This window comes from Pseudophryne corroboree, assembly GCF_028390025.1.
Source record: "Pseudophryne corroboree isolate aPseCor3 chromosome 7 unlocalized genomic scaffold, aPseCor3.hap2 SUPER_7_unloc_2, whole genome shotgun sequence".
Taxonomy (NCBI): domain Eukaryota; kingdom Metazoa; phylum Chordata; class Amphibia; order Anura; family Myobatrachidae; genus Pseudophryne; species Pseudophryne corroboree.
Window position 1 is genome coordinate 457,479 of NW_026967611.1, and position 69,935 is coordinate 527,413.

At 47.3% G+C, this 69,935-nt stretch overlaps 20 non-coding genes and 2 pseudogenes across 20 annotated transcripts; 1 reads left to right on the top strand and 21 right to left on the bottom strand.

Annotated features, from left to right (window-relative positions):
• Positions 1 to 21,252: 21,252 nt before the first annotated feature.
• LOC134986028 (U1 spliceosomal RNA) lies at positions 21,253 to 21,416 on the bottom strand. Its single transcript, XR_010192060.1, has one exon. It is a non-coding gene; the product is annotated as a U1 spliceosomal RNA (small nuclear RNA).
• Positions 21,417 to 22,090: 674 nt separating this feature from the next.
• Positions 22,091 to 22,253, bottom strand: LOC134986099 (U1 spliceosomal RNA). Its single transcript, XR_010192124.1, has one exon. It is a non-coding gene; the product is annotated as a U1 spliceosomal RNA (small nuclear RNA).
• A 152-nt stretch (positions 22,254 to 22,405) lies between these two features.
• On the bottom strand, positions 22,406 to 22,569 carry LOC134986230 (U1 spliceosomal RNA). Its single transcript, XR_010192229.1, has one exon. It is a non-coding gene; the product is annotated as a U1 spliceosomal RNA (small nuclear RNA).
• A 957-nt stretch (positions 22,570 to 23,526) lies between these two features.
• On the bottom strand, positions 23,527 to 23,690 carry LOC134986004 (U1 spliceosomal RNA). The gene has a single exon (XR_010192039.1). It is a non-coding gene; the product is annotated as a U1 spliceosomal RNA (small nuclear RNA).
• Positions 23,691 to 24,361: 671 nt separating this feature from the next.
• LOC134986156 (U1 spliceosomal RNA) lies at positions 24,362 to 24,524 on the bottom strand. Its single transcript, XR_010192172.1, has one exon. It is a non-coding gene; the product is annotated as a U1 spliceosomal RNA (small nuclear RNA).
• A 152-nt stretch (positions 24,525 to 24,676) lies between these two features.
• On the bottom strand, positions 24,677 to 24,840 carry LOC134986213 (U1 spliceosomal RNA). Its single transcript, XR_010192214.1, has one exon. It is a non-coding gene; the product is annotated as a U1 spliceosomal RNA (small nuclear RNA).
• Positions 24,841 to 25,514: 674 nt separating this feature from the next.
• LOC134986097 (U1 spliceosomal RNA) lies at positions 25,515 to 25,677 on the bottom strand. The gene has a single exon (XR_010192122.1). It is a non-coding gene; the product is annotated as a U1 spliceosomal RNA (small nuclear RNA).
• Positions 25,678 to 25,834: 157 nt separating this feature from the next.
• On the bottom strand, positions 25,835 to 25,988 carry LOC134986087 (U1 spliceosomal RNA; annotated as a pseudogene).
• A 671-nt stretch (positions 25,989 to 26,659) lies between these two features.
• LOC134986128 (U1 spliceosomal RNA) lies at positions 26,660 to 26,822 on the bottom strand. The gene has a single exon (XR_010192149.1). It is a non-coding gene; the product is annotated as a U1 spliceosomal RNA (small nuclear RNA).
• Positions 26,823 to 26,974: 152 nt separating this feature from the next.
• Positions 26,975 to 27,138, bottom strand: LOC134986006 (U1 spliceosomal RNA). The gene has a single exon (XR_010192040.1). It is a non-coding gene; the product is annotated as a U1 spliceosomal RNA (small nuclear RNA).
• A 949-nt stretch (positions 27,139 to 28,087) lies between these two features.
• LOC134985977 (5S ribosomal RNA) lies at positions 28,088 to 28,206 on the top strand (annotated as a pseudogene).
• Positions 28,207 to 28,694: 488 nt separating this feature from the next.
• LOC134986225 (U1 spliceosomal RNA) lies at positions 28,695 to 28,858 on the bottom strand. The gene has a single exon (XR_010192225.1). It is a non-coding gene; the product is annotated as a U1 spliceosomal RNA (small nuclear RNA).
• A 674-nt stretch (positions 28,859 to 29,532) lies between these two features.
• LOC134986098 (U1 spliceosomal RNA) lies at positions 29,533 to 29,695 on the bottom strand. The gene has a single exon (XR_010192123.1). It is a non-coding gene; the product is annotated as a U1 spliceosomal RNA (small nuclear RNA).
• A 152-nt stretch (positions 29,696 to 29,847) lies between these two features.
• On the bottom strand, positions 29,848 to 30,011 carry LOC134986031 (U1 spliceosomal RNA). The gene has a single exon (XR_010192063.1). It is a non-coding gene; the product is annotated as a U1 spliceosomal RNA (small nuclear RNA).
• Positions 30,012 to 30,682: 671 nt separating this feature from the next.
• On the bottom strand, positions 30,683 to 30,845 carry LOC134986122 (U1 spliceosomal RNA). Its single transcript, XR_010192145.1, has one exon. It is a non-coding gene; the product is annotated as a U1 spliceosomal RNA (small nuclear RNA).
• A 152-nt stretch (positions 30,846 to 30,997) lies between these two features.
• Positions 30,998 to 31,161, bottom strand: LOC134986015 (U1 spliceosomal RNA). The gene has a single exon (XR_010192049.1). It is a non-coding gene; the product is annotated as a U1 spliceosomal RNA (small nuclear RNA).
• Positions 31,162 to 31,835: 674 nt separating this feature from the next.
• LOC134986141 (U1 spliceosomal RNA) lies at positions 31,836 to 31,998 on the bottom strand. The gene has a single exon (XR_010192159.1). It is a non-coding gene; the product is annotated as a U1 spliceosomal RNA (small nuclear RNA).
• A 152-nt stretch (positions 31,999 to 32,150) lies between these two features.
• On the bottom strand, positions 32,151 to 32,314 carry LOC134986224 (U1 spliceosomal RNA). The gene has a single exon (XR_010192224.1). It is a non-coding gene; the product is annotated as a U1 spliceosomal RNA (small nuclear RNA).
• A 671-nt stretch (positions 32,315 to 32,985) lies between these two features.
• LOC134986117 (U1 spliceosomal RNA) lies at positions 32,986 to 33,148 on the bottom strand. The gene has a single exon (XR_010192140.1). It is a non-coding gene; the product is annotated as a U1 spliceosomal RNA (small nuclear RNA).
• Positions 33,149 to 33,300: 152 nt separating this feature from the next.
• On the bottom strand, positions 33,301 to 33,464 carry LOC134985989 (U1 spliceosomal RNA). The gene has a single exon (XR_010192025.1). It is a non-coding gene; the product is annotated as a U1 spliceosomal RNA (small nuclear RNA).
• Positions 33,465 to 34,135: 671 nt separating this feature from the next.
• LOC134986086 (U1 spliceosomal RNA) lies at positions 34,136 to 34,298 on the bottom strand. The gene has a single exon (XR_010192113.1). It is a non-coding gene; the product is annotated as a U1 spliceosomal RNA (small nuclear RNA).
• A 152-nt stretch (positions 34,299 to 34,450) lies between these two features.
• LOC134985988 (U1 spliceosomal RNA) lies at positions 34,451 to 34,614 on the bottom strand. Its single transcript, XR_010192024.1, has one exon. It is a non-coding gene; the product is annotated as a U1 spliceosomal RNA (small nuclear RNA).
• Between the last annotated feature and the right edge of the window lie 35,321 nt (positions 34,615 to 69,935).

The following is a 69,935-nucleotide window of genomic DNA, read 5'->3' on the forward strand; positions in this document are numbered from 1 at the left end:
AAACAAGATAACTAGTTTAGGTAAAAAAAAATTATAATTAACAATGTAAATATTAAACTATTACATTAGAACAGATGATTAAGGTACATAAATAGAAGACAAATTATCTACATCAAATTGTTTGAAAATGCATATTACCTGGAAAGTAATAAGGAGAAAAAATCTTCTTTGGCTTGCAGATGATGATTGGGAGGTCAGAACAGTAAACTAATTTAAAAAAATTGTTTAAATATATTAGCACTGCAGAAAAGTTAGCAAATGTTTAGAATAGTTGATATGCACTTTGAAATTGTATACAATTTAGAGAGCAATATTAAGGGGGGTACTCATGGAGAGATCCATGGCTAAAATCTAATCAATCTGACTAGATTGATTAGATTTTCTGCACATATCACTCGTGTGTAGCCCCCTCTGCGATAGCGATGCGCGGTCACGAACATCGCTATCGCCGCTGCTAGATTGAGCCTGCATGCAGACCATTACAGTTACATCAATTTAGAGTTAGTGTCTACTATACTATATTGACATTTGTGTGCTAATAAATTCTTTATAATTTAAAAAAATAATCAAATTTAAGGGAAGGGGGTATTGCTTGTTTGAGAAATGAGGTGTAACAATGTAAGATTGTTATTAACCAATCATAATATTTAGTATGTAACATGCACAAGAAACCATTAAAAATTTAATTAATACCTATCAGTGTTTTGCATTTTTACAGTTTATACATAAATTAGAATTTATCTTATTGTGTTAAAAACAGTTATTTCATAAGGATAAGGCCAGGATAACACAGCATGTGTCTAAATGAGTTATGGAACCACAGCATCCAGCATGCCTTTAAACTTTTTTTTTATTATAGTGATGCCAACACTGTGGCAGTGCATGCTGGGTAGTTTAGTTACACAGAAGTTGGTGAGACAAAGGTATCCTAACCATTACCTAGTCCATGGTTTCCTTCGGCATTTTAAATACACCTCCCAGCACGCATGGACAACATGTTTAAATATAATAAAAGCAAACCTGTGAGAGTGCATGCTGGGATGTTTATTTCAAAAGCAAATGGAGAACCACAGCATGTCCACCATGAATTAGGCAAATAAAAGAATCTAACCGTTGCACTAAAAATAGGATTGCCAAAATGGTGCAACCAAATATATATATATATTTGTTTTCATATAGAAAATATTGTAAATCTGTTTGATAAACAATATAATTGTTTTAATTGAAGAATATTAATAAAATTTATGTTAAAATTAATGAAGGGAAACTTTATCAAAAACATTACATGGGTACAACTGTGCTAAACTGAAATGGGAAACCATTATATTTTAAATTTTTAAAATATAGCTAGAGATTTTTGATTGATGTATATTTTAGAATGGAAAACATAATGTAGAAAATACTTGAATAATAGTTAATTTCTATAATTATAAAAATTCTACTTACCAGTAATGATAGCATCCCAAAATTCAATATGTGAAAAGTGGTTTTTTTTTTATGGTATTTAAAATGATTGAAAGTCAACTAATGAAAAATAAACCATAGGAAATCTGAAACTTAACTTTAAAATGAAAAAATAACAATGTTTATAATTAGTTTTAAAGTTACTCCAACTTGAGATGGAAGGCAATGGCATTTAGAAATTCCATCAAATCTATGAAACCAAGTTGGGCAAAACATTTCTGTAGTGCATCTTCTCGAGCAGTATTTTCACGTTTGGTTGGTGTTCGGGCAACATTAAAGGTTACTTTTTCAATGAGCTTTGTGGTCATTTGTTGCTCCTTGTGAAGATAGGAGATAAGTTTGTAGACTCCAAACTTTTTCTCTCCCAGGAGAATATTCCATCTCCTGTGCCATCCTTCCAACTTATTTTGGGTCCTTGGAATCCCACCAACCATATTGTCATGCACTGACCACATGCATGGTGGAAACAGTGGGGGAGATCTGTTTTGACTTCTGGTTCGTTCTCTAAGCCGGCCCAATATATATGTCTCCTCAAAATAAGTTACTAATGTAGCAGCATTAGGAGGCATTTCTGATTTTAATTGTTCAAATGCAGCAGGGATTTCGTCTGCTGGGAGGAAGGAAAGTGCCTGAAGGTTCCTAAGTTTCATAGCAAATGCATGATCACGTCCATATTGTACAGATAAGCCACATGATTGAATTTTTCGCCAAATATTTTGACCTAAATGAAACAAGCAACACTTATGTGTGCTACTCGGAAAAACTTGTTTAGCTGCTTGTATTGCAGCATTCTCAAAATCAGTCAAAATGTAAAGAGGAGAAAATAGAATATCATATTCCTGTGCATAATCCTGTAGGTCTTCTAAAAAACGGATATAACAAACCTCACTTTTGCTACTAAGCAATCCATAGACCAGTGGGACGAAGCGTTGCGTACTGTCATCTGTGCCAACCATAGCATGAATTGAGTATATTTGTCTAAATAGGGTTGGACACGTTTTGAAAGTGCCATCCATTACCCAATACGGTGCCTCATGAAGCTTCCGCAAGTTAGCTTCTGTACTGAATAATAGTGTCCTTTCGTTGTGGAAAGTACTGTCCTTTCCAAGAAATTTTATCCCATCAATGTATTCCAAATTATGTGGGATATCAATATCATCGAGTGTGGTTGGCTCAGGTGGGCAATCCGCTCTCCTTACCCTTTTCACAAGTTTACGGAGGGATTCACTGTTAGGAAGACAGGCACCACTGGTAGACGGCATTTGGGCAGTAACCGCTTGAATTATTACAGATGGTGGATCATTGGTATCCCTTGCACGTTGCTTTATTGATGCCTTGGCAATGGCAACATCTGTTTTTTCAGCCTTCGGAGTATGAGTATGTTCTCCATGAGTATTAAGTTGGTGCTGTCCTGCAACAATGGTCGTCTTTGCAAAACATGAACAAGGGCCGGTCTTCCTCTCTGTGCAGTGCCAATAGACGACATCACCACGCTGCTTGTTTTTTGCCAAAAGATATCCGTCTATGTTTAAGAGCATTCCTCTTGTAGAAGGAACCAAACGACATGAAGGTTCATCAGCCATAGTTGAAATACGAATGAGTACTTGATCAGAAGGCTGGATGAATGTCGATTATGTAGACCTGAGCAAAGAGTAACTCTTTATAGCATTTTGAAGAGGGAGGAGAGTTAAAATATATTCAAATGTAACCAATGACCAAAACTTTAAATTTAAATAAGTGGGAGGGTTAAAATTAACAAATATTTTTTTATGGTAAAACGTTGGGATATTGATTGGATTTAAATAAAAAACTTTTATTAGGATACATACCTATACTAGTATAAAATAAAAAAAAATTATACTTAGAGAGGTTTGTCAATAATATATGGAGAGTGCCGTCATACGATTGTTCATGGTCTGGAATGAGACTTGTAGCGACACGCAATAGAAATAACTTTGTGGGTGCCAGAGTCTCATTAGAGGCACATCAAGGGGTACAGGGGGAGGTATGAGAAGAATGGGAGTGTACGTCCAGAAATAGAGGGGTGCGCAGGGAGGGGGGGCTAGTGTACCATGCAGGGAATGATTGACGGTAGTGGGTAAAGGCTTGTGGGAGATTGGCGGTCAGCCTTGGACTTGTAGTTCCACGCATAAGAGGAAAGTCGGGCGGCTGAATCTATTAGCGGGGGTAGCGTCTAATGCAAGACGCCTGATGGGGTGCGCAGGGATGGGGGGGGCTAGTGTACCATGCAGGGAATGATTGACGGCAGTGGGTAAAGGCTTGTGGGAGATTGGCGGGCAGCCTTGGACTTGTAGTTCAATGCTTTAGAGGAGGGTCTTTGATTTGGAAATTAGCGGAGGAAGCTTTTCATTTTGGATGGATTGGGGGGGGTGTAAATTTGGGAAGGGTGATGACTTCAATGAGGGTGCATAGAATAGTCTGGGGGGGGGGTTTATTATTTGGAGTTTGAAAACAACACGCACCCAACATGTTCTTGGGTGCGTGATCATTCAAAGGTTTTGACAGGAGAGACATGGGGTCTGGAGGAGACAATAAGATAAGTGGTGAACTTTATGTGACTCGGATTAGTATGGTGTTTGTATGTAAGAGACTTGGAGTCTACAGATAGGGGTGTACGGGAGACAAAAACATGATTTAATTTGTTTAGTATGGGTGCGCAGGGAGGGGGGTGGGGGCTAGTGTACCATGCAGGGAATGATTGACGGCAGTGGGTAAAGGCTTGTGGGAGATTGGCGGGCAGCCTTGTACTTGTAGTTCCACGCATAAGAGGAAAGTCGGGCGGCTGAATCTATTAGTGGGGGTAGCGTCTAATGCAAGACGCCTGATGGGGTGCGCAGGGATTGGGGGGGCTAGTGTACCATGCAGGGAATGATTGACGGCAGTGGGTAAAGGCTTGTGGGAGATTGGCGGTCAGCCTTGGACTTGTAGTTCCACGCATAAGAGGAAAGTCGGGCGGCTGAATCTATTAGCGGGGGTAGCGTCTAATGCAAGACGCCTGATGGGGTGCGCAGGGATGGGGGGGGCTAGTGTACCATGCAGGGAATAATTGACGGCAGTGGGTAAAGGCTTGATGGAGATTGGCGGTCAGCCTTGGACTTGTAGTTCCAGGCATAAGAGGAGAGTCGGGCGGCTGAAGCTATCAACGGGGGTAGCATCTAATGCAAGACGCCTGATGGGGTGCAGGGGGGTGGGGTGTGAAGAGAACACATAGGAGTGTACGTCCAGAAATAGAGGGGTGCGCAGGGATGGGGGGGGGCTAGTGTACCATGCAGGGAATGATTGACGGCAGTGGGTAAAGGCTTGTGGGAGATTGGCGGTCAGCCTTGGACTTGTAGTTCCACGCATAAGAGGAAAGTCGGGCGGCTGAATCTATTAGCGGGGGTAGCGTCTAATGCAAGACGCCTGATGGGGTGCGCAGGGATGGGGGGGGGCTAGTGTACCATGCAGGGAATAATTGACGGCAGTGGGTAAAGGCTTGATGGAGATTGGCGGTCAGCCTTGGACTTGTAGTTCCAGGCATAAGAGGAGAGTCGGGCGGCTGAAGCTATCAACGGGGGTAGCGTCTAATGCAAGACGCCTGATGGGGTGCAGGGGGGTGGGGTGTGAAGAGAACACATAGGAGTGTACGTCCAGAAATAGAGGGGTGCGCAGGGATGGGGGGGGCTAGTGTACCATGCAGGGAATGATTGACGGCAGTGGGTAAAGGCTTGTGGGAGATTGGCGGGCAGCCTTGGACTTGTAGTTCAATGCTTTAGAGGAGGGTCTTTGATTTGGAAATTAGCGGAGGAAGCTTTTCATTTTGGATGGATTGGGGGGGGTGTAAATTTGGGAAGGGTGATGACTTCAATGAGGGTGCATAGAATAGTCTGGGGGGGGGGGGGGTTTATTATTTGGAGTTTGAAAACAACACGCACCCAACATGTTCTTGGGTGCGTGATCATTCAAAGGTTTTGACAGGAGAGACATGGGGTCTGGAGGAGACAATAAGATAAGTGGTGAACTTTATGTGACTCGGATTAGTATGGTGTTTGTATGTAAGAGACTTGGAGTCTACAGATAGGGGTGTACGGGAGACATAAACATGATTTCATTTGTTTAGTATGGGTGCGCAGGGAGGGGGGGGGGGATAGTGTACCATGCAGGGAATGATTGACGACAGTGGGTAAAGGCTTGATGGAGATTGGCGGTCAGCCTTGGACTTGTAGTTCCAGGCATAAGAGGAGAGTCGGGCGGCTGAAGCTATCAACGGGGGTAGCGTCTAATGCAAGACGCCTGATGGGGTGCAGGGGGGTGGGGTGTGAAGAGAACACATAGGAGTGTACGTCCAGAAATAGAGGGATGCGCAGGGATGGGGGGGGGGCTAGTGTACCATGCAGGGAATGATTGACGGCAGTGGGTAAAGGCTTGTGGGAGATTGGCGGTCAGCCTTGGACTTGTAGTTCCACGCATAAGAGGAAAGTCGGGCGGCTGAATCTATTAGCGGGAGTAGCGTCTAATGCAAGACGCCTGATGGGGTGCGCGGGGATGGGGGGGGGCTAGTGTACCATGCAGGGAATGATTGACGGCAGTGGGTAAAGGCTTGTGGGAGATTGGCTGGCAGCCTTGTACTTGTAGTTCCACGCATAAGAGGAAAGTCGGCCGGCTGAATCTATTAGCGGGGGTAGCGTCTAATGCAAGACGCCTGATGGGGTGCGCAGGGATGTGGGGGGCTAGTGTACCATGCAGGGAATAATTGACGGCAGTGGGTAAAGGCTTGATGGAGATTGGCGGTCAGCCTTGGACTTGTAGTTCCAGGCATAAGAGGAGAGTCGGGCGGCTGAAGCTATCAACGGGGGTAGCGTCTAATGCAAGACGCCTGATGGGGTGCAGGGGGGTGGGGTGTGAAGAGAACACATAGGAGTGTACGTCCAGAAATAGAGGGGTGCGCAGGGATGGGGGGGGGCTAGTGTACCATGCAGGGAATGATTGACGGCAGTGGGTAAAGGCTTGTGGGAGATTGGCGGTCAGCCTTGGACTTGTAGTTCCACGCATAAGAGGAAAGTCGGGCGGCTGAATCTATTAGCGGGGGTAGCGTCTAATGCAAGACGCCTGATGGGGTGCGCGGGGATTGGGGGGGGCTAGTGTACCATGCAGGGAATAATTGACGGCAGTGGGTAAAGGCTTGATGGAGATTGGCGGTCAGCCTTGGACTTGTAGTTCCAGGCATAAGAGGAGAGTCGGGCGGCTGAAGCTATCAACGGGGGTAGCGTCTAATGCAAGACGCCTGATGGGGTGCAGGGGGGTGGGGTGTGAAGAGAACACATAGGAGTGTACGTCCAGAAATAGAGGGGTGCGCAGGGATGGGGGGGGCTAGTGTACCATGCAGGGAATGATTGACGGCAGTGGGTAAAGGCTTGTGGGAGATTGGCGGTCAGCCTTGGACTTGTAGTTCCACGCATAAGAGGAAAGTCGGGCGGCTGAATCTATTAGCGGGAGTAGCGTCTAATGCAAGACGCCTGATGGGGTGCGCGGGGATGGGGGGGGCTAGTGTACCATGCAGGGAATGATTGACGGCAGTGGGTAAAGGCTTGTGGGAGATTGGCTGGCAGCCTTGTACTTGTAGTTCCACGCATAAGAGGAAAGTCGGCCGGCTGAATCTATTAGCGGGGGTAGCGTCTAATGCAAGACGCCTGATGGGGTGCGCAGGGATGTGGGGGGCTAGTGTACCATGCAGGGAATAATTGACGGCAGTGGGTAAAGGCTTGATGGAGATTGGCGGTCAGCCTTGGACTTGTAGTTCCAGGCATAAGAGGAGAGTCGGGCGGCTGAAGCTATCAACGGGGGTAGCGTCTAATGCAAGACGCCTGATGGGGTGCAGGGGGGTGGGGTGTGAAGAGAACACATAGGAGTGTACGTCCAGAAATAGAGGGGTGCGCAGGGATGGGGGGGGCTAGTGTACCATGCAGGGAATGATTGACGGCAGTGGGTAAAGGCTTGTGGGAGATTGGCGGGCAGCCTTGTACTTGTAGTTCCACGCATAAGAGGAAAGTCGGGCGGCTGAATCTATTAGCGGGGGTAACGTCTGATTCAGGAGGAATTTGGAAGGGTTGCAGGGGGGGTCATCACAGTATTGTAGAAATATTGGTAGGTCTATTATTGTTATGTCGATGTATATTTTGTCGATCTGTTTGTTGTCTGTTTTAATGTTGTCGACCTTTATGTTTGTCTATCTTACGGTGTGTCTGATCCATGTGATGTCTATTAATGTTGTGTCGATCTGTTTGTTGTCTGTTTTAATGTTGTCGACCTTTATGTTTGTCTATCTTACGGTGTGTGTGATCCATGTGATGTCTATTAATGTTGTGTCGATCTGTTTGTTGTCTGTTTTAATGTTGTCGACCTTTATGTTTGTCTATCTTACGGTGTGTCTGATCCATGTGATGTCTATTAATGTTGTGTCGATCTGTTTGTTGTCTGTTTTAATGTTGTCGACCTTTATGTTTGTCTATCTTACGGTGTGTCTGATCCATGTGATGTCTATTGTTGTTGTGTCGATGTATTTTTTGTCGATATATTTGTTGTCTATGTTTCTTGTTGTCTAGGTTTGTGTTTGTCGATGACTGTTTTATCGAACTATTGGTTTGTATATATGTTTAGTGTCGATCAGTTTGAATGTCTATATGTTTGTTGTCGATGATTGTAATGTCTGTGATATTTCCGTTCTATGTTTTCTTTTGTCTGTGAACATGTTGTCGATGTTGTCATGTGTCTATGTTGTGTTTGTCGGTGTTGTTTTGTTGTCGGACATGCTGTTGTCGACCTGTTGTTGTTGTCGATGTAATGTTTGTCGACCTTTTAGTGTTGTCGATCAAGTTAAGTTCGATTTTAGGTTGTCGATCTCTTGGTTGTCGGTCTTTGCTGGTTCGATAAGCCGTCCGGATACCCCCGTTGGTAACCCTTTAGGGTTTTGCTGTTGCCCTTAGCAACAGCATTTCGGGTTCTCTACGTATTAAAACACAACATCTTGCTTTTCCCATCTGAGCATTACTAATACTAGGGAGACACCCAGTTCCTTAGCCTCTGGGCTTCTCTGTTCACTTTGTGTGTATTTTGTTACCCTATCACCTTCTGTGTACGTAATGTCATATTCCCCAGTCTGTCTGTGAGTTCATTTGTTTTGCATACCTATCCGTTCAGACACCAGTACATTCCTGCAGGCACTGGTGTGCATAACAGTTCAAACACCAGTACATTCCTGCAGGCACTGGAGTGCATAACAGTTCTGACACCAGTACATTCCTGCAGGCACTGGTGTGCATAACATATTCAGCAGCCTAATACTCCTGTTGAAATTTTGTGGGAATATGGAGCATACCCCTCAAAATACGTTGCAACAGGTGGTCGATCAGGTGCAGGTCCTGACTCGACAATTTAATGATTTGTCCATTAAAATGTACACCTCCCAGGCCGCTGGCGGAGCTCCCGCAGCAGCAGCACCTTCAGGGGTTAAGGAGCAGAAAGTAAATCTCCCGGATCGTTTTTCTGGAGATCGCTCGCAGTTCTTTTGTTTCAAGGAGAGCTGCAAGCTATACTTCCGGCTTAGGCCTCAGTCTTTTGGGTCGGAGATTCAGCGGGTGGGCATAGTGATTTCCTTGCTACAAGGAGACCCACAGGTCTGGGCATATGGGTTGCAGCCTGACTGTCCGTCGCTTAAAAGTGTTGATGCTTTTTTTACGGCACTGGGCATGTTGTATGATGACCCTGACAAGACGGCCCCAGCCGAGGCTCAGATTTCGATCCTTAAGCAAGGGCGAAGGCCAGTTGAGGTTTACTGTACGGAGTTTCGGAGGTTGGCCCATGATACCCAGTGGAATGACCCAGCCCTGAGACACCAGTACCGAAGAGGTCTTTCTAACCAGATAAAGGACCAACTGGTACAATATCCCTTGCCTGATAGCTTGGATCAGCTCATGCAGTTATCCATCCGGGTGGATAGACGGCTGAGAGAGCGTAGGCTTGAAAGGGAGACTGAGGTTTCCTTCTTTCCCAAGGGAACCTCAGACTCTGAGGAATTTTCCGAGGAGCCTATGCAGATTGGGGCTACCCGCCTCTCTTCGCGTGAGAAGACGTGGAGGAGACAGCAGGGGTTGTGTTTGTACTGTGGGAATAAAGGTCATGTGGTAGTATCATGCCCAGAAAAGCCGGAAAACTTCAGGGCCTGAGGGTGATGGGAAATATCCTGTCAGGCCAGAAGTCAGAATTTCCCAAGAAGACTTTTATCATTCCGGTGACCTTGAAGATCCTCGGTCAAACTGTCAAGACTGAGGCCTTTGTGGACAGTGGGGCCGACGGGGTTTTTATGGACCGCCAATTCGCCCTGAAACACTCTGTTCCCTTAGTACCCTTGGCATCGGAAATTGAGATTTGTAGGTTAAACGGGGAACCATTATCCCAAGGTAAAATTACCTCTTGCACTAGCCAGATTTCTTTGTTTATTGGAGCCACACACTCTGAAAAATTGTCCTTTTATGTAACTGTCTGTACTTTTGCCCCATTGGTGTTGGGGTTACCCTGGTTAAGGGCCCACAATCCTCAATTTGACTGGGTCTCTGGGGAGATTCTTAGTTGGGGTACTGATTGTTTCAGGAGTTGCTTGAGCCTTCCAGTCAGGCTCTCGCAGCTAAGTTTGCCAGGATTGCCAGGGTGTTATGCAGATTTTGCGGACGTGTTCTCCAAAAAAGTTGCAGAGGTACTACCTCCCCATCGCCCCTATGACTGTGCCATTGATTTGTTGCCAAATGCTAAGCTTCCCAAGAGCAGGTTGTACTCCCTGTCACGTCCTGAGACTCAGGCTATGGCAGAGTACATTCAGGAGAACTTGGCTAAGGGATTTATCAGACCTTCACAGTCTCCAGTTGGGTCGGGGTTCTTCTTCGTGGGTAAAAAGGACGGTTCGTTGCGACCCTGCATCGACTTCAGGGAATTGAACCGTATCACGATTAAAAACTCATACCCACTGCCCCTCATTTCGGTCTTGTTTGACCAGCTTCGTACTGCCACCATTTTTTCTAAGATTGACCTACGCGGTGCATACAATCTAATCCGAATAAGAGAGGGGGATGAATGGAAGACTGCCTTTAATACCCACTCAGGGCATTATGAATATTTGGTGATGTCTTTTGGGCTCTGTAATGCCCCGGCAGTCTTCCTGGATTTCATGAATGATGTGCTCAGGGAATATTTGGATAGATTCTTAGTTGTATACTTAGATGACATCCTAATCTTCTCCCATTCCAAGGAGGAACATCGGAAGCATGTACGCTTAGTCCTCCAGAAACTCAGAGACCACCGGCTTGGGGCGAAGCTGGAGAAGTGCGAATTTGAAGTTCAGCAAATCGCATTTCTAGGATATATTATCTCTAGAGATGAGCGCCTGAAATTTTTCGGGTTTTGTGTTTTGGTTTTGGGTTCGGTTCCGCGGCCGTGTTTTGGGTTCGAACGCGTTTTGGCAAAACCTCACCGAATTATTTTTGTCGGATTCGGGTGTGTTTTGGATTCGGGTGTTTTTTTCCAAAAACACTAAAAAACAGCTTAAATCATAGAATTTGGGGGTCATTTTGATCCCAAAGTATTATTAACCTCAAAAACCATAATTTACACTCATTTTCAGTCTATTCTGAATACCTCACACCTCACAATATTATTTTTAGTCCTAAAATTTGCACCGAGGTCGCTGTGTGAGTAAGATAAGCGACCCTAGTGGCCGACACAAACACCGGGCCCATCTAGGAGTGGCACTGCAGTGTCACGCAGGATGTCCCTTCCAAAAAACCCTCCCCAAACAGCACATGACGCAAAGAAAAAAAGAGGCGCAATGAGGTAGCTGTGTGAGTAAGATTAGCGACCCTAGTGGCCGACACAAACACCGGGCCCATCTAGGAGTGGCACTGCAGTGTCACGCAGGATGGCCCTTCCAAAAAACCCTCCCCAAACAGCACATGACGCAAAGAAAAAAAGAGGCGCAATGAGGTAGCTGACTGTGTGAGTAAGATTAGCGACCCTAGTGGCCGACACAAACACCGGGCACATCTAGGAGTGGCACTGCAGTGTCACGCAGGATGTCCCTTCCAAAAAACCCTCCCCAAACAGCACATGACGCAAAGAAAAAAAGAGGCGCAATGAGGTAGCTGTGTGAGTAAGATTAGCGACCCTAGTGGCCGACACAAACACCGGGCCCATCTAGGAGTGGCACTGCAGTGTCACGCAGGATGTCCCTTCCAAAAAACCCTCCCCAATCAGCACATGATGCAAAGAAAAAGAAAAGAAAAAAGAGGTGCAAGATGGAATTATCCTTGGGCCCTCCCACCCACCCTTATGTTGTATAAACAAAACAGGACATGCACACTTTAACCAACCCATCATTTCAGTGACAGGGTCTGCCACACGACTGTGACTGATATGACGGGTTGGTTTGGACCCCCCCCAAAAAAGAAGCAATTAATCTCTCCTTGCACAAACTGGCTCTACAGAGGCAAGATGTCCACCTCATCTTCACCCTCCGATATATCACCGTGTACATCCCCCTCCTCACAGATTATCAATTCGTCCCCACTGGAATCCACCCTCTCAGCTCCCTGTGTACTTTGTGGAGGCAATTGCTGCTGGTCAATGTCTCCGCGGAGGAATTGATTATAATTCATTTTAATGAACATCATCTTCTCCACATTTTCTGGATGTAACCTCGTACGCCGATTGCTGACAAGGTGAGCGGCGGCACTAAACACTCTTTCGGAGTACACACTTGTGGGAGGGCAACTTAGGTAGAATAAAGCCAGTTTGTGCAAGGGCCTCCAAATTGCCTCTTTTTCCTGCCAGTATAAGTACGGACTGTGTGACGTGCCTACTTGGATGCGGTCACTCATATAATCCTCCACCATTCTATCAATGTTGAGAGAATCATATGCAGTGACAGTAGACGACATGTCCGTAATCGTTGTCAGGTCCTTCAGTCCGGACCAGATGTCAGCATCAGCAGTCGCTCCAGACTGCCCTGCATCACCGCCAGCGGGTGGGCTCGGAATTCTGAGCCTTTTCCTCGCACCCCCAGTTGCGGGAGAATGTGAAGGAGGAGATGTTGACAGGTCGCGTTCCGCTTGACTTGACAATTTTGTCACCAGCAGGTCTTTCAACCCCAGCAGACCTGTGTCTGCCGGAAAGAGAGATCCAAGGTAGGCTTTAAATCTAGGATCGAGCACGGTGGCCAAAATGTAGTGCTCTGATTTCAACAGATTGACCACCCGTGAATCCTTGTTAAGCGAATTAAGGGCTGCATCCACAAGTCCCACATGCCTAGCGGAATCGCTCCGTGTTAGCTCCTTCTTCAATGCCTCCAGCTTCTTCTGCAAAAGCCTGATGAGGGGAATGACCTGACTCAGGCTGGCAGTGTCTGAACTGACTTCACGTGTGGCAAGTTCAAAGGGCATCAGAACCTTGCACAACGTTGAAATCATTCTCCACTGCGCTTGAGACAGGTGCATCCCACCTCCTATATCGTGCTCAATTGTATAGGCTTGAATGGCCTTTTGCTGCTCCTCCAACCTCTGAAGCATATAGAGGGTTGAATTCCACCTCGTTACCACTTCTTGCTTCAGATGATGGCAGGGCAGGTTCAGTAGTTTTTGGTGGTGCTCCAGTCTTCTGTACGTGGTGCCTGTACGCCGAAAGTGTCCCGCAATTCTTCTGGCCACCGACAGCATCTCTTGCACACCCCTGTCGTTTTTTAAAAAATTCTGCACCACCAAATTCAAGGTATGTGCAAAACATGGGACGTGCTGGAATTTGCCCATATTTAATGCACACACAATATTGCTGGCGTTGTCCGATGCCACAAATCCACAGGAGAGTCCAATTGGGGTAAGCCATTCCGCGATGATCTTCCTCAGTTGCCGTAAGAGGTTTTCAGCTGTGTGCGTATTCTGGAAAGCGGTGATACAAAGCGTAGCCTGCCTAGGAAAGAGTTGGCGTTTGCGAGATGCTGCTACTGGTGCTGCCGCTGCTGTTCTTGCGGCGGGAGTCCATACATCTACCCAGTGGGCTGTCACAGTCATATAGTCCTGACCCTGCCCTGCTCCACTTGTCCACATGTCCGTGGTTAAGTGGACATTGGGTACAACTGCATTTTTTAGGACACTGGTGAGTCTTTTTCTGACGTCCGTGTACATTCTCGGTATCGCCTGCCTAGAGAAGTGGAACCTAGATGGTATTTGGTAACGGGGGCACACTGCCTCAATAAATTGTCTAGTTCCCTGTGAACTAACGGCGGATACCGGACGCACGTCTAACACCAACATAGTTGTCAAGGACTCAGTTATCCGCTTTGCAGTAGGATGACTGCTGTGATATTTCATCTTCCTCGCAAAGGACTGTTGAACAGTCAATTGCTTACTGGAAGTAGTACAAGTGGGCTTACGACTTCCCCTCTGGGATGACCATCGACTCCCAGCGGCAACAACAGCAGCGCCAGCAGCAGTAGGCGTTACACGCAAGGATGCATCGGAGGAATCCCAGGCAGGAGAGGACTCGTCAGACTTGCCAGTGACATGGCCTGCAGGACTATTGGCATTCCTGGGGAAGGAGGAAATTGACACTGAGGGAGTTGGTGGGGTGGTTTGCGTGAGCTTGGTTACAAGAGGAAGGGATTTACTGGTCAGTGGACTGCTTCCGCTGTCACCCAAAGTTTTTGAACTTGTCACTGACTTATTATGAATGCGCTGCAGGTGACGTATAAGGGAGGATGTTCCGAGGTGGTTAACGTCCTTACCCCTACTTATTACAGCTTGACAAAGGGAACACACGGCTTGACACCTGTTGTCCGCATTTCTGGTGAAATACCTCCACACCGAAGAGCTGATTTTTTTGGTATTTTCACCTGGCATGTCAACGGCCATATTCCTCCCACGGACAACAGGTGTCTCCCCGGGTGCCTGACTTAAACAAACCACCTCACCATCAGAATCCTTCTGGTCAATTTCCTCCCCAGCGCCAGCAACACCCATATCCTCCTCATCCTGGTGTACTTCAACACTGACATCTTCAATCTGACTATCAGGAACTGGACTGCGGGTGCTCCTTCCAGCACTTGCAGGGGGCATGCAAATAGTGGAAGGCGCATGCTCTTCACGTCCAGTGTTGGGAAGGTCAGGCATCGCAAACGACACAATTGGACTCTCCTTGTGGATTTGGGATTTCAAAGAACGCACAGTTCTTTGCGGTGCTTTTGCCAGCTTGAGTCTTTTCAGTTTTCTAGCGAGAGGCTGAGTGCTTCCATCCTCATGTGAAGCTGAACCACTAGCCATGAACATAGGCCAGGGCCTCAGCCGTTCCTTGCCACTCCGTGTGGTAAATGGCATATTGGCAAGTTTACGCTTCTCCTCCGACAATTTTATTTTAGGTTTTGGAGTCCTTTTTTTTCTGATATTTGGTGTTTTGGATTTGACATGCTCTGTACTATGACATTGGGCATCGGCCTTGGCAGACGACGTTGCTGGCATTTCATCGTCTCGGCCATGACTAGTGGCAGCAGCTTCAGCACGAGGTGGAAGTGGATCTTGATCTTTCCCTAATTTTGGAACCTCAACTTTTTTGTTCTCCATATTTTATAGGCAGAACTAAAAGGCACCTCAGGTAAACAATGGAGATGGATGGATTGGATACTAGTATACAATTATGGACGGACTGCCACGGTTAGGTGGTATAAAAAAACCACGGTTAGGTGGTATATATTGTAATACAATTATGGATGGACGGACTGCCTGCCGAGTGCCGACACAGAGGTAGCCACAGCCGTGAACTACCGCACTGTACACTGGTTGATAAAGAGATAGTAGTATACTCGTAACAACTAGTATGACACTATGACGGTATAAAGAATGAAAAAAAAACCACGGTTAGGTGGTATATATTATAATAATACAATTATGGATGGACGGACTGCCTGCCGAGTTCCGACACAGAGGTAGCCACAGCCGTGAACTACCGCACTGTACACTGGTTGATAAAGAGATAGTAGTATACTCGTAACAACTAGTATGACTGACTATGACGGTATAAAGAATGAAAAAAAAACCACGGTTAGGTGGTATATATTGTAATACAATTATGGATGGACGGACTGCCTGCCGAGTTCCGACACAGAGGTAGCCACAGCCGTGAACTACCGCACTGTACACTGGTTGATAAAGAGATAGTAGTATACTCGTAACAACTAGTATGACTGACTATGACGGTATAAAGAATGAAAAAAAAACCACGGTTAGGTGGTATATATTGTAATACAATTATGGATGGACGGACTGCCTGCCGAGTTCCGACACAGAGGTAGCCACAGCCGTGAACTACCGCACTGTACACTGGTTGATAAAGAGATAGTAGTATACTCGTAACAACTAGTATGACACTATGACGGTATAAAGAATGAAAAAAAAACCACGGTTAGGTGGTATATATTATAATACAATTATGGATGGACGGACTGCCTGCCGACTGCCGACACAGAGGTAGCCACAGCCGTGAACTACCGCACTGTACACTGGTTGATAAAGAGATAGTAGTATACTCGTAACAACTAGTATGACACTATGACGGTATAAAGAATGAAAAAAAAAACCACGGTTAGGTGGTATATATTATAATACAATTATGGATGGACGGACTGCCTGCCGAGTGCCGACACAGAGGTAGCCACAGCCGTGAACTACCGCACTGTACACTGGTTGATAAAGAGATAGTAGTATACTCGTAACAACTAGTATGACTGACTATGACGGTATAAAGAATGAAAAAAAAAACCACGGTTAGGTGGTATATATTATAATACAATTATGGATGGACGCACTGCCTGCCGACTGCCGACACAGAGGTAGCCACAGCCGTGAACTACCGCACTGTACACTGGTTGATAAAGAGATAGTAGTATACTCGTAACAACTAGTATGACACTATGACGGTATAAAGAATGAAAAAAAAACCACGGTTAGGTGGTATATATTATAATACAATTATGGATGGACGGACTGCCTGCCGACTGCCGACACAGAGGTAGCCACAGCCGTGAACTACCGCACTGTACACTGGTTGATAAAGAGATAGTAGTATACTCGTAACAACTAGTATGACACTATGACGGTATAAAGAATGAAAAAAAAAACCACGGTTAGGTGGTATATATTATAATACAATTATGGATGGACGGACTGCCTGCCGACTGCCGACACAGAGGTAGCCACAGCCGTGAACTACCGCACTGTACACTGGTTGATAAAGAGATAGTAGTATACTCGTAACAACTAGTATGACACTATGACGGTATAAAGAATGAAAAAAAAACCACGGTTAGGTGGTATATATTATAATACAATTATGGATGGACGGACTGCCTGCCGAGTGCCGACACAGAGGTAGCCACAGCCGTGAACTACCGCACTGTACACTGGTTGATAAAGAGATAGTAGTATACTCGTAACAACTAGTATGACACTATGACGGTATAAAGAATGAAAAAAAAACCACGGTTAGGTGGTATATATTATAATAATACAATTATGGATGGACGGACTGCCTGCCGACTGCCGACACAGAGGTAGCCACAGCCGTGAACTACCGCACTGTACACTGGTTGATAAAGAGATAGTAGTATACTCGTAACAACTAGTATGACTATGACGACGGTATAAAGAAAGAAAAAAAAATACCACGGTTAGGTGGTATATAATTATACAATTATGGATGGACGGACTGCCTGCCGAGTGCCGACTGCCGACACAGAGGTAGCCACAGCCGTGAACTACCGCACTGTACTGTGTCTGCTGCTAATATAGACTGGTTGATAAAGAGATAGTATACAACAATATACTACTATACTGGTGGTCAGGCACTGGTCACCACTAGTCACACTGGCAGTGGCACTCCTGCAGCAAAAGTGTGCACTGTTTAATTTTAAATTAATATAATATTATGTACTCCTGGCTCCTGCTATAACAACCTGCAGTGCTCCCCAGTCTCCCCCACAATTATTATAAGCTTTTATACATTGATGTGCAGCACACTGGGCTGAGCTGAGTGCACACAGACTGAGTCACACTGTGTGACTGCTGTGTATCGTTTTTTTCAGGCAGAGAACGGATATAGCAGAGAACGGATATATTAAATAAAAGTTAACTTAACAACAACTGCACTGGTCACTGTGGTAAACTCTGTCTGCACAATCTCTCTCTCTCCCTCTCTCTTCTAATCTATTCTAATGGAGAGGACGCCAGCCACGTCCTCTCCCTATCAATCTCAATGCACGTGTGAAAATGGCGGCGACGCGCGGCTCCTTATATAGAATCCGAGTCTCGCGAGAATCCGACAGCGTCATGATGACGTTCGGGCGCGCTCGGGTTAACCGAGCAAGGCGGGAAGATCCGAGTCGCTCGGACCCGTGAAAAAAAAAGTGAAGTTCGTGCGGGTTCGGATTCAAAGAAACCGAACCCGCTCATCTCTAATTATCTCCCCAGAAGGTTTCCAAATGGAGGGTTCCAAGGTACAGGCAGTCCTGGATTGGGTGCAGCCCACTAGTTTGAAGGCGCTTCAGCGTTTCCTGGGCTTTGCGAATTTTTATAGACGATTTATCGCTGGATTTTCGTCTATAGTGGCGCCCTTGGTGGCACTCACTAAGAAAGGGGCGGATGTTGCTCACTGGTCTTGTGAGGCTAAAGCGGCTTTTGCCCGTCTCAAAAGGGCATTTGTATCGGCCAAGGTGCTGCGACACCCAGATCCAGAGCGTCCTTTTGTGGTGGAGGTGGATGCCTCTGAGATGGGTATTGGGGCAGTGCTTTCTCAGATGGGAGTGTCTGATAATCGCCTTCATCCCTGTGCTTACTTTTCCCGTAAATTTTCGCCTGCCGAGATGAATTATGACGTGGGTAACCGGGAATTGTTGGCTATTAAGGATGCACTCGAGGAGTGGAGACACTGGCTTGAGGGGGCTAAGTTTGTGGTCTCAATTCTCACCGACCATAAGAATCTGGCATATTTAGAGTCAGCGAAGCATCTCAATGCCAGGCAGGCACGATGGGCTTTGTTTTTTGCTCGCTTTAATTTTTTGATAACATATCGCCCTGGGTCAAAAAACATCAAGGCTGATGCGCTCTCGCTGAGTTTTGCTCCAATCCAGGAGACCACCGAGGAGCCGTTGCCCATTGTGTCCCCATCATGTATTAAAGTGGGCATTACCCAGGCTCCTCCAGACCTTCCGGTAGGTCTTTTGTTTGTGCCTCCTAGGTTAAGACAGCGAGTGTTCCTGGAATTCCATGCCAAGAAGTCGGCAGGTCACCCGGGTATTGCCAGAATTCGGGAGTTGCTATCTAGGGCGGTGTGGTGGCCCTCGGTGGCTAAGGATGTGGATCAGTGGGTTCGGGCATGTGACATCTGTGCCCGAAATAAGACTCCTAGAGGGGTTCCTGTTGGCCCATTACATCCACTCTCTATCCCATCTAAGCCATGGACCCACATTTCAATGGATTTTGTGGTGGACTTGCCCAAATCCTCGGGGATGACAGCCATCTGGGTTGTCGTTGACAGGTTTTCGAAGATGGCGCACTTCGTTCCACTGGTTGGGCTGCCATCGGCCAGACGCCTGTCTGAATTATTTATGCTGCATGTTGTGCGTCTCCACGGGTTGCCACTTGATGTGGTCTCTGACCGCGGATCCCAGTTTGTGGCCAAATTCTGGAGGGCATTTTGTTCCGATCTCCAGATTTATGTCAGCTTGTCGTCAGGCTACCATACGCAGTCTAATGGGCAGACTGAAAGGGTGAACCAGTCCTTGGAGCAGTTCCTCAGGTGTTATGTCTCCAAGTGTCAGACTGACTGGGTTGCTCATCTGTCCATGGCGGAGTTTGCCTATAACAACGCGGCTCACTCTGCTACAGGGATCTCTCCCTTCCTTTGTGTGTATGGGCATCATCCTAAGGCCAGTTCTTTTGACCCCCTGGACTCCACGCCTGGTGGTTCCTCTGTGGTTTCGGTCCTTAGAGGTATTTGGCGGAAAGTGAAGAAAGCCCTTGTGTCTGTGTCATTAGTGACCAAAAGGGTTTTTGATAAGCGGAAAAGACCCTGCAGCTTCAAATTAGGAGACTTCGTCTGGTTGTCTACCAAGAATTTGAAGTTGAGACAGCCATCTCATAAGTTAGGCCCCCGGTTCATCGGCCCTTATAAGATCACCAGGGTTATCAATCCGGTGGCATTTCAGTTAGATCTGCCCCGTTCTTTGGGTATCAATAAAATATTTCATTGTTCCCTTTTAAAACGGGCGATTAGTAATCCTTCTTCCAGTGGAAGACCTTCCCCTCTTCTGATACGTGGCCAGAGGGAGTTTGTTGTTGAAAGGATTCTTGACTCCAAGATGGTTCGGGGTCGGCTGTCATTTTTGGTGCACTAGAAGGGGTATGGTCCGGAGGAGCGGTCGTGGGTGCGCAGTTGTGATCTTCATGCCCCCAGACTGATACGCTCTTTCTTCTCGCAGTTCCCCGATAAACCCGGTGGTAGGGGTTCTTTGAACCCTCGTCAGAGGGGGGGTACTGTTAGGGTCTCCTGCCCTGTGCTGCCACGTCGTCATGGCAACCGGGAGACAAGTGCTAGCGGAGTAACCTGAGCGCAGCTGATACTCCGGTTCGGGTCTTTTGCTGTGCAGTGGTTACAGGCTCTGTGCACGGCAGGGGATCTGGTGCTGGTTTTTGTGCTCACAGTCTGTGAGGTCTGAGTGGGGCGTGGACAGCACCTGCTTTATAAGGCCTCTTCTCAGGTTAAGCAGATGCTGCTGAATCTTTGTTGGTTAGTCAGTTCCTGAAAGTTAGCCAGTACTGTGTAGCTTTGTATTTGTTGTTGCTTACTGCAAATAGGCCTGGGGATTTGGTACTACACTCTGCCAATCCAGACCTAGCAGTAAGACTGGAGTCAGTCGTTTAGCTTGCTGGGGTTCTTTTACTACTCTGTGAACTTAGCAAGTTTGCGGCTGTATTCTAAGACTTGCCTGCCTAAATCCTGTCTCACTATGCAAGGTGTCAGGTGTCAGTTTAGTGGCAGTAAGCTGAACCTGTGCACTGCAAGTGAGAATTAGGATTGTGGAGACTCTCCTTGTGTCTATCATTCCATCTCTGACCAAGGAGTTTACTGCCACACCCGTTGGTAACCCTATAGGGTTTTGCTGTTGCCCTTAGCAACAGCATTTCGGGTTCTCTACGTATTAAAACACAACATCTTGCTTTTCCCATCTGAGCATTACTAATACTAGGGAGACACCCAGTTCCTTAGCCTCTGGGCTTCTCTGTTCACTTTGTGTGTATTTTGTTACCCTATCACCTTCTGTGTACGTAATGTCATATTCCCCAGTCTGTCTGTGAGTTCATTTGTTTTGCATACCTATCCGTTCAGACACCAGTACATTCCTGCAGGCACTGGTGTGCATAACAGTTCTAACACCAGTACATTCCTGCAGGCACTGGAGTGCATAACAGTTCTGACACCAGTACATTCCTGCAGGCACTGGTGTGCATAACAGCACCTTCATGATCATAGTATCTCTCCTGGCAGGTAAGTAGGAGTTGGGCTAGAGCTGGGGAGGGTTGCTGCTCGGGCACCCCCTGTCAAGTGAAGGAGATCCAACTGAGGCAGCACAAGGGAACTCTCGAAAGAAGAACAAGGCTAGAGGAAGATCTGAGACAAAGAAATCTGAATTTTACCAGAGCTGACCAGAGGAAAGCACAAACACAGTCCACCACTACCACAAATAATGCAGTCGAGTTTCCCACATTTGGGGAAATCACAGGGGTCAGCATACCCAGAATGCAATGAATGCACCTAACCCTGGGAGAACAATCTTCATGACCATGGTATCTCCTATGCAAAATAAGTATGATTTGGGATAGGGCTGGGGAGGGCCGCTGCTCAGGCACATCTCTGTCAAGTAAAGGAGATTCAACTGAGGCAGCACAAGGGAACTCTCATCTGGGGACAAAAACTGCAGGGAGAACACATATTTTCAGATGAACATGGGAGGGCAGAAGGCTGCCTAATACTGAAGCACCCCCAAACAACAAACCAAATGCAACAACTAGTGCAAGCATTCCTGGGGGAAGGCCTGCAGCAGATGGATTTGCATATGGTGATGTCATCCAAGCAGTGGGTCAAAGTTGGCTGGAACCCTCGTCTGCATATGAAAAGAGAAAAGTGGCGTGCAGGGCATGGCGGCCTTTTGCTGCGCTTGGATGACCCCTAGTTCGCATTAAACACCCCCACCCTCCTTCAGTGTGGGGCTCATGTTGGCCATGCCCCAGCCCCTGAAGCATTCAAGCTGATTTCTTGCAGCAGCTGGGCACTGTAACAGCTCCAGAGCTGCTCTGTAAGGCAAGTAAAAGGGTGTGGGCCCTGCAGCACTACCTGTAGTTTGCATTGTGCATTGGAAGGCACAAAGTAAGCAGACGGGAGGAGAAGTCAGGATAGTGCACAAGGGTATAGAAGGGAGGGGCTCAAGAAAAAAGAAGTGGAAACAGACAGCAAACTAGGCTGGAGAGAGACCTGAGACAAAGAGATCTGAATTATATGAGAGCCGACCAGAGGAAACACAAATTATGCAGTCAAGTTTCCCACATTTGGGGAAATCGCAGGGGCAGCACACCCAGAGTGCAATGGGTGAGCCTTGCCCTGGGAGAAGCAACTTCATGATCATAGTATCTCACCTGGCAGGTAAGTAGGAGTTGGGCTAGAGCTGGGGAGGGTCGCTGCTCGGGCACCCCCCTGTCAAGTGAAGGAGATCCAACTGAGGCAGCACAAGGGAACTCTCGAAAGAAGAACAAGGCTAGAGGAAGATCTGAGACAAAGAAATCTGACTTTTACCAGAGCTGACCAGAGGAAAGCACAAACACAGTCCCCCACTACCACAAATAATGCAGTCGAGTTTCCCACATTTGGGGAAATCACAGGGGTCAGCATACCCAAAATGCAATGAATGAACCTAACCCTGGGAGAACAATCTTCATGACCATGGTATCTCCTATGCAAAATAAGTATGATTTGGGATAGGGCTGGGGAGGGCCGCTGCTCAGGCACATCTCTGTCAAGTAAAGGAGATTCAACTGAGGCAGCACAAGGGAACTCTCATCTGGGGACAACAACTGCAGGGAGAACACATATTTTCAGATGAACATGGGAGGGCAGAAGGCTGCCTAATACTGAAGCACCCCCAAACAACAAACCAAATGCAACAACTAGTGCAAGCATTTCTGGGGGAAGGCCTGCCGCAGATGGATTTGCATATGGTGATGTCATCCAAGCAGTGGGTCAAAGTTGACTTCAACCCTTGTCTGCATATCAAAAGAGAAAAAGGGCGTGCAGGGCATGGCGGCCTTTTGCGGCGCTTGGCTGACCCCTAGTTTGCATTAAACACCTCCACCCTCCTTCGGTGTGGGGCTCATGTTGGCTATGCCCCAGCCCCTGAAGCATTTAAGCTGATTTCTTGCAGCAGCTGGGCACTGTAACAGCTCCAGAGCTGCTCTGTAAGGCAAGTAAAAGGGTATGGGCCCTGCAGCACTACCTGTAGTTTGCATTGTGCGTTGGAAGGCACAAAGTAAGCAGACGGGAGAAGTCAGGATAGTGCACAAGGGCATAGAAGGGAGCGGCTCAAGAAAAGAGAAGTGGAAACAGACAGCAAACTAGGCTGGAGAGAGATCTGAGACAAAGAGATCTGAATTATACGAGAGCCGACCAGGTGAAACACAAATTATGCAGTCAAGTGTCCCACATTTGGGGAAATCGCAGGGACAGCACACCCAGAGTGCAATGGGTGAGCCTTGCCCTGGGAGAAGCAACTAAGTAGGAGTTGGGCTAGAGCTGGGGAGGGTCGCTGCTCGAGCAGCCCCCTGTCAAGTGAAGGAGATCCAACTGAGGCAGCACAAGGGAACTCTCGAAAGAAGAACAAGGCTAGAGGAAGATCTGAGACAAAGAAATCTGACTTTTACCAGAGCTGACCAGAGGAAAGCACAAACACAGTCCCCCACTACCACAAATAATGCAGTCGAGTTTCCCACATTTGGGGAAATCACAGGGGTCAGCATACCCAGAATGCAATGAATGCACCTAACCCTGGGAGAACAATCTTCATGACCATGGTATCTCCTATGCAAAATAAGTATGATTTGGGATAGGGCTGGGGAGGGCCGCTGCTCAGGCACATCTCTGTCAAGTAAAGGAGATTCAACTGAGGCAGCACAAGGGAACTCTCATCTGGGGACAACAACTGCAGGGAGAACACATATTTTCAGATGAACATGGGAAGGCAGAAGGCTGCCTAATACTGAAGCACCCCCAAACAACAAACCAAATGCAACAACTAGTGCAAGCATTCCTGGGGGAAGGCCTGCCGCAGATGGATTTGCATATGGTGATGTCATCCAAGCAGTGGGCCAAAGTTGGCTGGAACCCTCATCTGCATATGAAAAGAGAAAAGGGTTATGCAGGGCATGGCGGCCTTTTGCGGCGCTTGGATGACCCCTAGTTCGCATTAAACACATCCACCCTCCTTCGGTGTGGGGCTCATGTTGGCTATGCCCCAGCCCCTGAAGCATTCAAGCTGATTTCTTGCAGCAGCTGGGCACTGTAACAGCTCCAGAGCTGCTCTGTAAGGCAAGTAAAAAGGTGTGGGCCCTGCAGCACTACCTGTAGTTCGCATTGTGCGTTGGAAGGCACAAAGTAAGCAGACGGGAGAAGTTAGGATAGTGCACAAGGGCATAGAAGGGAGCGGCTCAAGAAAAGAGAAGTGGAAACAGACAGCAAACTAGGCTGGAGAGAGACCTGAGACAAAGAGATCTGAATTATACGAGAGCCGACCAGGGGAAACACAAATTATGCAGTCAAGTGTCCCACATTTGGGGAAATCGTAGGAGCAGCACACACAGAGTGCAATGGGTGAGCCTTGCCCTGGGAGAAGCACCTTCATAATCATAGTATCTCACCTGGCAGGTAAGTAGGAGTTGGGCTAGAGCTGGGGAGGGTCGCTGCTCGGGTACCCCCCTGTCAAATGAAGGAGATCCAACTGAGGCAGCACAAGGGAACTCTCGAAAGAAGAACAAGGCTAGAGGAAGATCTGAGACAAAGAAATCTGACTTTTACCAGAGCTGACCAGAGGAAAGCACAAACACAGTCCCCCACTACCACAAATAATGCAGTCGAGTTTCCCACATTTGGGGAAATCACAGGGGTCAGCATACCCAGAATGCAATGAATGAACCTCACCCTGGGAGAACAATCTTCATGACCATGGTATCTCCTATGCAAAATAAGTATGATTTGGGATAGGGCTGGGGAGGGCCGCTGCTCAGGCACATCTCTGTCAAGTAAAGGAGATTCAACTGAGGCAGCACAAGGGAACTCTCATCTGGGGACAACAACTGCAGGGAGAACACATATTTTCAGATGAACATGGGAGGGCAGAAGGCTGCCTAATACTGAAGCACCCCCAAACAACAAACCAAATGCAACAACTAGTACAAGCATTCCTGGGGGAAGGTCTGCAGAAGACGGATTTGCATACGGTGATGTCATCCAAGCAGTGGGCCAAAGTTGGCTGGAACCCTCATCTGCATATGAAAAGAGAAAAGGGGTATGCAGGGCATGGCGGCCTTTTGCGGTGCTTGGATGACCCTTAGTTCGCATTAAACACCCCCACCCTCCTTCGGTGTGGGGCTCATGTTGGCCATGCCCCAGCCCCTGAAGCATTCAAGCTGATTTCTTGCAGCAGCTTGGCACTGTAACAGCTCCAGAGCTGCTCTGTAAGGCAAGTAAAAGGGTGTGGGCCCTGCAGCACTACCTGTAGTTTGCATTGTGCATTGTAAGGTACAAAGTAAGCGGATGGGAGGAGAAGTCAGGATAGTGCACAAGGGTATAGAAGGGAGGGGCTCAAGAAAAAAGAAGTGGAAACAGACAGCAAACTAGGCTGGAGAGAGACCTGAGACAAAGAGATCTGAATTATATGAGAACCGACCAGGGGAAACACAAATTATGCAGTCAAGTTTCCCACATTTGGGGAAATCGCAGGGGCAGCACACCCAGAGTGCAATGGGTGAGCCTTGCCCTGGGAGAAGCAACTTCATGATCATAGTATCTCACCTGGCAGGTAAGTAGGAGTTGGGCTAGAGCTGGGGAGGGTCGCTGCTCGGGCACCCCCCTGTCAAGTGAAGGAGATCCAACTGAGGCAGCACAAGGGAACTCTCGAAAGAAGAACAAGGCTAGAGGAAGATCTGAGACAAAGAAATCTGACTTTTACCAGAGCTGACCAGAGGAAAGCACAAACACTTGACTACCACAAATAATGCAGTCGAGTTTCCCACATTTGGGGAAATCACAGGGGTCAGCATACCCAGAATGCAATGAATGAACCTAACCCTGGGAGATCAATCTTCATGACCATGGTATCTCCTATGCAAAATAAGTATGATTTGGGATAGGGCTGGGGAGGGCCGCTGCTCAGGCACATCTCTGTCAAGTAAAGGAGATTCAACTGAGGCAGCACAAGGGAACTCTCATCTGGGGACAACAACTGCAGGGAGAACACATATTTTCAGATGAACATGGGAGGGCAGAAGGCTGCCTAATACTGAAGCACCCCCAAACAACAAACCAAATGCAACAACTAGTGCAAGCATTTCTGGGGGAAGGCCTGCCGCAGATGGATTTGCATATGGTGATGTCATCCAAGCAGTGGGTCAAAGTTTACTTCAACCCTTGTCTGCATATCAAAAGAGAAAAGGGGCGTGCAGGGCATGGCGGCCTTTTGCGGCGCTTTGCTGACCCCTAGTTTGCATTAAACACCTCCACCCTCCTTCGGTGTGGGGCTCATGTTGGCTATGCCCCAGCCCCTGAAGCATTTAAGCTGATTTCTTGCAGCAGCTGGGCACTGTAACAGCTCCAGAGCTGCTCTGTAAGGCAAGTAAAAGGGTATGGGCCCTGCAGCACTACCTGTAGTTTGCATTGTGCGTTGGAAGGCACAAAGTAAGCAGACGGGAGAAGTCAGGATAGTGCACAAGGGCATAGAAGGGAGCGGCTCAAGAAAAGAGAAGTGGAAACAGACAGCAAACTAGGCTGGAGAGAGACCTGAGACAAAGAGATCTGAATTATACGAGAGCCGACCAGGTGAAACACAAATTATGCAGTCAAGTGTCCCACATTTGGGGAAATCGCAGGGGCAGCACACCCAGAGTGCAATGGGTGAGCCTTGCCCTGGGAGAATCAACTTCATGATCATAGTATCTCACCTGGCAGGTAAGTAGGAGTTGGGCTAGAGCTGGGGAGGGTCGCTGCTCGAGCAGCCCCCTGTCAAGTGAAGGAGATCCAACTGAGGCAGCACAAGTTAACTCTCGAAAGAAGAACAAGGCTAGAGGAAGATCTGAGACAAAGAAATCTGACTTTTACCAGAGCTGACCAGAGGAAAGCACAAACACAGTCCCCCACTACCACAAATAATGCAGTCGAGTTTCCCACATTTGGGGAAATCACAGGGGTCAGCATACCCAGAATGCAATGAATGCACCTAACCCTGGGAGAACAATCTTCATGACCATGGTATCTCCTATGCAAAATAAGTATGATTTGGGATAGGGCTGGGGAGGGCCGCTGCTCAGGCAACATTGGAAGTGAACAAGCCCGCAGGACGGGTGAAACGCGTTTTCCAGCATGACCTACCCCATGTCAGCGTTACCTACCACAGCATTCCAATACTAATCACCATAATAGGAACCGAGGACCTGGGGAGTACATCTTGCATTTTTGCAACCTAGTGACTGTCCCAGGGACCTGGGCAGGGACCGGTACCCTTTTGTGTTTTTGTCGTTTTTCCTGTCTTTTGTTTCCTTTTTTTCTTTTGGTTTTTTCTCCATTGTTTTTTCTCCTTTTGAGTCTATACAGCAGTTGGCATTTTTCTTCACCCCAATTAGGGCATCCCAGGGATTTGGGCAGTGACTGTTATTTCCAACAACTTTCTACCAATTCATTGTCACAGCATTATAATTACTATTACAAATATCAATGTCACTTTATAACCTTCTTTTTATGTAGCCAATTAATTAACTCTTTTCTAACTACAAAGTATCAGCAAGGGTCTGTCTACCCCCCTTACCTGGTATACTGTTAACAGGAGTATTTTTGTACATACTCTAAATTGTGAGATATTCTAAACATCCTTATACCATATTGTATGGTCCAGAGATCTAGGCAGGATTATTACATCAATATCTTTCTTGAACAATATAATATTTATGCTGTAAGCTATACATATGGTTGTTTTTGACTCTGCTCTTATACCTAGCTGACATTCGACTCAACCTCTAATCAGCTTTCCCTTCTTCCCTTTTTCTTCTCTTTTCTTTTCCTTTCTCCCCTTTTTCTTCCCTACTGTATATATCTACGGACTCTCATCCATGATCCACAGGTTACCCTGTGCCTAACATAGACAGCAGATCCGCCCCGTTTTCTGTTTCTCTTTTATACCTTCCTTAGGTGCACTCTCATTGGTGAGTCGGCTATAGCAGGCCCTAGAAATTACTACCATACCCCACCGATAGAGCCCGATCTCGTCCGATCTTGGAAGCTAAACGGTGGTGGGCTGGGTCAGTATCTGAGAGGGTGACCCCCAGAGAATACTCAGTGTTGTAATTCGTGACCTCCTCGACTCCTAGCCAACAGCAGGATCACCATATTCTCCCTGAATCATTTCTCTTATTTTATTCTTCTGATCTGTGTTGTTTCCTCTAAGTACCGTCTCCCCCCATTCCTAATAGATCCCAATTGGTCAATACCAATTGGGATCCATATCTTTCGACATCAATTTGGTTCAATGACTCTTGGAGGTCTCATTAATACAAGCTCAGCTTGTGCTGGTGGGATAGGATCAGGATGTAGAACCTGAGTGTCTACATCCCTCCTGAAGTCTACTAAAATAGACTAACCAGAACATTTCCAATTTCCTAACAGTGCTTGCATTTTCCTAATTTTAGGGATTGTGGTGATTATATAAGTGTGGATCTTTTCTTAGAGTAATGAGTTAATAAAAGTTATGTTTTAATACTTTCATACTAACTAACATAAACAAGAGTGCACCCACACAAGAGTCTTCTGTAAATCTCTTTCCTTTTACCAGAGCTGACCAGAGGAAAGCACAAACACAGTCCCCCACTACCACAAATAATGCAGTCGAGTTTCCCACATTTGGGGAAATCACAGGGGTCAGCATACCCAGAATGCAATGAATGAACCTCACCCTGGGAGAACAATCTTCATGACCATGGTATCTCCTATGCGAAATAAGTATGATTTGGGATAGGTCTGGGGAGGGCCGCTGCTCAGGCACATCTCTGTCAAGTAAAGGAGATTCAACTGAGGCAGCACAAGGGAACTCTCATCTGGGGACAACAACTGCAGGGAGAACATATATTTTCAGATGAATATGGGAGGGCAGAAGGCTGCCTAATACTGAAGCACCCCCAAACAACAAACCAAATGCAACAACTAGTACAAGCATTCCTGGGGGAAGGTCTGCAGAAGACGGATTTGCATACGGTGATGTCATCCAAGCAGTGGGCCAAAGTTGGCTGGAACCCTCATCTGCATATGAAAAGAGAAAAGGGGTATGCAGGGCATGGCGGCCTTTTGCGGCGCTTGGATGACCCTTAGTTCGCATTAAACACCCCCACCCTCCTTCGGTGTGGGGCTCATGTTGGCCATGCCCCAGCCCCTGAAGCATTCAAGCTGATTTCTTGCAGCAGCTTGGCACTGTAACAGCTCCAGAGCTGCTCTGTAAGGCAAGTAAAAGGGTGTGGGCCCTGCAGCACTACCTGTAGTTTGCATTGTGCATTGTAAGGTACAAAGTAAGCGGATGGGAGGAGAAGTCAGGATAGTGCACAAGGGTATAGAAGGGAGGGGCTCAAGAAAAAAGAAGTGGAAACAGACAGCAAACTAGGCTGGAGAGAGACCTGAGACAAAGAGATCTGAATTATATGAGAACCGACCAGGGGAAACACAAATTATGCAGTCAAGTTTCCCACATTTGGGGAAATCGCAGGGGCAGCACACCCAGAGTGCAATGGGTGAGCCTTGCCCTGGGAGAAGCAACTTCATGATCATAGTATCTCACCTGGCAGGTAAGTAGGAGTTGGGCTAGAGCTGGGGAGGGTCGCTGCTCGGGCACCCCCCTGTCAAGAGAAGGAGATCCAACTGAGGCAGCACAAGGGAACTCTCGAAAGAAGAACAAGGCTAGAGGAAGATCTGAAACAAAGAAATCTGACTTTTACCAGAGCTGACCAGAGGAAAGCACAAACACAGGCCCCCACTACCACAAATAATGCAGTCAAGTTTCCCACATTTGGGGAAATCACAGGGGTCAGCATACCCAGAATGCAATGAATGAACCTAACCCTGGGAGAACAATCTTCATGACCATGGTATCTCCTATGCAAAATAAGTATGATTTGGGATAGGGCTGGGGAGGGCCGCTGCTCAGGCACATCTCTGTCAAGTAAAGGAGATTCAACTGAGGCAGCACAAGGGAACTCTCACCTGGGGACAACAACTGCAGGGAAAACACATATTTTCAGATGAACATGGGAGGGCAGAAGGCTGCCTAATACTGAAGCACCCCCAAACAACAAACCAAATGCAACAACTAGTGCAAGCATTCCTGGGGGAAGGCCTGCCGCAGATGGATTTGCATATGGTGATGTCATCCAAGCAGTTGGTCAAAGTTGGCTTCAACCCTCGTCTGCATATGAAAAGAGAAAAGGGGCGTGCATGGCATGGCGGCCTTTTGCGGAGCTTGGCTGACCCCTAGTTTGCATTGAACACCTCCACCCTCCTTCGGTGTGGGGCTCATGTTGGCTATGCCCCAGCCCCTGAAGCATTCAAGCTGATTTCTTGCTGCAGCTGGGCACTGTAACAGCTCCAGAGCTGCTCTGTAAGGCAAGTAAAAGGGTGTGGGCCCTGCAGCACTACCTGTAGTTCGCATTGTGCGTTGGAAGGCACAAAGTAAGCAGACGGGAGAAGTCAGGATAGTGCACAAGGGCATAGAAGGGAGCGGCTCAAGAAAAGAGAAGTGGAAACAGACAGCAAACTAGGCTGGAGAGAGACCTGAGACAAAGAGATCTGAATTATACGAGAGCCGACCAGAGGAAACACAAATTATGCAGTCAAGTGTCCCACATTTGGGGAAATCGTAGGAGCAGCACACCCAGAGTGCAATGGGTGAGCCTTGCCCTGGGAGAAGCACCTTCATAATCATAGTATCTCACCTGGCAGGTAAGTAGGAGCTGGGCTAGAGCTGGGGAGGGTCGCTGCTCGGGTACCCCCCTGTCAAGTGAAGGAGATCCAACTGAGGCAGCACAAGGGAACTCTCGAAAGAAGAACAAGGCTAGAGGAAGATCTGAGACAAAGAAATCTGACTTTTACCAGAGCTGACCAGAGGAAAGCACAAACACAGTCCCCCACTACCACAGATAATGCAGTTGAGTTTCCCACATTTGGGGAAATCACAGGGGTCAGCATACCCAGAATGCAATGAATGAACCTAACCCTGGGAGAACAATCTTCATGACCATGGTATCTCCTATGCGAAATAAGTATGATTTGGGATAGGGCTGGGGAGGGCCGCTGCTCAGGCACATCTCTGTCAAGTAAAGGAGATTCAACTGAGGCAGCACAAGGGAACTCTCATCTGGGGACAACAACTGCAGGGAGAACACATATTTTCAGATGAACATGGGAGGGCAGAAGGCTGCCTAATACTGAAGCACCCCCAAACAACAAACCAAATTCAACAACTAGTACAAGCATTCCTGGGGGAAGGTCTGCAGAAGACGGATTTGCATACGGTGATGTCATCCAAGCTGTGGGCCAAAGTTGGCTGGAACCCTCATCTGCATATGAAAAGAGAAAAGGGGTATGCAGGGCATGGCGGCCTTTTGCGGCACTTGGATGACCCTTAGTTCGCATTAAACACCCCCACCCTCCTTCGGTGTGGGGCTCATGTTGTCCATGCCCCAGCCCCTGAAGCATTCAAGCTGATTTCTTGCAGCAGCTGGGCACTGTAACAGCTCCAGAGCTGCTCTGTAAGGCAAGTAAAAGGGTGTGGGCCCTGCAGCACTACCTGTAGTTTGCATTGTGCATTGGAAGGCACAAAGTAAGCAGACGGGAGGAGAAGTCAGGATAGTGCACAAGGGTATAAAAGGGAGGGGCTCAAGAAAAAAGAAGTGGAAACAGACAGCAAACTAGGCTGGAGAGAGACCTGAGACAAAGAGATCTGAATTATACGAGAGCCGACCAGGTGAAACACAAATTATGCAGTCAAGTGTCCCCCATTTGGGGAAATCGCAGGGGCAGCACACCCAGAGTGCAATGGGTGAGCCTTGCCCTGGGAGAAGCAACTTCATGATCATAGTATCTCACCTGGCAGGTAAGTAGGAGTTGGGCTAGAGCTGGGGAGGGTCGCTGCTCGAGCAGCCTCCTGTCAAGTGAAGGAGATCCAACTGAGGCAGCACAAGGGAACTCTCGAAAGAAGAACAAGGCTAGAGAAAGAGCTGAGACAAAGAAATCTGACTTTTACCAGAGCTGACCAGAGGAAAGCACAAACACAGTCCCCCACTACCACAAATAATGCAGTTGAGTTTCCCACATTTGGGGAAATCACAGGGGTCAGCATACCCAGAATGCAATGAATGAACCTAACCCTGGGAGAACAATCTTCATGACCATGGTATCTCCTATGCAAAATAAGTATGATTTGGGATAGGGCTGGGGAGGGCCGCTGCTCAGGCACATCTCTGTCAAGTAAAGGAGATTCAACTGAGGCAGCACAAGGGAACTCTCATCTGGGGACAACAACTGCAGGGAGAACACATATTTTCAGATGAACATGGGAAGGCAGAAGGCTGCCTAATACTGAAGCACCCCCAAACAACAAACCAAATGCAACAACTAGTGCAAGCATTCCTGGGGGAAGGCCTGCCGCAGATGGATTTGCATATGGTGATGTCATCCAAGCAGTGGGTCAAAGTTGGCTTCAACCCTCGTCTGCATATGAAAAGAGAAAAGGGTTATGCAGGGCATGGCGGCCTTTTGCGGCGCTTGGCTGACCCCTAGTTTGCATTAAACACCTCCACCCTCCTTTGGTGTGGGGCTCATGTTGGCTATGCCCCAGCCCCTGAAGCATTCAAGCTGATTTCTTGCAGCAGCTGGGCACTGTAACAGCTCCAGAGCTGCTCTGTAAGGCAAGTAAAAGGGTGTGGGCCCTGCAGCACTACCTGTAGTTTGCATTGTGCGTTGGAAGGCACAAAGTAAGCAGACGGGAGAAGTCAGGATAGTGCGCAAGGGCATAGAAGGGAACGGCTCAAGAAAAGAGAAGTGGAAACGGACAGCAAACTAGGCTGGAGAGAGACCTGAGACAAAGAGATCTGAATTATACGAGAGCCGACCAGGGGAAACACAAATTATGCAGTCAAGTTTCCCACATTTGGGGAAATCGCAAGAGCAGCACACCCAGAGTGCAATGGGTGAGCCTTGCCCTGGGAGAAGCACCTTCATGATCATAGTATCTCACCTGGCAGGTAAGTAGGAGTTGGGCTAGAGCTGGGGAGGGTCGCTGCTCGGGCACCCCCCTGTCAAGTGAAGGAGATCCAACTGAGGCAGCACAAGGGAACTCTCGAAAGAAAAACAAGGCTAGAGGAAGATCTGAGACAAAGAAATCTGACTTTTACCAGAGCTGACCAGAGGAAAGCACAAACACAGTCCCCCACTACCACAAATAATGCAGTCGAGTTTCCCACATTTGGGGAAATCACAGAGGTCAGCATACCCAGAATGCAATGAATGAACCTCACCCTGGGAGAACAATCTTCATGACCATGGTATCTCCTATGCAAAATAAGTATGATTTGGGATAGGGCTGGGGAGGGCCGCTGCTCAGGCACATCTCTGTCAAGTAAAGGAGATTCAACTGAGGCAGCACAAGGGAACTCTCATCTGGGGACAACAACTGCAGGGAGAACACATATTTTCAGATGAACATGGGAGGGCAGAAGGCTGCCTAATACTGAAGCACCCCCAAACAACAAACCAAATGCAACAACAAGTGCAAGCATTCCTGGGGGAAGGCCTGCAGCAGATGGGTTTGCATATGGTGATGTCATCCAAGCAGTGGGTCAAAGTTGGCTTCAACCCTCGTCTGCATATGAAAAGAGAAAAGGGGCGTGCAGGGCATGGCGGCCTTTTGCGGCGCTTGGCTGACCCCTAGTTTGCATTAAACACCTCCACCCTCCTTCGGTGTGGGGCTCATATTGGCTATGCCCCAGCCCCTGAAGCATTCAAGCTGATTTCTTGCAGTAGCTGGGCACTGTAACAGCTCCAGAGCTGCTCTGTACGACAAGTAAAAGGGTGTGGGCCCTGCAGCACTACCTGTAGTTTGCATTGTGCATTGGAAGGCACAAAGTAAGCAGACGGGAGAAGTCAGGATAGTGCGCAAGGGCATAGAAGGGAGCGGCTCAAGAAAAGAGAAGTGGAAACAGACAGCAAACTAGGCTGGAGAGAGACCTGAGACAAAGAGATCTGAATTATACGAGAGCCGACCAGGGGAAACACAAATTATGCAGTCAAGTTTCCCACATTTGGGGAAATCGCAGGAGCAGCACACCCAGAGTGCAATGGGTGAGCCTTGCCCTGGGAGAAGCACCTTCATGATCATAGTATCTCACCTGGCAGGTAAGTAGGAGTTGGGCTAGAGCTGGGGAGGGTCGCTGCTCGGGCACCCCCCTGTCAAGTGAAGGAGATCCAACTGAGGCAGCACAAGGGAACTCTCGAAAGAAAAACAAGGCTAGAGGAAGATCTGAGACAAAGAAATCTGACTTTTACCAGAGCTGACCAGAGGAAAGCACAAACACAGTCCCCCACTACCACAAATAATGCAGTCGAGTTTCCCACATTTGGGGAAATCACAGGAGTCAGCATACCCAGAATGCAATGAATGAACCTCACCCTGGGAGAACAATCTTCATGACCATGGTATCTCCTATGCAAAATAAGTATGATTTGGGATAGGGCTGGGGAGGGCCGCTGCTCAGGCACATCTCTGTCAAGTAAAGGAGATTCAACTGAGGCAGCACAAGGGAACTCTCATCTGGGGACAACAACTGCAGGGAGAACACATCTTTTTTAGATGAACATGGGAGGGCAGAAGGCTGCCTAATACTGAAGCACCCCCCAAACTAAAATTCTAGTTTCTCTAATGTCCTAGAGTATGCTGGGGACTCCGTAAGGACCATGGGGATAGACGGGCTCCGCAGGAGACATGGGCACTTTAAGAAAGACTTTAGTTCTGGGTGTGCACTGGCTCCTCCCTCTATGCCCCTCCTCCATACCTCAGTTTGATACTGTGCCCATTTGAAACTGGGTGCTTTTCAGGAGCTCTGCTGAGCTTTCTGACAGAAAGTATTTTGTTAGGTTTTTAATTTTCAGGGAGCACTGCTGGCAACAGACTCCCTGCATCGAGGGACTGAGGGGAGAGAAGCAGCCCTACTCTCTGAGTTGCAAGGTCCTGCTTCTTAGGCTACTGGACACAATTAGCTCCAGAGGGATTGGTACGCAGGATCTCACCATCGCCGTCCGTCCCAGAGCCGCGCCGCCGTCCCCCTTGCAGATTCAGAAGATAGAAGCCGGGTGAGTATGAGAAGAAAAGAAGACTTCAGAGGCGGCAGAAGAGTTCATGATCTTCACTGAGGTAACGCACAGCACTGCAGCTGTGCACCATTGCTCCCATACACCTCACATACTCCGGTCACTGTAAGGGTGCAGGGCGCAGGGGGGGCGCCCTGGGCAGCAATATAAACCTCTTTTTGGCAAAAATATAACATATATACAGCTGGGCACTGTATATGTATGAGCCCCTGCCAATTTTACAGTTTAAGCGGGACAGAAGCCCGCCGCCGAGGGGGCGGGGCTTCTCCCTCAGCACTCACCAGCGCCATTTTTTCTCCACAGCACCGCTGAGAGGAAGCTGCCCGGACTCTCCCCTGCTTATACCATGGTAGACAAGAGGGTTGAAAAGAGAGGGGGGGCACATAATTCGGCGCAAATGACATACAGCAGCGCTACTGGACAAACATTAAGTTACTGTGTTATTCCTGGGTTATATAGCGCTGGGGTGTGTGCTGGCATACTCTCTCTCTCTGTCTCTCCAATGGGCCTTGTGGGGAAACTGTCTTCAGAAAAAGCATTCCCTGTGTGTGTGTGGTGTGTCGGTACACGTATGTCGACATGTCTGAGGAAGATGGCTATATTAGAGAGGAGCGGGAGCAAATGAATGTGGTGTCTCCGCCGACACCTGATTGGATGGATATGTGGAATGTTTTAAATGCTAGTGTAAACTCATTGCACAAAAGATTAGACAAGGCTGAAGCTTTGGGACAGTCAGGGTCTCAACCCATGCCTGATCCTATGTCGCAGGGACTGTCAGGGTCTCATAAGTGCCCACTATCCCAGATTGTTGACACAGATACCGACACGGATTCTGACTCCAGTGTCGATTACGTTGATGCAAAGTTACAGCCAAAATTGGCAAAATCCATTCGATATAGGATTATGGCAATAAAAGATGTTTTGCACATCACAGAGGAACCCCCTGTCCCTGACAAGAGGGTACATATGTACAAGGGAAAGAAGCCTGAGGTAACCTTTCCCCCCTCACACGAGCTGAACGAGTTATGTGAAAAAGCTTGGGAATCTCCAGATAAAAGACTGCAGATTTCCAAAAGGATTCTTATGGCGTATCCTTTCCCATCAACGGATAGGTTACGATGGGAATCCTCCCCTAGGATGGACAAAGCATTAACACGCACAGCTACAGCTGGAAAATCAAATTTTTTACCTTATGTTCCCTCACAGCATAAGAAAGCTCTGCATTATCAAATGCAGTCCTTTCGGTCACAAAGAAACAAGAAAGTGCGAGGTGCGTCCTTTCTTGCCAGAGGTAGGGGCAGAGGAAAAAAGGAACAGAAGTCCTCCCCGACCTCTACAAAATCTACTGCATGACGCTGGGGCTCCACTGGCGGAGTCCGGCCCATGAGATGTCATGCAGCCGCTCTGACCACGCCTCCTGTTTCTCCGTTGCCGACCCAATATTGAAACCCTGCCCCCGCACCGCTCCATCTCTGACTTGGAAATGGAGTGTTGTTGACCCCCCTCCCCCCCCCTGCACCGATTGACAGGCAGAGGCGATCGCATTATCTGCAGGCGGATGCGTATGCTCTTAGCAATTTTTGCAGTTGGATTGCTTATTGCGATTGCAATCCAACCCGAATCAGGCCCTATTACTGTACCTATTACAATGCACTGCGGGTAGTACAAAATGGGGTTAATATAGGAGAAAAACCCCCAGAGCTGTGCTCCTTAACTGTCCCTGGTGGCTAGTGGAGCAGCTGCCCAGTAATCAGTGTCCACGCCAGTGCGCACACGGCCCGCCCCCTACAGCCACGCTGGATCACAGTATAAAGTGGGCACAGAAGCCCCTTACCACCCTTTCATCAGCGGCCTCGTGATCCCGGAGGGCGGTGTGTGTGTGACTGACCTTAGGAAGAAACCGGAGCCTCCGCTGCAGTGACCCAGCAACCGGGGCACTGGAGTATACTGTGCCGCTGGGAGTGATGGAGCTGCAGTAAATATGTCTATTAGACCTAGCCTGCTGCAGCCCTTGTAGATTCTTATTAAAAAAGTTCTTCTTTTCTTGTCAAAATTAATAGCTAAGAATAGGATGCCTGAGGCAGCCCCCTGTTAAGTGGCCTGCTACTGAAGGCACCAACTACAAACTGAGCTCCCTGTTCATGGAAGCGAGGTTATAGAGGAGGGGGCGCTGAGTATCTTGTGAACAGTCAAAAGCTTTGAGCTTGTTGGTGCCTCAGATCAAGATCCTACTCTACACCCCAATATGAATCCTTGTGGAGTCCAGTGTACCCCACAGAAGAAAAAAATGTGTCACAACCATTGGCAGCAACATAAGAATAGCTGCTGATGAGCACAATTGAGAAAGGAAGGGGGGAAAACATTTGAATCCAGCACATATATGTAATTCGAATATGTAATTTGTACCTTCCTACTTTAAAATGTAATGGATGAACCTCACCCTGCGAGAACTATCTTCATGATCAAGAGATCTCATATGCAAGATAAGTATGTGTTGGGATAGGGCTGTGGAGGGCGGCTGCTCGGGCACACCCCCGTCAAGTTAAGGAGATTCAACTGAGGAAGCACAAGGGAACTCTCATCTGGGGACAACAACTGCAGGGAGAACACATTTTCAGATGAATGTGGGAGGGCAGAAGGCTGCCTAATACTGAAGCACCCCCAAACAACAAACCAAATGCAACAACTAGTGCAAGCATTCCTTGGGGAAGGCCTGCAGCAGATGGATCCAATAACAGCTCCAGAGTTGCTCTACAAGACAAGTAAAAGGGTGTGAGCCCTGCAGCACCACCTGTACTTTGCATACACACATATAGGACAGCATCTCTTATATGCCCCAGGGTCAATAAAATAGTATCCTTATCTAGGGTATCCATCCCCTCAGATAAGGTATCCGTCCATGCTGCTACAGCACTACACACCCAGGCCGACGCAATTGCCGGTCTGAGTAAGGTACCCGAATGTGTATAAATGGACTTCAGGGTTATCTCCTGTTTGCGGTCAGCAGACTCTTTGAGGGTAGCCGTATCCTGGGACGGGAGGGCTACCTTCTTGGATAAGCGTGTTAATGCTTTGTCCACCCTAGGGGAGGATTCCCATCTTAACCTATCCATTGATGGGAAAGGATACGCCATAAGAATCCTTTTGGAAATCTGCAGTCTTTTATCTGGAGATTCCCAGGCTTTTTCACATAACTCGTTCAGCTCGTGTGAGGGGGGAAAGGTTACCTCAGGCTTCTTTCCCTTGTACTTATGTACCCTCTTGTCAGGGACAGGGGGTTCCTCTGTGATGTGCAAAACATCTTTTATTGCCATAATCCTATATCGAATGGATTTTGCCAATTTTGGCTGTAACTTTGCATCATCGTAATCGACACTGGAGTCAGAATCCGTGTCAGTATCTGTGTCAACAATCTGGGATAGTGGGCGCTTATGAGACCCTGACAGTCCCTGCGACATAGGATCAGGCATGGGTTGAGACCCTGACTGTCCCGAAGCTTCAGCCTTGTCTAATCTTTTGTGCACTGAGTTTACACTAGCATTTAAAACATTCCACATATCCATCCAATCAGCTGTCGCAGAGACACCACATTAATTTGCTCCCGCTCCTCTCTAATATAGCCTTCTTCCTCAGACATGTCGACACACGTGTACCGACACACCACACACACAGGGAATGCTTTTTCTGAAAACAGTTTCCCCACAAGGTCCTTTGGAGAGACAGAGAGAGAAAGTATGCCAGCACACACCCCAGCGCTATATAACCCAGGAATAACACAGTAACTTAATGTTTGCCCAGTAGTGCTGCTGTATGTAATTTGCGCCGAATTATGTGCCCCCCCCCCTCTTTTCAACCCTCTTGTCTACCGTGGTTTCAGCAGGCGAGAGTCTGGGGAGCTGCCTCAGCGGTGCTGTGGAGAAAAAATGGCGCTGGTGAGTGCTGAGGGAGAAGCCCCGCTCCCTCGGCGGCGGGCTTCTGTCCCGCTTAAACTGTAAAATTGGCGGGGGCTCATACATATATACAGTGCTCAGCTGTATATATGTTATATTTTTGGCAAAAAGAGGTTTATATTGCTGCCCAGGGCGCCCTGCACCCTTACAGTGACCAGAGTATGTGAGGTGTATGGGAGCAATGGCGCACAGCTGCAGTGCTGTGCGTTACTTCAGTGAAGATCATGAAGTCTTCTGCCACCGCTGAAGTCTCTTTTCTTCTCATACTCACCCGGCTTCTATCTTCCGGCTCTGCGAGGGGGACGGCGGCGCGGCTCTGGGACGGACGGCGAGGGTGAGATCCTGCGTACCAATCCCGCTGGAGCTAATGGTGTCCAGTAGCCTAAGAAGCAGGACCTTGCAACTCAGAGAGTAGGGCTGCTTCTCTCCCCTCAGTCCCTCGATGCAGGGAGTCTGTTGCCAGCAGTGCTCCCTGAAAATTAAAAACCTAACAAAATACTTTCTGTCAGAAAGCTCAGGAGAGCTCCTGAAAAGCACACAGTTTCCACTGGGCACAGTATCAAACTGAGGTATGGAGTAGGGGCATAGAGGGAGGAGCCACTGCACACCCAGAACTAAAGTCTTTCTTAAAGTGCCCATGTCTCCTGCGGAGCCCGTCTATCCCCATGGTCCTTACAGAGTCCCCAGCATCCTCTAGGACGTTAGAGAAAATAGGATTTTAATACCTACCGGTAAATCCTTTTCTCTTAGTCCGTAGAGGATGCTGGGCACCCGTCCCAGTGCGTACTGTGTCTGCAGTTATTAAATGGCCCTTAACTCCAGAACATTTATGTGGAGACAACTTTCCCGACTTGACCATCTTCCTTGGATGTTTTCCCCCTGTGTGACTGCTCCCCAGCCTCGGAGGGTTGCATCCGTGGTCCCTAGGATCCAGTCCTGGATCCCGAACCATCGCCCCTCTAGGAGGTGAGAACTGTGCAGCCGCCAATGGAGTGATATTCTGGTCTTGGAAGACAGGATTATCCTCCGGTGCATGTGTAGGTGGGATCCGGACAACTTGTCCAACAGGTCCCACTGGAACACTCTAGCATGGAACCTGCCAAACTGAATGGCCTCGTAGGCCGCAACCATCTTCCCCAGCAATTGAATGCATTGATGGATTAACACTCTTGCTGGTTTCAGAATTTGTTTGACCAGACTCTGGATCTCCATAGCCTTTCCACTGGAAGAAAACCTCTTCCGTGTCCAGTATCACTCCCAAAAACAACAACCGCGTCATTGGGACCAACTGCGATTTTGGCAAGTTTAGGAGCCAACCATGTTGTTGAAGAACTGTCAGGGAGAGTGCAATGTTTTGCAACAACTGGTCCCTGGATCTCGCCTTTATCAAGAGATCATCCAAGTACGGGATAATTGTGACTCCTTGCTTGCGAAGGAGAACCATCATTTCCGCCATCACCCTGGTGAAAATCCTCGGAGCCGTGGACAGACCAAACGGCAACGTCTGAAATTGGTTTTGACAATACTGAATTGCAAACCTCAGGTAGCTTGATGCAGTGGCTAAACGGAACATGTAAGTAGGCATCCTTATGTCTACCAAAACCATGAAATCTCCTTCCTCCGGACTGGAGATCCCTACCCTGAGAGATTCCATCTTGAAATTGAATTTCTTTAGGTAGAAATTGAGGGATTTCAGATTTCAGATTGGTCTGACTGAGCCTTCCGGCTTCGGGACCACGAAGAGGCTTGAATAAAAGCCTTCTCCCTGCTGACTAAGGCCGATTTGAACAATCGGTGAGGGGGAACGTCTTGAAACCCCAGTTTGTACCCTTGGGACACTATTTGTAAAACCCACGAGTCCAGGTCCAAATTAATCCAGAACTGACTGAAGTGTTTTAGACGTGCCCCCACTGGTGTGGGCTCCTGCAAGAGAGCCCCAGCGTCATGCAGTGGATTTGGCAGAAGCAGAGGACGATCTCTGCTCCTGCGATCTTGAAGAGGCTACAGACCTCTTCCCTCTTCTCCTTCCTCTACCTGCAAAGAAAGGGGAATCTTAACTTCTTGCATATCTATTGGGCCAAAATGACTGCGTTAGATAATGATGCGTCTTCATCCATTGAGAGGGAACATAGGGCAAGAAGGTTGACTTACCTGCGGGAGCTGCCGAGATCAAATTAACTAGGCCGTCGCCAAACAAGGCTTCACCTTCATAGGGAAGAGACTCCCTTTCTTCTTGGAGTCAGCATCAGCATTCCCTTGGTGAATCCACAATGCCCTCCTATCCGAGACTGCCATGAAATTGGCCCGTGAACTCAAGAGTCCTATATCCCTTGCAGTCTCACACTGGTTGAGAAATCCCCTGCAGAATCTTGGAGATCCGTCAAATTTTGCTGGCGTTGGAAGATGAAGACGTGGAGCAGAAATGGGTAAGGTGGGTGGGGTTATAGCTGGAGTCACTGTGGTTGACGCACCAGACGCGCCTGATCCACGGAGAGTTGTCTGAATCCCATCCAGCCGAGTAGAGAGATCCTGGAGACAGCGGATGATGTGGCCCTGTGCAGCCTCCTGATGTTCTAGTCGGGCTGCCAGTTCTTGCATCGGCCTGGCAATGGGTGAGCCTTGCCCTGGGAGAAGCAACTTCATGATCATAGTATCTCACCTGGCAGGTGAGATGAACATGGGAGGGTAGAAGGCTGCCTAATACTGAAGCACCCCCAAACAACAAACCAAATGCAACAACTAGTAAAAGCATTCCTGGGAGAAGGTCTGCAGAAGACGGATTTGCATACGGTGATGTCATCCAAGTAGTGGGCCAAAGTTGGCTGGAACCCTCATCTGCATATGAAAAGAGAAAAGGGTTATGCAGGGCATGGCGGCCTTTTGCGGCGCTTGGATGACCCCTAGTTCGCATTAAACACCTCCACCCTCCTTCGGTGTGGGGCTCATGTTGGCTATGCCCCAGCCCCTGAAGCATTCAAGCTGATTTCTTGCAGCAGCTGGGCACTGTAACAGCTCCAGAGCTGCTCTGTAAGGCAAGTAAAAAGGTGTGGGCCCTGCAGCACTACCTGTAGTTCGCATTGTGCGTTGGAAGGCACAAAGTAAGCAGACGGGAGAAGTTAGGATAGTGCGCAAGGGCATAGAAGGGAGCGGCTCAAGAAAAGAGAAGTGGAAACAGACAGCAAACTATTATCCAAGTACGGGATAATTGTGACTCCTTGCTTGCGAAGGAGAACCATCATTTCCGCCATCACCCTGGTGAAAATCCTCGGAGCCGTGGACAGACCAAATGGCAACGTCTGAAATTAGTAATGACAATCCTGAATTGCAAACCTCAGGTAGCTTGATGCAGTGGCTAAATGGGAACATGTAAGTAGGCATCCTTTAAGTTTACCAAAACCATGAAATCTCCTTCCTCCGGACTGGAGATCACTACCGTGAGAGATTCCATCTTGAAATTGAATTTCTTTAGGTAGAAATTGAGGGATTTCAGATTTCAGATTGGTCTGACTGAGCCGTCCGGCTTCGGGACCACGAAGTGGCTTGAATAAAAACCTTCTCCCTGCTGTCTAAGGCTGATTTGAACAATCGGTGAGGGGGAACGTCTTGAAACCCCAGTTTGTACCCTTGGGACACTATTTATAAAACCCACGAGTCCAGGTCCGAATGAATCCAGAACTGACTGAAGAGTTTTAGACGTGCCCCCACTGGTGCGGGCTCCTGCAAGAAAGCCCTAGCGTCATGCAGTGGATTTGGCAGAAGCAGAGGAGAATCTCTGCTCCTGCAATCTTGAAGAGGCTACAGACCTCTTCCCTCTTCTCCTTCCTCTACCTGCAAAGAAAGGGGAATCTTAACTTCTTGCATATCTATTGGGCCGAAATGACTGCATCAGATAATGATGCGTCTTTATCCGTTGAGAGGGAACATAGTGCAAGAAGGTTGACTTACCTGCGGGAGCTACCGAGATCAAATTAACTAGGCCGTCGCCAAACAAGGCTTCACCTTCATAGGGAAGAGACTCCCTTTCTTCTTGGAGTCAGTATCAGCATTTCCTTGGTGAATCCAGATATACAGGGAATGGGGGGAAGGGGATGTGTTCTGCACCAGCTATTAAATTCTAAATATTTGTATGAAGAGGCCCCAATAAATGTCCATCAGTTATATTAAATATTAATTGTAGGACGTTCGGGGGTGCTACCAGAGACAAGTAATGTTATGCAGGAAAGGAGAAGAGAAAAGAATGTCTCTTTTGCTGGCGCACAAATGATGATTTAAAAATGTACTTTTAATAAATTCGTTAAAATTGTCTAAACACGAAATAAAGTACAATAAGTTTGTATAATGTAATTACCATATATAATAAATGGAAATACATTTATTAATATCAAGGTTCGCTACCTGTGTTGTGTCTTTATTATTGATCCAAATTGACTTTATCAATTAGTCTGATACTGAATTACTGGACACTATGTAATATTAGTTGAATGTATATTAGTAATTCACTTGACAAATGTCAGAACCTGGCAATAGTTCTACATATCATACACTTACAGCACTCTTTCCACAATATTTTCCCTTTATTCCAGATCAAATGGTATAATCCCCCACAGTAATTATTCCTGTTGTAGTATAGTACAGTATGGTTGCTGGGGACGTCTTTAATGAAAAGAGAGGGAACATCTAATGTGTCTTCTTATGGGTAAAATACTTGCAAGCTAAGTGCTATGAATAGCATCAGCATGTAGATAAATGCTGAGTGTTAGGTGAGTAATGCAGATAAATAGGGATATCTAATAATTCTATAGAATAGTGGGTGAATTATTAGATATCCCTATTTATCTGCACCTCTAAGCACACTATTTGACTGTCCACACCCTGCTGTGCCTATTACCCATCTCCTCCACCACCCTCAACACTGACCCACACATCATTCACCCACAAAGATACAATAAAGGTAGTTTGCATAAATTAGCTAAATGAAATGGATTTAACCAATTTATCTAAATGACCATTTTTGGATGTTTTCCAGTGTTTGGGAGCAAATGGTCAATTGTCATTTGCTGCCACATATTAGCATAATTTTGTTTCAACTAGAAAAAAAAATTGGACAGATAATCTAAGTGTGGATCCAGTTTAATGCTGATTTCAGAGCCAACTATAGACTTGATTGAGGTACTGTGTCCCCGGTACCAAATACCAATTAAAATAATATTGTGAGGTGTGAGGTGTTCAAAAAAGACTGAAAATGAGTGGAAATTATGGTTATTGAGGTTAATAATACTATGGGATCAAAATGACCCCCAAATTCTATGATTTAAGCTGTTTTTTAGGGTTTTTTGAAAAAAACACCCGAATCCAAAACACACCCGAATCCGACAAAAAAATTTCGGTGAGGTTTTGCCAAAACGCGTCCGAACCCAAAACGCGTCCGAACCCAAAACACGGCCGCGGTACCGAACCCAAAACCCGAAAAATTTCCGGTGCACATCACTACTTAATTAGAACTTCGGTCAATGTGAATTAATTATTGGACTCAACCATGGTTATCCTTAAAACCCAGGGGTCTATTTAAGATCGATCTTAATCGATGTTGGGCTTCCAGGTTGAAAAAAACACACATTTACTAACATTTTAAAATTTATATAAAAAATCATCTGTTCGTAAATGCAGTGCACATGGTTTTGCCCAACTGCTAACAAAATTCCTGCTGCGATCAACTTGGAATTACCCCCATCGATTGATGTTTTCACACTGCTCGTTCCAACCCCAAAAACTATGAAGAGGATGGGGGCATATACGCAGGGTCCATCCTGTGCATGTGCCTACATTTTCTCCGGGTGCCCCGCAGAAAATGCGAATGCCTCTGCCTGTCAATCAATAGAGGGCGTACCTTCGCAGGTATATCGCGATCATGAGCCATGTCTCCCATTTTTGTCATTATAGGTGCTCTGTGAGCTGCTGACCATACCCCAGCCCCTCTGTCTCCCGTGAATAGACATTGGGGCTTATTCAGACCAGATCGCTTCAATTTATTTTCACCCAGCGGGCAATCAGGTCTGCACTGCACATGCGTATGCGCCACAATGCGTAGGTGCGACGGTCCGGAGATCACAAGAAGATTGACAAGAAGAGGGTGTTTGTGTGGGTGGCAACTGAATGTTTCTAGGGAGTGTCCGGAAAAACACTGGAGGGACCCGGCGTTTTGTGGGAGGATTTGTGACGTCACCTCAATGGCTGAGTAAGTGCTGAGCTGTGCAGCTCTTGTGCACATGTGATCACACACCTGCACAGCAAATTTTCCCTTCCGCTGTAGGCGGCAACCACCTGATCACAGGGATGCAAAAAACACACCCTAGCGATCAGGTCTGAATTACCCACAATGTGCATATTTGCAGAGCAACAAGCTACAGGGAGCCTTCCACCCCCCCCCCCTTCCCCATGACTATGGGACACTGGGGGGGGGGGGTTATTTGGGTTAGCTGGACATTCCCAAAAAAAGTGACTGTCCTGCAAAAATTGGGTTAGTTGGGAGGTATGTGCAAATACATTTATTGTTTTGCATGCAGGGTAAATACTGGCTTCTTTGACATTTAGCCACAAATGCTGCACAGTTGAATTACAGTATTACACTGCAATTAACAGTTATGCTAGGACATTCCTTCTCCCAAAATCTACCTCTCTCTGCATGTTACATCTGTCCCACAGTGGCGTGCGGTGAGGTCAGTGGCTAGTGAGGCACTACAGCCATAATGTCCGCCGAATCCTGCCGATGACCCTTAGCCAATGCCCGCTACTGCCTCTGAGCCGATACCCACTGCCACCGCCAATGGCTTACAAACTCTCCCACAATCAACTGACCCAGCCCTCCACCACTAATTTCTATATCAGTCCGATGCCGCCAATGCCCGCTGCCTGCCTGCTCATTGTTCTTGTGATATATTATACATTTTTAAAGAAAAAAAATGAGTGTTTGGGACTGGGAAGGGTGAGGGAGGAGGACATGAATGCAATTTTGTTGTCCAGGGCTTCCATTAACTTAAAGGAGAAGGGTCTGAATGGGTTAAAAAAAAATGTGTGAGGTCCCCCCTCCTTAGTATAACCAGCCTCTTTGAGCCGGTCCTGGTTATTTAAATACTGGGGGAAAAATTGGACAGAGGTTCCCCGTATTTAGACAACCAGCACCGGGCTCTTAGACGGGTCCTGGTTCCAAAAAATACGTGGGACAAAAGATGTAGGGGTCCCCCATATTTTTTAAACCAGCACCGGGCTCCACTAGCCAGAGAGATAATGCCACAGCCAGGGGACACTTTTATGTAGGTCCCTGCGGCCCTGGCATTACCCCTCCAACTAGTCACCCCTGGCCGGGGTTCCCTGGAGGAGTGGGGATCCCTTAAATCAAGAGGTTCCTCCCCTCGAGGCACCCAAGGGCCAGGGGTGAAGCCCGAGGCTGTCCCCAGCACCCCTGTGTGGTGGGTGCCGGGCTGATAGCCATATGTGTAAAAAAAGAATATTGTTTTTTTGTTGTGGAACTACAAGGCCCAGCAAGCCTCCCCCACTTGCTGGTACTTGGAGAACCTCAAGTACCAGCAGGCGGGGAAATAACGGGCTCGCTGGTACCTGTAGTTCTACAACAACAAAAAATACCCAAATAAAAACACAAACACACACACCGTGACAGTAAAATTATTGAGACAGGCTGTAGCATGTGGATGCATGTAACCCTATAAAAGTGATGGATTGGGTGACTATTACAATACCCACTGTTGCTGTCTGAAAAATGATGGATATATAGATTGCTCTGCCGAGATATGTTTTTTTTCTAAAATGCACCACAGGTATGGATGGATAGTATACTTGACGACACAGAGGTAGGTAGAGCAGTTGCCTACTGTACCGTACTGCTATATAATATATTATTTATTATTATTATCCTTTATTTATATGGCGCCACAAGGGTTCCGCAGCACCAAATTACAGAGTACATAAACAAATAATCAAACAGGAAAACAGCAACTTACAGTTGATGACAATATAGGACAAGTACAGGGTAAATAAACATAGCTACATCAGCAGATGACACTGGAATAAGTATCAGGTGGCAGAAGACTGCTGGATTTGGTGCAGCTGAAGATTATTAAAGTAAGAAAAGAGTAAGCACATGAGGGTAGAGGGCCCTGCTCATGAGAGCTTACATTCTAAAGGGGAGGGGTAGACAGACAGGGGTGAGACAGATGGGGTACATAGAGAGCGTGGAACAGAGGTTTAGGATGAGATTTGGCTGGGTTTGGTGAAGAAGTTGGTCTTGAGAGCCCATTTGAAGTTTTGTAGAGAGGTGGAGAGTCTGAGGGGGAGAGGTAGGGAATTCCAGAGAAGTGGTGCAGCACGTGAAAAATCTTGGAGGTAGGAGTGGGAGGAAGTAATCCGTAGGCAGGAGAGTCGGCGTGCATTAGCAGAGCGAAGAGGACGGGTGGGAGTGTAAAGCGAGATAAGATCAGAGATGTAGATGGGAGAGGAGTGGGTGAGGGTTTTGTAAGCAAGTGTGAGAAGCTTGAAATGGATTCTGAAAGGGAAGGGGAGCCAGTGAAGGACTAGTAAGAGAGGAGAGGTGGACGTAGTGCATTTGGTGAGGAAAATTAGCCGGGCAGCAGCATTGAGGATAGATTGGAGTGGAGAGAGGTATTTGTCAGGAATGCCAGTCAGGAGGAGATTACAGTAGTCCAGTCTGGAGATGACCAGTGAGTGGATAAGAGTCTTAGTAGCATCCTGGGTCAGAAAGGGTCTGATCCTGGAAATATTTTTTAGATGAAAACGGCAGGTTTGTGAGAGGTGCTGAATGTGTGGTTTGAATGAGAGGGAGGAGTCAAGGATTACTCCAAGACAGCGCACTTGGGGGGTAGAGGAGATAGTAGTGCCATCAATAGATAATGAGATTGTAGGAGGTGAGGTTATGCGGGAGGGAGGGAAGATGATCAGCTCGGTCTTAGACATGTTAAGTTTAAGAAAGCGCTGGGACATCCAGGAAGAGATAGCAGAGAGACAGTTGGAGATACGAGTGAGGAGAGTAGGGGAGAGGTCTGGAGAGGAAAGATAGATTTGAGTGTCATCAGCATAGAGATGATATTGGAAACCAAAAGAACTAATGAGCTTACCTAGTGAGGACGTATAGAGAGAGAAGAGGACCAAGGACAGAACCTTGGGGTACCCCTACAGTTAGTGGAAGTGAGGGGGAGGTGGAGTCATGAGAGGAGACAGAGAATGAACGGTCAGAAAGGTAGGACGACAACCAAGAGAGGGCAGTGTTACGCAGACCAATGGAGTGAAGGATTTGCAGTAGGAGAGGATGGTCCACAGTGTCAAAATCAGCAAAGAGATCAAGTAGAATAAGTAGAGAGTAGTGTCCCTTAGATTTAGCAGCATGGAGGTCATTGCATACTTTTGTAAGGGCAGTTTCAGTGGAGTGGAGAGGACGGAAGCCAGACTGGAATGGGTCAAGCAGTGAGTGTGAGGAAAGAAAGGAAGTAAGGCGGTTGTAGACAATACGCTCAAGGAGTTTGGAGGCAAAAGGGAGAAGAGAGATGGGTCGGTAGTTAAAGAGAGAGTTTGGATCAAGGGTAGGTTTTTTAAGAATAGGAGAGATGAGAGCGTGCTTGAAGGCAGAGGGGACAGTGCCTGATGAGAGGGAGAGATTGAGAAGGTGGGAAAGATGGGAACAAGCAGAAGAAGAGATGTGGCAGAGGAGGCGGGAGGGGATAGGGTCAAGTGGGGAGGTGGTGAGGGGACAGGAACGAATGAGGGCCATGACTTCCTCTCCAGATGCATGGGAGAAAGATGACAGAGTTGGTGCGAGGGATGGGGAGGGTTGGTAAGGGATGGGAGAAGGCTGGTTACTGATAGTCTGGTGTGATGTGATGTCCTGACGTATGGAGTCAATTTTGGATGTGAAGTAAGTGGCAAAGTCAAGAGCAGAGAGTGAGGAAGGGAGATGAGGTGGAGGTGGGCAGAGGAGTGAGTTGAGAGTGGCAAAGAGGCGCCGGGGGTTGGAAGACTGGGAGGAGATGAGGTTCTTGAAGTATGACTGTTTAGCAAGAGAAAGGGCAGCACTGAAGGATGAGAGCATAAGTTTGAAATGGAGGAAGTCTGCCTTAGAGCGTGATTTCCTCCAGTGTCGCTCAGCAGTACGTGAGCATTTTTGCAGATATCTGGTGCATTTGGTGTGCCAGGGTTGAGGTGTTAATTTGCGAGGGTGAACAGTGGTTGGTGGAGCAACAGAGTCAAGAGCAGAAGTAAGGGAAGCATTGTATGTGGAAGTGGCTTGTTCAGGGCATGAGAGAGAGAGAGAATAGGAGAGAGAAGTGAGTCAAACAGGGAGGAAAGGAATGTGGTGTCAATAGCTTCAATGTTACGCTTAGTGATGGTAGCCTTAGGAGGTTGAGATGGGGAAGTCGAGAGAGATAGGTTGAAGGAGAGCAGGTGGTGGTCAGAGAGGGGAAATGGGGAGTTGGAAAAATCAGAAATATCACAGCGGTGAGTGAAGACCAGATCCAGTGAGCTCCCATTCACATGGGAGGGTGAGGAGGTCCACTTGGAGAGACCAAGTGAAGAGGTGAGGTTAAGGAGTTTAGAGGCAGGGGATTGTGTGGGGATGTCAATAGGGATGTTGAAATCGCCTAGGATAATGGTGGGAATGTCAGAAGAGAGGAAGTGAGGAAGCCAGGAAGCAAAGTTGTCGATGAATTTGGAAGCAGTGCCAGGGGGGGCGGTAAATGACAGCTACTCTAAGATGGACTGGTTGGAAGAGACATATGGAGTGGACCTCAAATGTAGATAATATAAGGGATGGTTCTGGTGGTATGAGTTGGTAGGAGTAACTAGAAGGTAAAAGGACCCCAACACCACCCCCATGGCGACCCCCAGGTCGGGGGGTGTGTGTGAATGTAAGGCCCCCAGCAGAGAGAGCAGCAGCAGAAGTAGTGTCAGAGGGCGTAATCCAAGTTTCAGTAATGGCTAGTAGGTGTAGGGAGTTGGAAATGAAAAGGTCATGAGTGGGGACCAGTTTGTTACAAACGGATCTGGCATTCCAGAGGGCACAGGATAGGGGGTATGAGTTTGTGGGAGAGATGTGAATTAGATTTTCAGGGTTGCTGTAGCGATGAGGTGGGATTAACTTTGAGGGCAGGGATGAGAGAGTAGTGATGGTACGGGTGCCTGAGATAGGAGGGGAAACTGCAGGAGGTGGGCAGGGAGGGAGGTCAGTGTGATGTGGATGGGGTGTGGGGAGGTGACAGGGAAGGGAGAGAGGGAGCAGGGCTGAGTTGTGGGGTAGCAGGACCATGGGGCAGAGGTGAATGAAAGTGGGGTAACAGGAAAGGTGGGGGAAGGAAACAGAGGGATGGAGGGGAGACAGAGGAGGAGGTGGAGGAGACTAGGGGGGAAGGATAAAGATACATTATTAGGTAGACACTGAGTGATGTGGGGAGTATAAGAAAGCATTCACATAGTGTTAAGTAGGTAAATAGGTTGAGGGAAAGTGGAAGTAGGAGAGGAGACTGTAAGGGAATCCGAGCAGAAGAATTGTAGAAATGCAGGTGAGAAAAGCAGTGTAGGCTCAAGGGGTGTAGATTTAGTATGAAATGAGTCAAAAGCGTAGATAAAGTGGGTGCAGAAATGTATTTGGAGTGTAAGAAATGAAAGGATTGTGAGAGGTTTAAGAAGCAATGGTAATTATGTTAGATGTTTTAAGTGTTTGCAGGTAAAATTGCATTGGTGCAGCTGTGCTTAAAAAACAAAATTACAATAATACAGATACAGGCATTTGTAGGTGAAATGGATGGTTTATGAAATGTCCAAGTAAGGTAGTTCTGTGCTATGTAATCAGATGCAACAATCAGGAGGTGAGTGATCTGAGGAGTAAGTGACTCACATTTGTTATTAGTTCTTCAGTTTTCTTTGTTTTGTTAGATTGGTGTGCTTCTGTTTTCCTTCTTTTTTCACTTCGATTGAACGCTAATTGAACACTGCTGTTATGTGTCAATTTTATCACGCTTTTATAAAAATGCACGCTTAGATCAATAAATGCACAGCCAAATGGCTTTGCACAGCCTACACCATTGGACATAAGTAGAAGACTATTACAAGTGAAACCAATAATTGAAATCTGTAACCACACCCCACCCCCTCAAATGCCAGGCAATAAATTACCTTAAAAACAACAACCAGGCATTCCACAAAGATTAAACTTGGGTCTATATCATTCAAAACTTTAAAAAAGTACTTCAAAATAACATACTATGCAATAATGTTTCAATTTGCATTACCCAGCAGAATTAGCTTTGCATATATAGATATAGTGCAGCAGAATAGATTGGTGGTTGTAGTCAATTGTAATTACCCAGCAGAATTAGCTTTGCATATATAGATATAGTGCAGCAGAATAGATTGGTGGTTGTAGTCAATTGTAATTACCTGTAGGTGACAAGAAGAGAAGAAACGTCAATTCACAATCGATATCAGCTGAAGATAAATTAACGCTGATTGAACGCTGCGTTATGTGTCAATTTTATCACGCTTTGATAAAAATGCATGCTTAGATCAATAAATGCACAGCCAAACAGCTTTGCACATCCTACACCATTGGACTTAAGTAGAAGTCTGGTGGTCAGCAAAATTTTGCACTGTCCTCCTACTATATATAGTGCGCACAACTACTAAAATACACCACAGGTATGGATGGATAGTATACTTGACGACACAGAGGTAGGTAGAGCAGTGGCCTACTGTACCGTATTGCTATATATTATATACTGGTGGTCAGCAAAATTCTGCCCTGTCCTCCTACTATATATACTGCGCACAACTACTAAAATACACCACAGGTATGGATGGATAGTATACTTGACGACACAGAGGTAGGTAGAGCAGTGGCCTACTGTACCGTACTGCTATATATTATATACTGGTGGTCAGCAAAATTCTGCCCTGTCCTCATACTATATAATACAATGCAGCACAGATATGGAGCATTTTTCAGGCAGAGAACGTAGATATTTTCAGCACACTGAGCACAGATATTTGCAAGCACACTGAGCACAGATATTTGCAGCACACTGAACACAGAAACTGAGAAAACGCTGCACGTCCTCTCCCTATCATCTCCAATGCACAAGTGAAAATGGTGGCGACTCGTGGCTCCTTATATAGAATAGAATAGCTGCTGACGGGCACGATTGAGGGAGGAAAGGGACATTTGAATCCAGCCCATAGATGCAATGTGAATATGTAATTTGTACCTTCCTATCTTAAAATGTATATACAGTGTATATGTCACAACTGAGGGCCTGAGCTGACTGGAGGCAGCCTCAGTTGTAGGGGCTGAGGTGTAGTGGAACCTGGGAGGTTGTATCAGACCCCTGGACATGTAAGTTAAATGTAGAAGAATTGCCCGAAGGCGTGCCCACGACAACCAGGATAAAAGTCAATGATGTTTATTTTGACAAACTCCATGCATCACAGCAGTAATAAAAGAGAAACATAAAATCAGCAGAGAAATAATACAGTTCCTGGGTACTACAGGAGGACAAGGACCACAGGGCTCTGGTAGTATGAGACAGTTCTTATTATCTTCTAGTTGGAAAGTCCTTACCAGGCCCGACTGTAGCAATGGAGATAGCCCAGGATCATACTAGCTGGTGTTCCAGGAAAAGCTGGGCTGCTGTGGATAAAATGGCTGCTGTGGGTACTGGCTGAAACCAGACTGATGTAAGCACGGAGTGGATTGCTGGATGGAACCAGCCAAATAATAAATGAAGCTTGAGAGCGATGAAATATGATTGATATATGGCGTTTGAGAGCGGTGAAATAATAGTGCCGGTGGTGAGTGGTAATCTGCGGAAATGATACCGGCACTTTAAGAAGAGCTGATCTCTGCTGGAAGCTAGGCTGGAAGCAGGTAAATCTGTAACTGGAAACAGATGAGTCCCAGAGGACTGGAGAGTCAGGCTGCACCGCAGGTGGTAGACTAGAGCGGGTCTCTTTAGTGGAGGTTTGGAGATGGTAACTGGAACCTGGAAAACAACCACGGGAGAGAGACAAACTGGAACTAGGTTTGACAACCAAATCACTGACGCCTTCCTTGCTCAGGCACAGAATACTTATACCTGCAGCAAGGAAGGGATTGGCTAGGCAATTATGCAGATTACAATGGAAACAGCGGATTGGTGGAAATGAACAGGTGACAGAATCCAACATGGCTGCGCCCATGCAGACACTTGGAGGGAAGATTGGTTTGATAATCCATGTGGGAACTTTAACAGCAATGGCGGCGCCGGCCACAGTAAACAGGAGACGCCAGACTGATGAGTGCACATTTGAACCACGCGGGCAACAGCGGAGGCCGCGGCTGACATAAGCGCCACTCTGACATCCTGTATGCAGAAACTCAGGGACGGCGGCGGAGGCCGCGGGAGATGCCATTCAAGATGTAACATGGCGCCGCTGTGACAGCGTCTCAGAGTGACAGGAGAGGAGGCAGGAATGGGGACATCAGAATAACAGATGGGATCCGGTCCTGGAGCGCTGAGCCAGCCTTAGGAGGCATCTGAAAGGTAAGTTATGGCGTCCAGATACCCGGATCGTGACAGTATACACTAGAGGTCTTTCCGAACCCCCTAATCCTAACATTGTAATTTGCTTTAGGGCGCACCTCCAATTAGTCTAGTGTTTCTTGCTGCCTTTCCAATGAAGCAAGTTTAATTTAGTAATAGGTGAAAAACCATCCCTACAAAGGTGTTAATCAGAGACTTGGCTTTGTGGACACTTTTCAGAGAACAACTTTGTTAGCATAAAAGTAAAGCCAGAAAATGAAGAGCTGTTTAATCACTCAATTGGATTTTTTTGCCAGCATATTTCTTTTTCTCTGCAACCCACTGCTAAATTGTGCTTCCTAGCTGTTTTTATAAAATCACTGAATCAAATCTAACTCTGATTACATCAGAGAAGGCCAGGTACCCTACACCATAACAGGGGGTTTGAAATTTTGACTTGTCTACTTAAAGATCACCAAAATCTGATCACAAGGTCAATTACGTCCCTGGGTGGGATTGAACCACCAACCTTTTGGTTAATAGCCGAACACACTAACCGATTGCGCCACAGAGACACTTTGCAAAAAGTACATACTGACAAAGGCTAATAAGCATTTATCTAGAACGTTTCCTAGAAAAACTTTAAAAAGTCAATAATCTGGAGAGTTTTTGTAAGATGTTTCTTCCATCAACCAACGAAGAAACACATTGGTACTTTTCCATGATGAGTGAGTGCTTCAGGTTCTCTTGCACTTACATGTGCAGCAGAGTACTGCAATGGAAGCATGCTGGGCCCATAACCCAGAGGTAGGCAGATTGAAACTATCCTCTGCTATATGCATTTTTTTTTTGTTAATTAAAGTAATCCAAAACTGGGATTGATATTTTGGTTCTTTTATTTTTACTTAAAGTACAATAACTTTTACCATTTTAATTTGTTTTAATAGTATATTGACAGTATTGTTTTCTTTCAAAAATCAACTTAATTTTCTTTACCCTATTATTAAAATGGTAATTGACAAAAAACAAACTACATTGTCACCAGAAGAGCAATACAAAATGTACAAGTGATATATTAAAATCATCTTTCCAGCTTGAATTTCAATGATGCATTGGGGCAACGATTTTGTTAGCAACATCTTCACCCTTAAATAAAGATTTTCTTAATTCCTTACCTGTGTGCTAATTAGATATCACCTTGTTTTCACATTAAACAGACTTCCACATGAGAAAGCAGCAAGGATGCAGTGGCGTTAATGTTTCCTGGTGTCAACCCGTATTATTTCAGTAGACATTGAAATGAGGATGCATCTTGCTGCCTTTCCAATGAAGCAAATTTAATTTAGTAATAGGTGAAAAACCATCCCTACAAAGGTGTTAATCAGAGACTTGGCTTTGTGGACACTTTTCAGAGAACAAATTTGTTAGCATAAAAATAAAGCAAGAAAATTAAGAGCTGTTTAATCACTCAATTGGATTTTTTTGCCAGCATATTTCTTTTTCTCTGCAACCCACTGCTAAATTGTGCTTCCTAGCTGTTTTTATAAAATCACTGAATCAAATCTAACTCTGATTACATCAGAGAAGGCCAGGTACCCTACACCATAAGAGGGGGTTTGAAATTTTGACTTGTCTACTTAAAAATTACCAAAATCTTATAACAAGGTCAATTAGGTCCCTGGGTGGGATTGAACCACCAACCTTTTGGTTTATAGCCATACACACTAACTGATTTCGCCACAGAGACACTTTGCAAAAGTCCATACTGACAAAGGCTAATAAGCATTCATCTAAAACGTTTCCTAGAAAAACTTTAAAAAGTCAATAATCTGGAGAGTTTTTGTAAGATGTTTCTTCCATCAACCAACGAAGAAACACATTGGTACTTTCCCATGATGAGTGAGTGCTTCAGGATCTATTGCACTTACATGTGCAGCAGAGTACAGCAATAGAAGCATGCTGGGCACATAACCCAGAGGTAGGCAGATTGAAACTATCCTCTGCTATATGCATTTTTTTTTGTTAATTTAAGTAATCAAAACTGGGATTGATATTTTTGCTCTTTTATTTTTACTTAAAGTACAATAACTTTTACCATTTTAATTTGTTTTAATAGTATATTGACAGTATAGTTTTCTTTAAAAAATCCACTTAATTTTCTTTACCCTATTATTAAAAGGGTAATTGACAAAAACAAACTACATTGTCACCAGAAGAGCAATACAAAATGTACAAGTGATATATTAAAATCATCTTTCTAGCTTGAATTTCAATGATGCATTGGGGCAACGATTTTGTGAGAAACATCTTCACCCTTAAATAAAGATTTTCTTAATTCCTTACCTGTGTGCTAATTAGATATCACCTTGCAGGCCTGTTCAAGTACAATCGGACAACACCACCACGGTAGTGTACACAAATCATCAAGGCGGCACTCGAAATTGCATAGCAAAGCTGGAAGTATCAAAAATCCTCAGTTGGGTAGAACGTCATCTGCCAGCAATATCAGCAGTGTTCATTCCCGGAGTCCTCAACTGGGAAGCGGATTTCCTCAGTCGTCAGGACGTTCACGCTGGAGAGTGGAGAGGCCGCAGCAGAAATGTCTGCACTGGTGTCAGTAGGTGACTGAGGCAGGGATGACTGGGAGATAGTGGGTGACTGAAGCATGTATGAGTGGGAGATAGTGGGTGACTGAGGCCGGGGTGACTGGGAGATAGTCAGTGACTAAGGCAGGGGTGATAGGGATATAGTGGATGACTGTGGCAGGGGTGACAGGGACAGTAGGAGACTGAGGCAGGGGTGACAGGGATAGTGGGTGACTGAGGCAGGGGTGATATGGAGATAGTGGTTGACTGAGGCAGGGGTGACAGAGATAGTGGGTGACTAAAGCAGGGGTGACTGGTATAGTGGGTGACTGAGGCAGGGGTCGCAGGTATAGTGGTTAACTGAGGCAGCGGTGACTGGGAGATAGTGGGTAACTGGGGCAGGGGTGACAGGGAAAGTGTGTGACTCAGGCAGGGGTGATAGGGAGATAGTGGGCAGCAGATCACTGCCTTGCTGACAGCAGCACATCCCTGCTTCACTGACAGCAGCACATCCCTGCCTCATTGACAGCAGCACATACCTGCCTCACTTATAGCAGCACATCCCTGCCTTACTGACAGCAGCAGATCACTGCCTCACTGACAGCAGCAGATCACTGCTTCACTGACAGCAGCAGATCCCTGCCTCACTGGCAGCAGCAGATCCCTGCCTCACTGGCAGCAGCAGATCCCTGCCTCACTGGCAGCAGCAGATCCCTGCCTCACTGGCAGCTGTATATAGGGCCTAATTCAGACCTGATCTCTGCTGTGCATATTCACACAACAGGAGATCAGGTCTGAAGTGTGTGTGTGTGCTGGTGCCGCAGTGCACCGGCACATGCCAGAGATGCGATCAGCATTTCTGCCCAGTGAGCGCCTCTGCCAACACATACTTATCTTGCATATGAGATCTCTTGATCATAAAGATAGTTCTCACAGGGTGAGGTTCATCCATTACATTTTAAAGTAGGAAGGTACAAATTACATATTCAAATTACATATATGTGCTGGATTCAAATGTTTTCCCCCCTTCCTTTCTCAATTGTGCCCATCAGCAGCTATTCTAATGTTGCTGCCAATGGGTGTGACACATTCATTTCTTCTGTGGGGTACACTGGACTCCACAAGGATTCACATTGGGGTGTAGAGTAGGATCTTGATCTGAGGCACCAACAGGCTCAAAGCTTTTGACTGTTCCCAAGATGCTCAGCGCCCCCTGCTCTATAACCTCGCTTCCATGAACAGGGAGCTCAGTTTGTAGTTGGTGCCTTCAGTAGCAGGCCACTTAACAGGGGGCTGCCTCAGGCAGCCTATTCTTAGCTATTAATTTTGAAAAAGAAAAGAAGAACTTTTTTTTATAAGAATCTACAAGGGCTGCAGCAGGCTAGGTCTAATAGACATCTTTACTGCAGCTCCATCACTCCCAGCGGCGCAGTATACTCCCGTGCCCTGGTTGCTGGGTCACTGCAGCGGAGGCTCCGGTTTCTTCCTAAGGTCAGTCACACACACACCGCCCTCCGGGATCACGAGGCCGCTGATGAAAGGGAGGTAAGGGGCTTCTGTGCCCACACTATACCGAGATCCAGCGTGGCTGTAGGGGGCGGGCCGTGTGCGCACTGGCGTGGACACTGATTACTGGGCAGCTGCTCCACTAGCCACCAGGGACAGTTAAGGAGCACAGCTCTGGGGGTTTTTCTCCTATATTAACCCCATTTTGTACTACCTGCAGTGCATTGTGATAGGTAATAGAGCCTGATTCAGGTTGGATTGTAATCGCAATAAGCAATCCAACTGCAAAAATTGCTAAGAGCATACGCATGCGCCTGCATTTTCTGTGGCACCCCGCAGATAATGCGATCACCTCTGACTGTCAATCGGTGCGGGGGGGGGGTCAGCAACAATCCATTTCAAAGTCGGAGATGGAGCGGTGCAGGGGCAGGGCTACAAAATGGGGTCGGCAACGGAGAAACAGGAGGCGTGGTCAGAGCGGCTGCATGACATCACATGCAGCCGCTGCGATCACAAAAATGGTGGCGGCTTCCTGCGCACACGTACAGTCTGCACCAACAGGAGGCTAACCCATTTTTTATGATCACGCTGAACTGCACTGAGACTGCAATTTCAGCGTGGTCAAGAAGGGAGGCGGCATGCTGGGTGGCCATGCCCTGTGATGGGTGGCCCCAGCATGCGAACCAAAGGATTGCAAATTCTGTTACTTAGCAGAATTTGCAATCCTTACTGAATTAGGCCCATTGATTACAAAATTGTAAACAATATTTGAAGTTTTTCTTCAGGGACTAACACAAAAGATGCTTGGGGCTACTAACACATGGGTAAGCCACGTAAAGCTTCCCATGGGTCAGTGGCATCACAACAGGGTTGCGGCACACACCCGAGTGTCACCCGCCAAGGGCGGTGACACCAAAGTGCCGGCTCTTCTTCAGTGACAGAATATGGGTGTTTCATTGTGACATTACGTGCAACACCCAGTTTCTGTCACTGTGCAGGAGCCAGCACCACTCACACACTAGTCCCTGGGTGCAGCCCCCAACCCCCGGGATACCCGGAGCAACAAAATGGTGATTCAGGCCACGCCCCTACCTATGAGACCATGCCTCCTTTTTACCATTGCGCTGCTTATCTGCGCGCACTGCATTACAATCTCCTTCGCCACCTCTCTGGGTGTCACCAGTGATAGTGACACCTCTGCCATGCTTGTAGCAGCTGGTCCTAAGATCTACGCCTCCAGCCCTGAGTGTTTGCCCATGTGACTTGTTGATCATCATAGCAAAGCAGATGCTTACAGAAAACTGCAGGGGCTTAGATTGAAAAGAAAAACATTGATGAACCCATCATTTCAGCGACAGGGTCTGCCACACGACTGACTGAAATGACTGGTTGGTTTGTGCCCCCACCAAAAAAGAATCAATCAATCAATCTCTCCTTGCACAAACTGGCTCTACAGAGGCAAGATGTCCACCTCATCATCCTCCGATTCCTCACCCCTTTCACTGTGTACATCCCCCTCCTCACAGATTATTAATTCGTCCCCACTGGAATCCACCATCTCAGATCCCTGTGTACTTTCTGGAGGCAATTGCTGGTGAATGTCTCCACGGAGGAATTGATTATAATTCATTTTGATGATCATTATCTTCTCCACATTTTCTGGAAGTAACCTCGTACGCCGATTGCTGACAAGGTGAGCGGCTGCACTAAACACTCTTTTGCAGTACACACTGGAGGGAGGGCAACTTAGGTAGAATAAAGCCAGTTTGTGCAAGGGCCTCCAAATTGCCTCTTTTTCCTGCCAGTATACATACTGACGTGCCTACCTGGATGCAGTCACTCATATAATTCTCCACCATTCTTTCAAAGGTGACAGAATCATATGCAGTGACAGTAGATGACATGTCAGTAATCGTTGCCAGGTCCTTCAGTCCGGACCAGATGTCAGCACTCACTCCAGACTGCCCTGCATCACCGCCAGCGGGTGGGCTCGGAATTCTTAGCCTTTTCCTCGAACCCCCACTTGCGGGAGAATGTGAAGGAGGAGCTGTTGACGGGTCACGTTCCGCTTGACTTGACAATTTTCTCACCAGCAGGTCTTTGAACCTCTGCAGACTTGTGTCTGCCGGAAAGAGAGATACAATGTAGGTTTTAAATCTAGGATCGAGCACGGTGGCCAAAATGTAGTGCTCTGATTTCAACAGATTGAATCCTGGTTAAGTGAATTAAGGGCTCCATCCACAAGTCCCACATGCCTAGTGGAATCGCTCTGTTTTAGCTCCTCCTTCAATGTCTCCAGCTTCTTCTGCAAAAGCCTGATGAGGGGAATGACCTGACTCTGGCTGGCAGTGTCTGAACTGACTTCACGTGTGGCAAGTTCAAAGGGTTGCAGAACCTTGCACAACGTTGAAATCATTCTCCACTGAGCTTGAGTCAGGTGCATTCCCCCTCCTTTGCCTATTTAGTGGGCAGATGTATAGGCTTGAATGGCCTTTTGCTGCTCCTCCATCCTCTGAAGCATATAGAGGGTTGAATTCCACCTCGTTACCACCTCTTGCTTCAGATGATGGCAGGACAGGTTCAGGAATGTTTGGTGGTGCTCCAGTCTTCGACATGCGGTGGCTGAAGGCAGAAAGTGGCCCGCAATTCTTCGGGCCACTGACAGCATCTCTTGCACGCCCCTGTCGTTTTTTAAATAATTCTGCACCACCAAATTAAATGTATGTGCAAAACATGGGAATTGCTGGAATTTACCCAGATGTAATGCACACACAATATTGGTGGCGTTGTCCGATGTCACAAATCCCCAGGAGAGTCCAATTGGGGTAAGCCATTCTGCGATGATGTTCCTCAGTTTCCGTAAGAGGTTGTCAGCTGTGTGCCTCTTATGGAAAGCGGTGATACAAAGCGTAGCCTGCCTAGGAACGAGTTGGCAATTGCGAGATGCTGCTACTGGTGCCGCCGCTGCTGTTCTTGCTGCGGGGGGCAATACATCTACCCAGTGGGCTGTCACAGTCATATAGTCCTGAGTCTGCCCTGCTCCACTTAACCACAGACAAGTGGACATTGGGTACAACTGCATTTTTTAGGACACTGGTGACTCTTTTTCTGAGGTCTGTGTACATTTTCGGTATCGCCTGCCTAGAGAAATGGAACCTAGAGGGTATTTGGTACCGGGGACACAGTACATCAATCAAGTCTCTAGTTGCCTGTAAATTAACGATGGATACCGGAACCACGTTTCTCACCACCCAGGCTGACAAGACCCGAGTTATCCGCTTTGCAGCAGGATGACTGCTGTGATATTTCATCTTCCTCGCAAAGGACTGTTGGACAGTCAATTGCTTACTGGAAGTAGTACAAGTGGTCTTCCGACTTCCCCTCTGGGATGACGATCGACTCCCAGCAGCAACAACAGCAGCGCCAGCAGCAGTAGGCGTTACACTCAAGGATGCATCGGAGGAATCCCAGGCAGGAGAGGACTCGTCAGACTTGCCAGTGACATGGCCTGCAGGACTATTGGCTCTCCTGTCTAAGGAGGAAATTGACACTGAGGGAGTTGGTGGTGTGGTTTGCAGGAGCTTGGTTACAAGAGGAAGGGATTTAGTGGTCAGTGGACTGCTTCCGCTGTCATCCAAAGTTTTTGAACTTGTCACTGACTTATGATGAATGCGCTGCAGGTGTCGTATAAGGGAGGATGTTCCGAGGTGGTTAACGTCCTTATCCCTACTTATTACAGCTTGACAAAGGCAACACACGGCTTGACACCTGTTGTCCGCATTTGTGTACAGGATGCATACCTTCATGTCCCCATTTATCCACCTCATCAGGCGTACCTCAGATTTGCGGTACAGGACTGTCATTGCCAATTTCAGACGTTGCTGTTTGGTCTCTCCATGGCCCTGAGAATTTTCACCAAGGTAATGGCGGAAATGATGGTGCTCCTGTGCAAGCAAGGTGTCACAATTATCCCGTACTTGGGCGATCTCATAAAAGCGAGATCAAGAGAGCAGTTGCTGAACAGCGTATCACTTTCACTGAAAGTGTTACAGCAACACGGCTGGATTCTCAATATCCCGAAGTCGCAGTTGATTCCTACTACTCGTCTGTCTTTCTTGGGCATGATTCTGGACACGGACCAGAAGAGGGTTTATCTCCCGATAGGAAAGGCCCAGGAACTCATGACTCTTGTCAGGAACCTATTGAAACCAAAACTTGTGTCAGTGCATCACTGCACTCGAGTCCTGGGAAAGATGGTGGCATCATACGAGGCCATTCCATTCGGCAGGTTCCATGCGAGGACTTTCCAATGGGACCTACTGGACAAGTGGTCCGGATCACATTTACAGATGCATTGGTTGATCACCCTGTCCCCCAGGGTCAGGGTATCACTCCTGTGGTGGCTGCAGAGTGCTCACCTTCTCGAGGGACGCAGATTCAGCATTCAGGGCTGGATCCTGGTGACCACAGATGCAAGCCTCCAAGGTTGGGGAGCAGTCACACAGGGAAGAAATTTCCAAGGTCTTTGGTCAAGTCAAGAGACTTGTCTTCACATCAACATATTCAATGCCCTACGTCAAGCGGAGACCTTACTTTGCGACCAACCGGTTCTGATCCAGTCAGACGTCACCGCAGTGGCTCATGTAAACCGCCAAGGCGGCACAAGGAGCAGAGTGGCGATGGCACAAGCCACCAGAATTCTTCGCTGGGTGGAGAATCACGCAAGCGCACTGTCAGCAGTGTTCATTCCGGGAGTGGACAACTAGGAAGCAGACTTCCTCAGCAGACACGACCTACATCCGGGAGAGTGGGGACTTCATCAGGAAGTCTTTGCACAGATTACAAGTCGGTGGGAACTGCCACAGATAGACATGATGCCGTCCCGGCTCAACAAAAAGCTACAGAGGTATTGCGCAAGGTCAAGAGACCCTCAGGCAGTAGCTGTAGACGCCCTAGTGACACCGTGGGTGTTCCGGTCGGTCTATGTATTTCCTCCTCTTCCTCTCATACCCAAGGTGTTGAGGATAATAAGACAAAGAAAAGTGAGAACAATCCTCATTGTTCCAGATTGGCCACGGAGGACCTGGTATCCGGATCTGCAGGAAATGCTCACAGAAGATCTGTGGCCTCTCCCTCTAAGACAGGACCTGTTGCATCAGGGGCCCTGTCTGTCCCAAGAGTTACCGCGGCTGCGTTTGACGGCATGGCGGTTGAATGCCGGATCCTAGATTTCCGGTTGAGGTCATCCCTACGCTGATAAAGGCTAGGAAGGATGTAACGTTAAAACATTACACCGTATATGGCGAAATTATGTTTCTTGGTGTGAGGCCAGGAATGCTCCTACGGAAGAATTCCATCTGGGCCGTTTCCTTCACTTCCTACAAACTGGAGTGAATTTGGGCCTAAAATTAGGCTCTATTAAGGTCCAGATTTCGGCCTTATCCATTTTCTTTCAAAAAGAATTGGCTTCTCCTCCAGAAGTTCAGACTTTTGTAAAAGGAGTGCTGCATATTCAGCCTCCTTTTGTGCCTCCGGTGGCACCTTGGGACCTTAACGTGGTGTTAAGTTTTCTAAAATCACACTGGTTTGAACCACTTAAAACAGTGGAGTTAAATTATCTCACGTGGAAGGTGGTCATGTTATTAACCTTGGCTTCGGCTAGGCGAGTGTCGGAATTAGCGGCTTTGTCACATAAAAGCCCATATTTGGTATTCCATGTGGATAGAGCGGAATTGCGGACCCGTCCTCAATTCCTACCAAAAGTGGTCTCATCTTTTCATATGAACCAACCTATTGTGGTGCCTGTGGCTACGCGTGACTTGGAGGATTCCGAGTTACTTGATGTGGTCAGGGCTTTGAAAATTTACGTGGCCAGGACGGCTAGAGTCAGGAAAACTGAAGCGCTGTTTGTCCTGTATGCAACCAACAAGATTGGTGCCCCTGCTTCAAAGCAGGCTATTGCTCGCCGGATTTGTAACACGATTCAGCAAGCGCATTCTATGGCTGGATTGCAGTTACTGAAATCGGTCAAGGCCCATTCCACGAGGAAAGTGGGCTCTTCTTGGGCGGCTGCCCGAGGGGTCTCGGCACTACAGCTGTGTCAAGCTGCTACTTGGTCGGGTTCAAACACCTATGCAAAATACTATAAGTTTGATACCCTGGCTGAGGAGGAACTCATGTTTGCTCAATCGGTGCTGCAGAGTCATCCGCACTCTCCCGCCCGTTTTGGAGCATTGGTATAATCCCCATGGTCCTTACGGAGTCCCCAGCATCCTCTAGGACGTTAGAGAAAATAAGATTTTAAACCTACCGGTAAATCTTTTTCTCGTAGTCCGTAGAGGATGCTGGGCGCCCGTCCCAAGTGCGGACTACTTCTGCAATACTAGTATATAGTTATTGCTTCAATAAGGGTTATGTTATAGTTGCATCGGTCCTGCACTGATGCTATGTTGTTTTTTCATACTGATAACTGGGTAGTTTATCACAAGTTATACGGTGTGATTGGTGTGGCTGGTATGAATCTTGCCCTGGATTAACAAAATCCTTTCCTCATACTGTCCGTCTCCTCTGGGCACAGTTTCTCTAACTGTGGCATAGAGGGAGGAGCCAGTGCACACCCAGAACTAAAGTCTTTCTTAAAGTGCCCATGTCTCCTGTGGAGCCCGTCTATCCCCATGGTCCTTACGGAGTCCCCAGCATCCTCTACGGACTACGAGAAAAAGATTTACCGGTAGGATTAAAATCTTATTTTCTACTGTATTCTTTTCTATCCTAGTTTATTACGACCCACTCTCATCCAAGGAGTTTGATATTCTACTACCTGCATGCAATTTAAATTGCTTAAATTGTTTATATGGTTGATTTGTCCTTCACAATCCATAATCTGCAACTTGGATGGTTTTGTGTCATTGAAAATCTTATAATAAAAATGTATATATATATTAAAAAAAAAAAGTTATAAGACATATGCATTCAATATTTGAAGAAACAAAATAAAATAAAGCTATCTATTGGGTTTCACTAACAAGCACATTGGAAGACTTGACTACTGTTAAAAGACATGCATTACATGGTATAGAGCCACAAACCACAATGTAGTAAAATAAAAACAAACTTACATGTGTATCAAACCTATGTGAGGCTTACATTGATAGTGCAAGATCAACACTATCAACTGTGCAAACTAGACTGCACATAAATGCCATAAAATTTATCTGAGATTTTAGTAAATAAGGCCCGTTGCTGTCCGGGTCACGCAGCCGTCACGGCCCGCCCCCATACGGTCCGGTCATGTCTGCGTTGTCCGGACTGTGCCCCCAAAATGGCGGCACAACGCCGCTGGCCCGACTCCTCCTGCCCAGTGACCGCCTATGCCTGTCAATCAGGCAGAGGCGCTCACTGGGCAGAGATGCTGATCGCATCTCTGGCATGTGCCGGTGCACTGCGGCACCAGCACACACGCACTTCAGACCTGATCTCCTGTTGTGTGAATATGCACAGCAGGGATCAGGTCTGAATTAGGCCCTATATACAGCTGTCAGTAAGGCAGGGATGTGCTGCTGCCAGTGAGGCAGGGATGTGCTGCTGGTAGTGAAGCAGTGATGTGCTGCTGTCAGCGAAGCAGTGCTGTGCTGCTGTCAGCGAGGCAGAAATGTGCTGCTGTCAGTGAGGCAGGGATGTGCTGCTGTCAGCGAGGCAGGGATGTGCTGCTGTCAGCGAGGCAGGGATGTGCTGCTGTCAGCGAGGCAGGGATGTGCTGCTGTCAGCGAGGCAGGGATGTGCTGCTGTCATTGAAGCAGGAATGTGCTGCTGCAGTGAGGCAGAGATATGCTGCCCACTATCTCCCTGTCACCCCTGCCTGAGTCACACACTTTCCCTGTCACCCCTGCCTCAGTTACCCACTATCTCCCAGTCACCGCTGCCTCAGTCAACCACTATACCTGCGATCCCTGCCTCAGTCACCCACTATACCAGTCACCCCTGCTTTAGTCACCCACTGTCACCCTATCACCCCTGCTTCAGTCACCCACTATCCCTGTCAACCCTGCCTCAGTCACCCACTATCTCCCAGTCACCCCTGCCTCAGTCAGCCACTATCCCTGTCACCGCTGCCTCAGTCTCTTACTGTCCCTGTCACCCCTGCCACAATCATCCACTATCTCCCTATCACCCCTGCCTTAGTCATTTATTATCCCTGTCACCCACTTTCTTCCCATACTTACCCAACCCCTTCCTATCACCCCTCCCTCAGTAACCCACTATCTCCCTGTCACCCACTATCTCCCAGTCACCCCGGCCTCAGTCACCCACTATCTCCCACTCATACATGCTTGAGTCACCCACTATCTCCCAGTCATCCCTGCCTCAGTCACCTACTGACACCAGTGCAGACATTTCTGCTGCGGCCTCTCCACTCTCCAGCGTGAACGTCCTGACGACTGAGGAAATCCGCTTCCCAGTTGAGGACTCCGGGAATGAACACTGCCGATATTGCTGTCAGATGACATTCTACCCAACTGGGGATTTTTGATACTTCCAGCTTTGCCATGCAGTTTCGAGTGCCGCCTAGTTTCGAGTGCCGCCTTGATGATTTGTGTACACTACCGTGGTGGCGTTATCAGATTGTACTTGAACAGGCCTGTTCTGTACTAGAGGCAGGGCCAGTGTCAATTAATTGAACACTGCCTGCAATTCCAGAATGTATATCAGGAGGAGAGATTCCTCCCAGGTTCACCGACCCTGGAGAAAGTGTTGCTCCAACACCGTGGCCCAGCCCAAAAGACTGGCATCCATTGTCAGGAGGACACAGTTGGAGATCCAGAAGGGATGGCCCCTGCTCAACTGTTGGTCCTGTAGCCACCAGCTCAGTGTCAGACGAACCTCCGGAGTCAAGGAGATCATTTGAGACATTATCCGATGAGGCAGGCCGTCCCACTTGGAGAGGATTAACCTCTGCAGAGGGCGGTAATGAAATTGAGCGTACTCTACCATATCGAAAGCCGACACCATGAGGTCTAGTACTTGCATCGCCGTGTGTATCAACACTCTTGGGCGAGAGAGAAAGATACTGTCCTGAATTTTCAGGACTTTCTCTGGAGACAGAAACAATTGTTGGCTGTGTGTGTCCAGCAGTGCCCCTAGGTGCACCATGTTCCGAGCAGGGACCAGCGAGGACTTTTTTCAGTTGATGAGCCACCCGTGGACTTGTAGGAATTGGACCGCCAGTTCCAGATAACTGTGGAGAACCTCTTGGGAGTTCACCAGGATCAGCAAGTCGTCCAGATTTGGCAGGATCCTGATTCTCTGATGGTGAAGGGTCGTCATCACGGCCATGACCTTGGTGAATATCCGAGGTGCCGTGGCCAAACCAGAAGGCAGGACTTGAAATCCAAAAACAATCCAGGCACAACACTGCTTAGCTTCCATCATCAGATGAGATTGGACATATCCAGTGTGATGCGGCTGTAGATGATTTTTGCTGTTTCTAACTTCAACATCAATTAATAAGTTTCAAAATAGAATGCATCAAGAGAACGGTGTTGGTAGTATAAAACTACCTACAGCACCTGGTATTCCCAGGTGGTCTCACATCCAAGAACAAACCAGGCCTAAAATCAGGTGATATTGGGCATATACAGTGTGGTGTGGCTGTAGATGAGCTTAGTGGTTTCTGTTAGAGTTCTTCTACTTCTAACTACTCGTACATAAATGAATAAGCGGACGATTTATTAAACCTGGTGAAATGATAATTTGCATGGTGATAAAGTACCAGCCAATCAGCTCCTAATTGCCATGTCACAGGCTGGGTTTGAAAAATGACAGTTAGGAGCAGACTGGCTTGTACTTTATCACCTTGCACTTTATCAGTTCACTGAACTAATCTCCTCTTGCGCTATAAATAGTATGATATGGCTCAACGTTCAATAAAAACAAATAAATAATTTCATATATTCTATATTTTTTATTACATATAAATATATATATATATATATATATATATATATATATATACATATATATATACATATACTTTACAATAAACTATTAGACCGGTCAAATAAAATCACTAACAATATATTTGCATAGCTATAGGAGGTGGATCTTAGATAAACTCTGTGCACAGAGAAATTTTCAAAAATAAAAATCAGTCCATATATTGGATTAAAAAAATAAGAATTTACTTACCGATAATTCTATTTCTCGTAGTCCGTAGTGGATGCTGGGACTCCGTCAGGACCATGGGGAATAGCGGCTCCGCAGGAGACAGGGCACAAAAGTAAAAGCTTTAGGATCAGGTGGTGTGCACTGGCTCCTCCCCCTATGACCCTCCTCCAAGCCTCAGTTAGGATACTGTGCCCGGACGAGCGTACACAATAAGGAAGGATCTTGAATCCCGGGTAAGACTCATACCAGCCACACCAATCACACTGTACAACCTGTGATCTGAACCCAGGTAACAGCATGATAACAGCGGAGCCTCTGACAAGATGGCTCACAACAATAATAACCTGATTTTTGTAACAATAACTATGTACAAGTATTGCAGACAATCCGCACTTGGGATGGGCGCCCAGCATCCACTACGGACTACGAGAAATAGAATTATCGGTAAGTAAATTCTTATTTTCTCTGACGTCCTAAGTGGATGCTGGGGACTCCGTCAGGACCATGGGGATTATACCAAAGCTCCCAAACGGGCGGGAGAGTGCGGATGACTCTGCAGCACCGAATGAGAGAACTCCAGGTCCTCCTCAGTCAGGGTGTGCCCCTGACCAAGTATGAGCTCGGCAAAGTTGTAAAGCCGAGACCCCTCGGGCAGCCGCCCAAGATGAGCCCACCTTTCTTGTGGAATGGGCATTTACATATTTTGGCTGTGGCAGGCCTGCCACAGAATGTGCAAGCTGAATTGTACTACACATCCAACTAGCAATCGACTGCTTAGAAGCAAGAGCACCCAGTTTGTTGGGTGCATACAGGATAACAGCAAGTCAGTCTTCCTGACTCCAGCCGTCCTGGAAACTATATTTTCAGGGCCCTGACAACATCTAGCAACTTGGAGTCCTCCAAGTCCCTAGTAGCCGCAGGTACCACAATAAGCTGGTTCGGGTGAAACACTGACACCACCTTAGGGAGAAACTGGGGATGAGTCCGCAGCTCTGCCCTGTCCGAATGGACAATCAGATATGGGCTTTTTGAGAAAAAAGCCGCCAATTCTGACACTCGCCTGGCCGAGGCCAGGGCCAACAGCATGGTCACTTTCCCTGTGAGATATTTCAAATCCACAGATTTGAGCGGTTTAAACCAATGTGATTTTAGGAATCCCAGAACTACGTTGAGATCCCACAGTGCCACTGGAGGCACAAAAGGGGGTTGTATATGCAGTACTCCCTTGACAAACTTCTGGACTTCAGGAACTGAAGCCAATTCTTTCTGGAAGAAAATCGACAGGGCCGAAATTTTAACCTTAATGGACCCCAATTTGAGGCCCATAGACACTCCTGTTTGCATGAAATGCAGGAAACGACCGAGTTGAAATTTCTTCATGGGGCCTTCCTGGCCTCACACCACGCAACATATTTTCGCCACATGTGGTGATAATGTTGTGCGGTCACCTCCTTCCTGGCTTTGACCAGGGTAGGAATGACCTCTTCCGGAATGCCTTTTTTCCCTTAGGATCCGGCGTTCAACCGCCATGCCGTCAAACGCAGCCGCGGTAAGTCTTGGAACAGACATGGTACTTGCTGAAGCAAGTCCCTTCTTAGCGGCAGAGGCCATGAGTCCTCTGTGAGCATCTCTTTAAGTTCCGGGTACCAAGTCCTTCTTGGCCAATCCGGAGCCACGAGTATAGTTCTTACTCCTCTACGTCTTATAATTCTCAATACCTTGGGTATGAGAAGCAGAGGAGGGAAGACATACATCGACTGGTACACCCACGGTGTTACCAGAACGTCCACAGCTATTGCCTGAGGGTCTTTTGACCTGGCGCAATACTTGTCCAGTTTTTTGTTCAGGCGGGACGCCATCATGTCCCCCTTTGGTCTTTTCCAATGGTTCAC